Raw genomic sequence first — 72,089 nt, 5'->3', positions numbered from 1 at the left:
TACTTCTTTGCAAAGTCTGTGAGTAATAAACCCTGCCTAAATTGTAGATATTTCTCTAAACTAGTTCCAGCCCACTGTTGGCAAAAGGACTCATCAGTAGGCACCAAGGAACTAAGAGGAAATGGACCCTTTGGAGCTTTCTTCAAGGAAACGAGGAAACGATGGCGAGGTCGGATCCTCTGCTCCAGTGACAAGCTTAAGTACATGGGGTACTTCGTCAATGACTGCACCTCATTGCGGAGTTCGTTAACTAAATAAAGATACTTGGGCTTTAGATTCCCCTCCAATGACAATGACAATACCTGAGGAGGAGGAAGAGAGGGAGTGAAAAACCAAGAACAACCATTTCAGATAAAATGATGAGATAAACAAAGATTGAACCATACCTGAGTAAGACTTGTTAATACTTTCAAAATCTCAGAGTTGCTCATGCCAATACTCCTGAGGAAATTGATTCTAGGCAGAATTCCATCCTCAATACTGTAATGAAGAAGCTGTGGATGTTTGGTGACCATCTTGACTACGCTATCTTTTGGTGCCCCCAGTTCCCTTGACAGGAAAAAATATCGAGATGTCCATGAACTGTCAATCCTCTGGACAAGGATCTGTGGGCTCAGCTGAACAACTTTACTAACATCTTTTTCCTTAATACCTACTTCTTCAATCAGATACCTGATTGTTGGCTTCAGGGACTGCTCAACACTGTATGAGAATAAAGAGGGAGCAGAAGCAATAATCTGCCCTAAGCGGGAGTTTGGAATTCCTATACTCACCAGGAAACCAATGTGAGACTTCAAGTTCTTTACTGTATACTCCAAAATTTGTGGTTGCCTCACAAGTATCCTTCTCATATCTTTGTTTTTCACACCAACAGATAACAAAAACTCCAATCTCTCTTCAGCAGAAGTCAAGTTTATTTGAAGGCAAGGCATATGCCTCTCATATATGGAAATAAAGTGAGACTCTTTCAGTCCAAATGTGCCCAAGTAATCAATCAGTGGAAACCATTTCTCATCAAAATCGTGTTCTTCTTGAAGTTTCTGAAACCTACTTCTAGAAAAACTGTCATTCTTCAGCTGCAATCACTCAAATATGTGAGAGAGTATTCCATTATGTCCTAAGTAAAACAGACAATTAACTAGAACACAGCTCAGACAAATTTATGGAAGTACCTTTCCTTTGCTGTCCAAACCCATAGATTCCACCTTCGATGATCTGCCCACAGTACTCCAGCAGTCTCGGGAATTTGGTTTATTTGAGGCATCATCTACATCTGCCGGTAGGCCTGCAAACTTCAGGCCATAAGCAGTATCTGAGGCTCTTCCTTCCCAGCCATCTTTTAGTAGCCTTTGATTGCCTGGAAGATATATTCTTAAGATACAGATTTGCTAGATCTTTTTATTTAATGCTTTTCATGTAATTTTAAGATACCTGATCTTTTATTGGATTTCTTCAAGTTGAACTTTAGCTGCTTCTTATCAGAAAGATTATCACCATGGTACTCCTCCAAGTCTGAAAGATCATCCTGAAAGTTTATAAATAATTGAGATGAAAACAATAGAATACTACTATGATTAACTGCTTATGGAATTGTACAAACAAACCAAAAGTAACTTCACTAAAGGCAAGGAAGTAAGGATCATATGCTTGACTCGAGATCTCACTAAAACAGTGATAGTTTAAACACAATATTAATATTGCAGCAGGTTATGATTCATTAACTGAGTAGTGATTCTTTGCTCTTCCTTTTCTGGCAATATAAATTTCTTAATCATTAGTAATGTCCTATTATAAGGAACATGAAGAAATTAATACACTTAAAAAAGCATCATGACATAAATGGTTCCAAAAGAAAAAAAGAGTAGAAGCTCACAACATTTTAAGCCTGAGGGAGATGTGGCACTAAGTTTACAATGCATTTAGAAATGGAATGGCCATATCGGTACTTATGATGAAGCTTCATGCCCTCCATGCAAAAAAGCTTCATTCAAAGATGGAGCAGTGTTGCTGTGCAATATGATTTATGATACACCTGATTGTCTGACATTTTCAGAACCATATCTATTGTCCATAGATGGACATGCCGACACTAGGTCTGAACATGGCACCCCCAAAAATCAATGTAAAGGTTGTGAAATAACTTCTAGGTGAGCCGGCATGGCCGCGGGAAGCCACTTGAGCCCTCCCATGGCAGTTGGAAGGTTAAAGCATCAATTTTTTCCATTTCCATCGCCGGAGAAGGTGATCCGTTCAAAAATGGATTGTGATTTAGTCATAATTTGCTTCAAGCAGATAGCCATTTATAATCTGTTGAACAACATTTTCTTCTCCGACTAATGTAAAAATGGGTTTGTGTCATCTTTTCCAATCTTAGATGTGGTAAGTCCCCTCTCTTTCTCTTTCTCCCCCTCCCATGACAATGGCTCGGCGGAGGCTTGACGGCAATTTTAGATGTGGTCAGTCCCCTCTCTTTCTCCCCCTCCCTTTCTCTCCCATTCTCCCAATATCTCCTCCCCTCTATGTTTTTTGGCACCGTTTGTGTTGGCATGGCATGTACTGTAGTACATGTCGTGTTGATCGGTAGCTAATAAGCACCATGCCAACGGCAAGGGAATCCTTGCTATTGTCTAATAACATTTCTATAATAGAATAAAAATGAGATAAATCATGATGCCTCAATACGATAAGAAGGGAAGAATAGCTTAGCTACTAAATATTATTATTTCTTCATCCTGATAAACCATAATAAGATTATATTATCTATTAATCATTGTCGATTATGCTCAGATCAATGAAGAACAAATAAAAACTATATGTACGTACCTAGCATCACTATCCTTAGTATCCATATCTTTGCATGAATTCTTATATGCTATGGAAGTCTTGAATGTGGCTTTCTAATCCCTCTGGTATTCTACTTGATTGAGAATTTATAGATAGATATCTGGCATTAGGGACCAGCCACATATTTATAGGATAACAAATATGATGTATCCTAGTCCATCAAAGAACCCTATATTAATCCCATTCTAAACTAAGAGATAAACTCTTTACCTGATTACAACTTTATCTAATCCTATCTTTATAGGATAAATTAATCCAATGATTGTGATTAACTTAGACCATTTAAGAGATAAAGTCTAACATATCCTGGCAATAGATTTAAATCTTCAGGTAAGGTTTTCTTGCCAATACCAAAAATGGGATTTGAACAAGTTAGCATTAAACAATTGTCCAAGTTGATAGCGAGGCCAGCATCAGTGCCAACTCAAGTTTCAGACCACCAGAGAAAATAGTTCAGACAAGCCTCCATAAATTACTGTCCGTTATGCAGATTCATACTCATGATTAAGTTGAGTTTAGAATAGCTAAGCAACAACAGCGCATTAACAAACACCAGATATTAAAGTCAAAGTTCATAAGGAATTTTGGCCCTCAAGTAGATATTTGAAGAAATTTTTGATGATGCAAGGGGATTAGAGCAGGAAAGTATGTTCCACAATCAGAAAGTCCTAGCATAGCTAAGTTCATCTAATTCCACTAATCTTCATCACCCCTTTTAAGACTTAATCTATAGAAACTCCAAAAATTATCTTGATAGGGTCAGAGTAACCTACCTAACTCTCAAAAATCAGCTCTGAAGAAATTTAAATCCTTCTTGAACTTAATGAATAAACCAATCTCCTCATGCACTACAATTCTACTCCTACTAATACCCACCACATTCACCAATGAATAAAGTTTAGCATTCAAAAGGACCTTCAAAGGACCCGTAGGGCTACTCATAGAGGAGGTCTCAACTCATTACATATAGCAGATGGAATAAAATACCTAATTCGGGAGAGAAAGGTTATCATACTTCATAAATTATTGATCCTTCGATGCAAATTAGCAACACTCAATACTGAGCATACTCCTTATTATGTCAACTAATTTACCCTTCGACAATTAAAGAGATGAACTCACATCGGACAACTCCTCTTCCTCCTCTTCCTCGTCGTCGTCTTCATCGTCATCATCATAAGGAGATATTCTCCGGCCATAGCGCGACCGACGGTTGGATTTGAGTAACTTCTGGTTGGAATGCGACGAGAAGACGGCGAAACGGACGAAGCTGGAGCGGCAGAGGGAGTGATTACGAGTAGAAGAAGACGGGAGAGGGGAGAAGAGGAAGTGGCGAGTGGAGTTGGAGTGGAGGCCGAGGAAAGCCATTGGCTTATTCTTCTCCTATATTTCCAAGGATTGGAATATACTCTTTGCACGTTAAGGGATCCCTCGGTGAAGAGGGAAAAAAAAGGAAAGGCGAAATATCATATCTTGTTGGCTATGAGCACATCCTTATCCCCTCCAACTCCAAAGGCATTGTTCCTGTCCGGCTGGAGTTTGGGGGGATGACGTGGACTGGGCTCTTACACTAATGAGGAACAGGGATCTTATGCGGCAATGGATGTAGGAAGTTCCTGCAGGTGAGACACGTGGCAGGAATATTACATAAGACTAATCTGCAAAAGCAAACTCATAAGAAAATGGAAGTAAAAAATAATTAGATTACTGGCTAAGGGGAAAAGATGCAAATGCCCTCGACCTCCTCAGATGTGTTGAACTCAATTAGAATAGGGTTCGCCCTCATGATTAGTTAATAACATACCACCATACTTTTGTCCCCTTGTTCTCAATATGTAAAAATTGTGAAAGTGAACTATAACTCCACTATAGCTCTGTTTCTCCCATTTCTTCCTCTAGCTCTTCTTTTGATGTCTTGTTCGACCCCCTCATTTATCTAGTCTGGATCCAACCCGCATTACCCTCCTATCCATTTCAACAACATTAGCTGCGTGCAGTGAGGTAAGTTTAGCATTTTTTTCTGATTGATTTTAGAGGGGTGAAGTCGATTCACCTTTGCTGGTCTTGTAGGACTCAACTTCTCCATATCAACCTCAAGTTTGTTCAGCTCAAGTCTCTCCAGGTCGTGCTTGTTCAAATCTGAAAAAGAAAGTGAGTTTGGGTGCAAGTAGTAAAACAAGTCGGTCGGTTTACTTTTGTGTAGGACCAAATTAGTCCCATGTATTGATGTCTCTGCCGTTATCCAAGCTAGATCCGCCAATGACACGTGCTTATCCTCTGCTTCACGCTTCGCTCCATGTGTTATTTAGTCCCACCATAGCATGTAACGCCGATCTCGACTTTGTCTTCACAGCCATGAGCCGCATTATTACGATCCCGCCACATGGGCTAAGTCGAGTCAAAGTTAAGTCGAGTCAAATTAGTTGTTTAAATTTATCTTTCTATTTTAAATTTCAAATAAATTGAATAATTCGCTTGTGGATCCGATCCGCTAGAGATTAGTTACTTAGCTTTATCTATCTATTTTGAATTTTAAATAAATCAAATAATTCGCATGTGGATCTGATCTGTTAGAGATTTTACTCCTATAAATAGGGGTGAACATGAGTTGATAAGAATCATCATTAAGAGAATTTTGAGTTTAGCCAATTATTATTCTCGTCCTTATATTTTTACATTAACTGTTGGATTGCATTTATCTTCATAGGACTAGATCATAATCGTAGATCCCCTTCAAGTTTTCAAACCCTAGCCACCTCCTACCTCCAGCAGCCACCTTACTACACGGCCGTCCACCACCCTCCGACGACTGCCACAATGTCGAAAATTATCGTTCTGCCCTCTCTGATGTATCTCCACTATTTTATTTTTATCTTTTCATCCCGACCTCCAATTTAGGTAAAACTAGAGCCATTAGAATCCTAACTCATGAGGCTATCTCCACCTAAATTTTTATAATCATTCAACAGACGGATCCTTCTAGATCTGGTCGAAAACATTGGTATCAAAGCCGACGTTCCTCAGAAGATGGTTAACACGCGTTCCAAGGCCAACGAGGAGGCATCGACCATGGAGGACCATGATCTCATCTCCATTCTGGTTGGGATGATCGGCACCCCCTCCAATCCTAGCAATTGTCGACGAGGAGCCACCAGCATGGACAAAAGCTTTTTTTAAAGCATTTTTGATCGAGTTAAAGGAAAACGCGAAGATCCAAACTACCATCAAAGACTCGATCCAGGCCTTGACGGAGGCCTTACTAGCCAGCCTCCACTGATCTGCGCTGCCAGCGCCGCCGGCCATGACGGGACAAAGCCAAACTCAGCCACCATTATCAACCCGTTAGGGAGGGGATGAGCCGGCACAAATCGTAGCCTCAACCCCTCCTCCGACCACTGTAGGGACCCCTCCGGCCTTGCAGACCTCCTCAAATGCCGCTGCCACGTCGGAACTGCCCGCAACAGCGCCCGTGAGATCATCTTCCCCACCCGCGGTGGGAGCTAGGGCCAAAAACCCTAGCTTTCCACCAGCGGCAGTCCAGACGCTCACGGCCCTTACCGCCACGACTGGTCTCTTCTACGAGGCCCCCGCACCCGAGCCCAGGCTACCTTTCACACCGGCATCGGCAGGAAGACCACCAGCCACGGCGGTTCATGCTGTAGCAAATCTGTGGCTGGTGGTCGCAGGTCTGACGCTCCCACGGCCACCGGCGGCCTCGTCTTGCTTCCTAGGGCCGACTGCCGGCCAGTGGTGGCTGCCACAGCCATCGGTTACCATCAAGTGGCCAAACCCCACAGCCATAGCTGTAGGAAGCTACCCCTACGTCGGGGTAGCTCCGCCGTAGCTTTTCGCGACCACTACTCCATTGCAGTGGGGCCACTGGTCCCTTTCACAGTCGTCGGGGGTCGGTGGACCGGCCAGAGACACACTAGGACCGCCACTACAATAGCTCGAGCCCGAGCTTGAGTTTGGCCCTCCACCGCCGCTCACCGCCATTTTCCCGCCGCGAGGATCAACCAGGGGTCGACTGCCGATGATCCCCGATCGAGCCCAGCCGCCGCCGCCCCCATGCACCCTTGTGGCGGCACCCCTAGACCGAATTCCAAATTCAGCCCTAGGGTTAGGTTATTGGAATGAAAGAGATGAGGCGCACAATTTTTTAGGCAGGCCAAATTTTTGCGAACCGGTTCGACCACCTCATGCAAACCAGTTTGGAACCCATGAACAAGACCCTAAGCACTAGTACGAGCCCGATGATGAATGGTGGATTGAACCGGTGGGCCCGCGTCGTTAGAATGAGCTGAAACCACGTGCAACTCGGGGGCAACATGACCCAAACTCGTGGGCCTATGACCCACGAGACCAGCCTCGACCCCGAGGTCACTTCACTCGTGATGATAGACCATATTTTGGGATCCAAGCTCGGATCGTCAAGCTTGATTTTCCAAAATTTTCTAGAGGAGACCCGCTAGATTGGACCTATCTAGCGGAGCAGTTTTTCATGTACCATGGCACACCCGACCATCAGAAGGTCCAGCTAGCCTCATTTCACTTGGAGGGCGTGGCGATTAGGTGGTACCAGTCGGCTGAGCGGACTTGACCATTTGAGTCTTGGCAGAACTTTGCGGATGCGATTTGTGCGCGATTCGGTCCGACTCAGTACGAGGACTTTCAGGCCATGTTGACTAAGCTGACTCAGACAACAACAGTTTGAGCTTACCAGGAAGAGTTCAAGCGGATATGCAACCGAGTCACTAACTGGTCTGACTCGTCCCTGAAGAGTCCTTCATTAGTGGGCTTAGGCCTGACATTCAAGCTAAGGTCAAGGCTTTGAGGCCCACTACTTATGAAGAGGCCTTCTCTTTAGCTGTTCTGATGGAGTTCAAGTTGGATTAACTGAACCAGATCCGCAAGGAGGAGAGAAGAAAGGTGGCCCAAACCCACGGCCCACTAGAGACAGCATCTTCCCCGACTTAGACTACACCAACGGCTCAGCCTAACCGATAGATGATCACGCGTCGCTTTGTGCCCAACGACTTGGAAGAGCGTCAAAGAAAAGACTTGTGTTTTTACTGTGATGACCGATTTACCCCCGATCATAAATGCAAGCGCCAGCTAGCCCACGTCATGTTCCTAGGCGGACTCGAAGAAGACGAACCCAAATCTACCGATTGGCATGACAAGTTATATGAGTACAAGGACGTGAGAGACTAGTCACCTTGAGGACAAGGTGTCGGAAGCGTGGTGGATTATTACGATCCGACCACATGGGTTAAGTCAAGTCAAGTCGAGTCGAGTCAAATTAGTTATTTAGATTTATCTTTCTATTTTAAATTTCAAATAAATCGGATAATCCGCTTGTGGATCCGATCTGCTAGATATTAGTTACTTAGCTTTATCTTTCTATTTTGAATTTTAAATAAATCGGATAATCCGCATGTGGATCCGTTAGGGATTTTACTCTTATAAATAGGGGTGAACATGAGTTGATAAGAATCATCATTGAGAGAATTCTGAGTTTAGCCAATTATTATTCTCGTCCTTATCTTTTTATATTAACTATTGGATTGCATTTATCTTCATAGGAGTAAATTATAACCATAGATCCCCTTCAAGCTTTCAAACCCTAACCACCTCCTACCTCTAGCAGCCACCCTACTACACGGCCGTCCACCACCACCCTTAGCCGTCCACCACCCTCTGACGACCGCCACAACGTCAGAAATTACCATTCTGCCCTCTCTGATTTATCTCCACTATTTTATTTTTATCTTTTCATCCCAACTTCCGATTTAGGTGAAGTTAGCGCCATTAGAATTCTAACTCATGAGGCTTCCTCCACATAAATTTTCATAATCATCCAATGGACGGATCATTCCAGATCTGGTCAATAACACGCATCAACTCCAAACACAAGCTGATATCGACTGAATCAATCACTTTGTCGTGGTCCAAAATGAGTCCATCAAAGAGTGTAAGCCCTAGCTTACTGTTTGGACCTGTAGTTAAATCAGCCATCATTTTCATTATGTCGGCATCATCTTTATATGCCTCACATAGCCACTAGAAAAAGGGAAAAGTCGGGGATAAAAATGTCGCGAGCTCTTCCGTCGTCTTTGACAACAGCCATTCGACCATGCTTTGCACCTTCAATGAGTCATCTTCCACTCCTACTACATTGGGCTCAAGCTTGACCACCTTTGGCTCCCCTAAGTGGGCTTCCATTAGCTCTGAAAGGAAAGAAAAAATCAAGATCGAAAAGTGGCCAAGTCGACCTAGTCGATTTGACACGAGATTGATTCAGGCTAATCTTGGGTTAGCTGATTATGAGCTGCATCTAAGGCTTTCTAAAGCTCATCTAATATGGTGAGGTGGCCAACTGGCATGGGGAAGACCTTGCCAAGGGTGTGACTAAGGCTTAGCTAGGTTATAGGCAAGGTTTGAACGCAAGGAACATCTTGGCTTGTCGTTAGGTGTGTGCATAGTGATTTAGCTTGTTTCTCCTCCACCTAGGTAGGTGTTAGAGTCTAAATAGTAGGTCTAACCCCTACTTTTACCTCATTTGAGGTTTGAAAAGGTGGCCTTAGTCCAGAACTAGCAGCAGCCATCTTCAGTCCAACAGAAAAGTTTTTTATCATCGTGTTCAGCCTAACTTGGTACCTCGCATCTCGGCTAAGTCCAGTCATCCTCATCTGACTTTGGAGGTCCTTATTCTTCTTCTCCATGAGTATGGCATCTTCATAAGCCTCCTCTAAGGTTCATGGTTGAAGCGCTTGGATATCCTCTTAGATTTCATTTCGTAGTCTGTTAGGCTCTGATACCAATTGTTAGGCTATGATACCAATTTGATAAAATCTGGAACCAAAGATAGGCTACGCTAAGATTTCTTCAAGATTTGAATTTATTACAAAAATTAGTCTGTGCAATTAAGAAAAAATATTCATCAGATATTCTCTGGTAGTCAGAAAATTACAAAATTAATTGGGTTGGATCTGTAACTTCCTAATCTACAACTTTTATATTTACGCCTTTCATAGATTCGAACTGTACCCAGAACGAAAATACGGAATAACATGGGTGACGGTGGTGGTGACGGGTGGAGTGGATGTTAGGGTTATGGATGAGTATGGAGATGAGGGTGGATTGTGGAAGTGATTAAGAAAAGTAGATGAAGGGAACGAAGTGATCGAGATCCCAAAGAAGAGGGGTGATTCGACAGATGAGGGAGATTAAAAGTGAGGAGAAACCTTGCCAACGGTAGAGGTGGAAATATGGTGAAGAGGAAGGAGGGAGGAGTCTAGAGAGAAGATAGGAGGCAAGAAATCAAGAATCTAATTCCAATATGAAGTTGGTTGCCATCCACATATTTATAGAGGCTAGCCAACAAGTCATAAAACAATATGAAATCCTAATTCTAGAGGATTCCCGTCGATTGCGTTCGAACGCACTTGATCGCGTTTGAACGCACTCAAAAAGCCCCTTTTCTGGATTTGCGAATGCGACATAGGCGTTCACAAGTCGTTCGAACGCGGGCGTTCACAAACGCGTTCACAAGGCGTTCACAAGTTTTCACAAGGCATTCACAAGCGTTCACAAGGTGTTCACAAGGGTTCACAAGCGTTCGAATGTGACTCCACCTATGTTCGAACACGACCTATAGGAATTTTATTTTAATAAAAATAAACACCTAATGCAATAAGAAAAGATCCCAAGTGTATCATAGTCCTAATATATACGAAAGTGTTCATCATAATCTCATCCGACCAAGATGGAAACAATTGAGCATTGATTTGATCAAAGTCTTCTTGATATGCAAGTATGGTGGTTCGCTGAACCATCTTGGTGAGAAGAGTGTCGAAGTCTTTCGACGTCCTCTAAAAAGTAAAGAATAGCCCCGCTCGATACAAGTCATTAACTAGATCTTTGTCATTGAATTTTGAAAATCTAGCCAAACTGTTCAGCCTTGGATTCCATGGTTGTCGTCTAGATTATACTCCCATCCAGGTCTAACCTAAGTGAATGTGGCTCCATTCTTTGATGATTTCTCCTCCTTTCTACTTTAGCTTGATGTAGTTCTAGGTCTTGCTCCTCTGGCCCATCGTCATCTTCATCAAAGTTCTCTAAACTGAATCGGTTCTCGCGCTTGTCATTGGCTAGTTCACGGAAGATTTTTTTTGTTACTCTAGCCACTCTTGGCTGAGGCAGCAAGGGCTCCATATTTTGGTAGGAAGGAATGAAAGTAGCTTGAGGGATTAGTGGTGCGGCTGGAACGGTCGGAACCTCCACTGAAGGCCTCGATTGTGGCATTTGGGCTCGTTCTTAGTTGGTCGCCTCCATCCAAGCAGTGACCAATTGGGTGAGAAGCTAGACGAGTTGTTTATGGTTTTGGTCCATGGACCATATCATTTCCAACAACAAGCTCTCCATGGTTATGGGCGGATCTGGACTCGATTGGCCACCCATGCGTTGAGGAGGTTCAATAGTAACACCCCCGTCGCTCTTCTCCGAGCGCCAATGACTCTAGTACGTCCTCTTCCATCATATGCCTCAAAGCCATAGATCTGGTAGTCTTCATCTTTGCATGTGGTTCGAGGTCCAACCTACTCTAATACCAAAGTTATTACAATCATACTCGGTAAAAATGGATCTGAATCATAATAGCTGTTCTGGACTCTGAATTCAAAATTTTGGATGGCAATGCTAATCAATCTAACTATTTAAAAGACTTGAGATTTGTAGATGTTGTTTTTTAAAGATAGAGATCCAAGGCAATCAGAATCTCATCATAAAGATGTCTAGATCAAAAGTTATGGCTAATACGATGACCAAAGGTTGGTGGTGGCATGATGGACGTGGAAGGTGAAAAATAGTGATTCGATTAGGGTTAGGGTTATGGAAGGTGGTAAAATGGCTGGTGGACATAGATAGCATTTAAAGCAAGATAAGGAGGGAGAAGCAGACCAACTCTCAGGGACGAGAGGGAGCGGCCAGATGTAAGGGAAGGGTGGTGGTGGTGGTAGCCACGATTCGGGATGAGGCTTGGCGTGAAAGAGAAGTGCACGAGAGGGAGAGACCAACAGAAATAGATTTAGGTCAAATTTAATTTATTCGATAATCCTTATTAGGGGGTACCACAGATTATATAGTAGCTCCCTAATCGACAGGTTGGCCATGTTAGACTAGCTCAAGTAATATCAACTTGAACTGAATTCCTAACCAATTACCATTAGATGCACACTACAAACATGCTTGGTGACTACCTAACTTGACTTGACTTGGTCGACCTAGCCAACTTCAACTTAGATCCAACCGACTTAAATTAGCCCTAATACATCAATCAAAGATTAGCCTCTAGGCTTAACCGATTACAACTCTAATAATAGATACACTTGAACCTGACTTGATTCGCTGGATTAAATAGGCTTGAGCCCGCACATAAGCAAATATAGTCCACACAAGCAAGGATTATAAAGCGATTACTCCAAACATAATGACTAATCTGCAAAAGCAAACTAATAAAGTAAAATAATTAAATAATCAGCTAGGGGAAAAGACAAAAATGCCTTTGGCCATCTCTACGTGCTGAACTCAATCAGAGTTAGGTTCACTTTCACAGCTAGTTCATAACAAGTGGCCTCTAACATATAAGCATATCATAGTCTCTTTATTGTAAACTCAATTAAGCTATATTGGAAACAATGCAAATTAGTAATTTCTTGACTTTATTGACCTCACCTAGATGTAATTGTGAATCTAAATCACACAAAGATAAACTCTTACCAACAAAGAGATGTGGGAAGAAAGAATAAAGACTTGAAAACTAAGATGGGTATACGAAGAAGAAGGATGGGGTCAAAGTTAGTATCCTAGTCATTAAGAAAAGTGTAAATGTATTGGTATCCTAGGTAAGCTAGTGTCACTCATAACAAGAACTCTTGTAACCAACTAAGTATTTACTATCTCATTAGCTAAAGTTAGTATTTCTTCATGGGAGCTATTGTTCGTTAGGAAATTGCTAAAGAAGAGATAAAATCCAATGGCTAGCTTTAGAAAAGGGCAGTAACAATGGCTCAAATTAGAGAAGGGTAAAATAGCAAGAAAAACCGGCTTTAAGATCAAATTATGGTATTTTTATATTTTTGGAATAGTTTATTTTTTGAAGCTATCAGAGTACATTTAAGACTTAAATACAAACCCACCTAAACCCACCTTCTCTCCCCTAAATCCCTAATTGTTCCTCTTTTCTTTCTATGGAAAGCAGTTACATGAGATGCGGGTGGATGTTATGTACCAAAATATCAATTTTATATCAGAGAACTTGTGGAACGAAAAAAAACCCCACTTACCTTTATATCTAAAATAGGACTTGTTTCTGCTTTATAAGTTGGCTATCTAATTAGGGTACAAAGGATATGTGTATATTTGGAATGAGGGTTTTTCTTCCAAGTTAGTGTAGCTTTTCGTCTCTAACTCTAGCGAAGCTTTTTGTACCCATGGTGGTTAATCTATACATATATTTTTTATTTATCTCTTGCCCTCTATCTTTTCTAGTGTCTTTTCTCTCCGTCATCTCTTTTTTAATAAGCCAAAGAAGCTATGTGGCATCTCTCTCGTTCTTTCTAGTTTTATTTTCTTTCTCAAGTTTTTATACATAATACCTTATCTAGGGCACCTCTCTTCCCTCTCCATCTTCTAGATTTGTTATATCAATATTCCAAGGTTAATTTATGAAAATCTAATAATAGAAACTCTTTTTGATCTTTCATCCTCTTCCAAATATAAAATATTTATAACGAGAGCAAAAGATTAACTAAGGGTATTATTTGATATTATGAAAGATAAATTTGAGATTAGGAGTGCTTTTGTAATTTAGCCTTAAATATTATTAGCCCTTGAAATAGTCAAATTTGGAGATATTCATGAGAGATAAAATTGTGGAGGATTGAAAAAAAATTCAACACATCCAAAATAATACTGATTAGAGTTCATAGGAGAAAGATATCATAAAACTACAAAATAAATAAAAGTTTTTTTTATGAGTTTTTATCTTCTAAAGAATATTTAATCGTTAATAGATTGAATTTGAAGATACTTATGAAAGATAAATTTGAGAGAATTGAATAATATTTTTAATACATCTAAATTAATTAGAGTTCAGATGACAAAGATAGAACCAAAAATTACAAGCTTAGGATCCTATATATGGTTTGTGAAGATAATAACAATAAGTTTGTTTACACATAATATTGGTAAGAGAAAGAAGAAGAAGAAGAAGAAGAAAAAGAACAAGAATAATTAATTTAAAAAAGTACTATTTTTGTGAAAAAATATACTATTTCCTTTTGAAAGAGGATAAACTGATATTAAATAAAAACATAACTTTCTCTTTCTACTTAAAAATAAAGCAATGCCAATTTGGTCAGAAAATAAAACAAAAAAAAAATGAAACAGTGAAAAAATGGCTATATTGGAGCTATCTCAGGTTTGTTGGGCGAAACTCCTTTTATATGAGACGAGAACTCTTGGAACTAGAAAAAAAAAACCTTTTGCCCTTAAATCTAAATTAGCACTTGTTACTATTTTTATCTCATGTCTCTCTATCTTCTCTACCCTCTCGGTCTTCTCATTTTTAGCACGACAAAGAAGCTCAAGTATGGCATCTCTTCTGATCGTTCTAATTTTGTTTTCTTTTTCAAAATTTTATATATGATCCCTTTTATTTTTGGGTATCGTCTCTTTCCTCTCCGTCTTCTATATTTGTTGTATTGATATTCTAGGGTTAATCTATGCAAATCTTATAGTAGGGACCTATATGAGTTTAATCCTTCTTTTTCTTTCAAAATGAAAAATGAAATATTTACGATGAGAGCAAAAAGGTAACGAGGAGGTATTTGTACCAAAATATAATTTTAGGGTAATAGGTGATACTGCAGCTGCCGTGTAGTTTAGGAGTATTTTTGCAATTAACCCGTAATTTAACACCTAGTATTTTTACATCAATACATGAAAAAAGCAAGTAGAATGATTAAAAAAAAGAAGAAAAAATAGAATGATAAATTCGGTTTAACCATGAATTCCTGTAGTTTAGTTTGTGAATCTGTCGATGTAACTATTGCTTTTCTTTGTTGCATTTGGCGACCGAACAGGACCTAATCCGATGTCGGCAAAAACGACCGACCCAAGGAGCAATTTTTGTCCCTATTGAGGCGCGAACAAAAAAAGTCTGTGGAGATCCTCCTATTTGAAAGGTCAGCGAAGGGTTCATCTTCCTCGGAACAGCGATCTGGGATCTGAACAGATATTGTTTGGTATCAGTGAAGGATTTTCTCATTGTTTGATGGCATTATTTCCTGAAAGATAGAATCTTTCCTGCATAAAGTTATTGTTCCGGGATTATTTCGAATTCGACAAGGATGGATTACCCTCAGATTGTTCAATCAGATGGAAATATCGATTGGGAGCAAGCAGCCCAGAAGTATTTGAGTATAATCGCCTGCGAGAATGAGCCGTTACAGGTAAATGCCACATTAGAGCTCGCACGCCTCTCAAAGCAAGCTCCTGAGGCGACCTTGGCGTCCATAATTCCGGTTCTTGTGAGGCTTCTCGGTGACTCTCGGCCGACGATCCAAGCAGCGGCTTCGTATGCTTTGTGCTGCATCTCAAGGAGGGTTGACGGTGATTTATCTTCCGTGGTTGGCGCAGCAGGGGCGATTCCAATCATACTAAGACTGTTACCTTCTTCCCGAGATTGGTTCCGAAGAACACTGCTTAGATGTCTCAGTGCCGTCGTCTCTTTTGACATTCCCAGCCGGGTGATTCTTGCTAGGATTGGAGGTTTAGAAGTTATTTTGGATTTACTTGGTACTTGCAGTGGTGATATGAAGCGCTACTTATTGGAAATTCTCAGTGCATTGGCATTGTTGCGAGAAGTGAGGCGGGTGATCATAAATCTCGGTGGCCTTTCCTTCCTCATCGAAGCTGTTTCAAATGGTAAAATTATTTCTCGAACCCGAGCTGCGCAGGCTGTTGGGTTACTTGGCATTGCAAGAAGAGTTAGGCATATGCTTGTGGATATGGGGGCTATACAGGCACTTGTTGGATTATTGCGAGATGGCGACACACCAGCCAGGCTTGTTGCTGGTAATGCCCTTGGTATTGTCTCATCTCATGTTGATCACCTCACGCAGGTAGCTCAAGCGGACGCCATACCTTTGTATGTAGAGCTTCTTAAAGGAAGCGAACCTCTGGGAAAAGAAATCGCAGAAGATGTGTTTTCTGTGTTAGCTGTTGAAGAAGGCAATGCTATTTTGATTTTAGAGCACTTAGTGAGGATTCTTCATGGTGAAGATGAAGGTGCTAAAGTTGCCGCTGTGGATGTCTTGTGGGACCTTGTTTGTTATAAACATACTCTTTATATTGTTCTAGATTCAGGTGTAATACCTATACTAGTTGAGCTTTTGCGAAACGGAAATGGTGACATTAGAGCAAAGGCTTCAGGAACTATTGCCCAACTAAGTTATGAAAAAGCAAGTAGAAATGCTTTGGCAGAGGCAGGTGCTATTCCTGTTCTTCTCGATCTGCTCAGAGGTAATTCTGAGGAGTTGACTGGATGTACATTGGAAGCTCTGATTAATTTTGGTGAAGACCCATTACATCAAGAGAGTGTATCTGATAGTCCATCATCCTTGGCAGTACAAGATAGGTTGACTCGCATTCCTGCATCCAATGAGCATATGTCTAGGTCTATGAGACTGATGAATTCGGAACAACTAACATCAGAACCAGAATTGATTTGATTCTTCTTATGGTATGATTCTGAATGTCTGTCGTGCTGTATATTGGTCTTTGTCTTCTATTTTTTTCCTATAGTCCTTTGTTATGTATAAACGAAGATTATGTAGTTTTGAACTTTTAATGGCATTCATGGAGGAAATTAGTTTTATGTAGCACATTGGTATCTTGAGCCTCTTTTTCCTTTTATGCCTTATGCATAACTTCTCTATTGTGTAGGACATTAATTTGACCATTCTTTTTAAACAAAGATTAATAATTTGCATGTCTATGCTAGGAAAGCTGGCTGAATCTTCAATTTTGAATTAGTTGGCAGAAGTCACAGAACCCATGTTAACTTTTATCAACTCCTTTAACAGGGATCTTAATGAATTAGCTTTTGATGGCAAATACTGACATGGAACTATTGTCAAACTCCTTTCCATTTTTACTTGTTAATTTCAGTTATGGTTTTACCTGGAGGCATTATCATGAATCTTGATGCACTTTCACATTCCAATAGCAAAAATGTAGAATGATCAAAAAATTCATGGAATTATCGATACTGAATTGCTAATTGCACAGCTTATACTTTTGGATTAAGTTTAATTTAAGAGTAACAAGCAATTTTCTTACAGATGCTGTTTCATGGAAACAATGAACCTACATTCACGGAAAAATAAGTTGATTTGTACAGTTTCAGGTATTGCTGAACAAGGCAACTAATTTGAGTATCACTTGTTAAATAAAATAATAAATAGTATGTTATCTGTTTCTAAACTCATTTTTAAAGGCTAGCATTATAAGCAGATTGCATTGGTTGCTTTTTCTCAGGAAAAGTCAACTTTGATAGTTTTGTAGAGTCTAGACTCCAAGGTTTTTCTAAGCTAGCATTTTTAGTCATGGTTGGCAGTAAGGTCAAGATATGAACTTTTGGATTGTTATATCAGGCCTTGAAGTTATGTATTACTTCTGCAGGTGTCAAGATAAGAGGGATATATAGTACTTGATCTATGCTCATGTGTTGACTAGCACCACCTGCATTGAGTGAGCCACCTATTTCCATTTTAACCATTTTGTCATATACTCATATTTGGATCTTTGTGGGGCTCACTCCAAGAGAAGATATTCAATTGTTCAAAATACATATTAGTGGCCTTTTCCCCACATGGGCATGAAGGTCTTGCATGCACCTTCTTGTATTCTTTGCTTTTCTCTTTTCTTCCATTCTTAGAATTTGTGTGGTAATATTTTTCCTTCAAATCAAAAGTAATCAAAGATGATAATATCTGCAAAAATTCAATTATAGACTTGCATCAATTTCAAATGGCAAACTGAGTCAGAATTTGTGTGAAGGAAGGAAGTTAAGCATATCAAGGACAGGTCAGCATCTAACAGTATTTCATTATCATATAAACTTTGATTAATCACAAATGCCAAAATGAGTTAAGAGTTTGAATAAAGGAAAGAAGTTCTTTAAGCATATCAAGGACAGGTTAACAAAAAGCATCAAAGCTAGAAACAGAACAGCCTCTAGCTCTTAAGAGAGTAGCTTTTGTAAAATATCAAATGCATTAGTTTAGCGATCAAAGGAAGTGACAATGACAGAAGATGAGAGCTTATTGAATCATGGATATGAATATCTCCTAATTTGCATAGAACATATGAAATTTATGGTTATATTAATATGTTAGATCCACATTTCGTGATATTCTGTTCCATTTTACACTTCTGATTTAAATGATAAAACATATTCTGTTGTAGTTACTACAGATGGATCACCCTTCATCGTCAGAAAAAATCAGTAAAGTTTATGAATCAAGATTACGTTAGAAACTTAGAATGTTGAAGACAACGCTTAGAAATGTTCAAATGCAAAGGGAATTAATGATCTCTTTTCTGTCTAAACCTCTTGAGGTTTTGTTTGACCATCTTATTCTCACTTTTTATCACATGCTTTCTGTTGCAGTACAGATCTTTGGCATCAGGATAATAGTTTAACTGGATTTTGTTATTGCCTCTTCTGTGAAATTGAATCATCTGCAACAATGTTGTCAATGAACTAAGACACCTCTTGCAGAGTCAAAAAAAGTTTAGGCATACTTTTGAGATAAAACCTAAGGATGATCATAAAGTTGAAATAATAGTTTCTTGTGCCTTTTATAGCTTTATATTTTGGCATTTGTGGAATAAGGTCAATACTAGTATAATTGCTCTAATTTCTTATATTAGCATAAGTGAGTAATAGTTATACTTAATGTGATATAAAATTAAAATGAGTAAGTAATAACCAGTAAGTATAACCAGTAAGTATAAAAATATTATACTAAAGAGAAGAGGAGGGAGAAGTACGTATTACTATACTAATATAGGCCTAAGTGATTGTCTACTTGTTATGCTAGTATAAAAAGGCTTGCGGACTTTCCCATATTTTGCTGTAGTGCCCTTGACTTCAGATCTCTCCCTGGACTTTTCAGAGGAGAATGTCTAGCGAAATATGGTTCTTAATTTGTTACTGCAGGGAATCATGTGTTCTAAAGTCATTTGGTTGCTCTTAATTTTTGGGACTTGTTAAGTGCTCAAATTTTGTAATCTCAATCAACAGACTGCTTGCACAGTTTGCTCTCTCTTAGCTTCAGAAGTTTGACGTCCTCATAGCTGTTGGATGGTTCCTCTTATTACAAGGCAAGACAGGCATGGTTTGAAGGATCAATGAAGCTCAGGTGAGCAGTTGAGATTGCAGAATTAACATGTTGGATATTTCTGAAGAACTTAGACAGCATTACTTTTTGATTATCTATTAGATGGTAATGGCATCCTTACATATCTGTTTACACCTTTCTGCATTTGTAAAGCTATTTCATCTCAGCAGGTGTTTTTGCAGTGCATAGTGTTTGAAATTGAGAAAACAAGAAGTTCATTGGTGTTTATAAGGGTAGCCAAGCCTCTCAACTGGTGTTTATAATGGTAGCCGAGTGAAATAGTCAATCTCTTCTATATGTTTATCAATATTCACATTCTTTCTTACAAGTTGAAAGAAAAATAGTGATCCTAAATGCTGACTTAAAAGCTCGCAAATCCACAACTTTGTATCCATCTTTTGAACTTCTCTAAAAAAAAATTATCCATTTGTTTTGGGGTAGTTGATGACATAATTGAAGGTTTCAAGTTTACTGTACATTCTTACCCATATGGACTGTCTACATTTTGAACATCAATTTTCAGGAAAGAAATTTATTGTCTAAATTTTGTAGTTCCTGGCTTGGCCCAATAATTCATCACTACATGAATTTATATGATAATCAATTAGTTCCCTCATAAATAGAATAGAAACAAAGAGAGAAAGAGGTATTCTAAAATACCTCCATTTTTATTATTTAAACATTATAAAATTTTATCAAAAATAATTTATGTTTTCTTTTATTATCATTCAAATATCCTGCCATTTAGATGTTTATCATTTGACAATCATTGATAGAATAAAAGAAATACTTCATTGCTTTGAAAAAGAAAAAAAAAACTAAATATAACTTTCTTTTGCTATCTGTAAATTATGAAATTTTATCAAAAACATCCTAAAACGTGTTGCTATTATTATCATTCAAATATTCTGCCCCAAAATAATATGCGTTAATAGCAGTTGATAGAATAGAAATTTTATTACTTTAAAAAAAGATAAAGAATCTAAAACATCCCATATTTTTATCTTAAAGGTTGGTTTCCCTTTTACTTTTATCTTAACCTTAGAAAATTTACTTAAGGTTATTTTACATCTATAGTTAATTTAACTTATTTATATGTAATTGTTCATTAAGAAAACTAATGTCGGAATGTTTTTAAGGTATTGAAAACAAGAAGTATGCTTAAATGACAAATATCTGTCTGATAGGATATTAGGGTATTAATGACAATAAAGTAAAATGTATAGTATTTTTAATAAATTTCCCTGTAAATTATATGTTGTGACCTAAAATTAGATTGTAAACCTAAAATAAAAACATACAATTTACCTCTTATACAATTTAAAATGTAATACTCTTTACCCTTCTATAAGGGTGCAGATTGTAATGTTTTAAATAGTTTATGAGTGCAAATCGTATACTTTTATTTTCTTAGGGGCACAATACGATGGAAAGCCATATGTAACTAAACCTAAATTATTTTATGAAAGTTTGGTAGAGATAGAATTTCTAATTTAACTAGGTTTGATATGAAAACAATCAATAAAAATAAATTCGAATTAGTTTTGGAAAATTAAATCCTACTGTATTTAGAAAAATCGAATAACAATTGTATTTGGAAAACAAAACCAAATAGAAAATTCTCTAATAATAAAAATTGAATATATTTTTGATTACTTACATTCGACAGCTTCAATCACTTTTAAGTTGTTGTATTAGAGACACCTGAGACTTATTTTTCTGAGTTGTATTGGAGTTACTTTTAAGACTCTTAGGGCAAAGATTTTTATTTAAAATAAAAAAATTTATCCTTTAGAGTTGTTTTAGAATAGGAAAAGTTACTCTAAATCCAACTCACAAAACATGCAACATCAAAGATTGAGGGCTCAAATTCTTCTATAGGCATAGTATGAATTCTCTTGCTAGGATAAATTGTTCTAAAAATTTCTCTATGACAGCTTCATTTCAACCTAATTATTGAGAACAGCTAGTGTGATTTCCTAGTCTTATGGGCTCTTTAGTTATTAGAGAAAAAAAAAAAAAACCAACCAAACAAACAAACAAATAGAGTAAAGATCAAATACTCCTATTACAATCAATTTTGTTCATGTCCGTTAGCTGCAAACTAGTCTTTGAGCCAATAAAAAAAAAAGCTCAAAGTTCTCATGCTTACGGTGAGGTCATTTCAACAACTTACGATCATCAGCAGGTGATTGATGGGAATCAACTTCTTTGAGTGCTCATTTTGGATGCTTTTCTTTCATCATCTCATTTAGCGTGCCCATGTCTTCTACTCTTTGTTTCAACTCGCCCTATCTCGGAATAGAGAATAGGGTGGGGTTACTAAGACAAATGGCATTGCAAACGAGAGCTTGCATGCCGTTCTCCTCCCAGATAAAAAGAAAAACGAAGAAAAAGTTGACAGTGAATGAGAGAGAGAATCATTAAAACAAAACAAAGACAGCGTGCAATATCTTCATATTCACTAAACCCCATGACAATTCCCTTCAGGAATCTTCTTTTGTCCCTCTTCCATCCCCACCCTATTACCACCACCTTTTGAGGATTTTGGAAACTTAGTAATATTGCATATTTGATGTAAAGGAAAGTACATTTAAAGTCCACTTTTTATGAATTTATAGCTTATGTCTTTAACTTTTATTAAATAATATTTTGAGCCTGACGTTTTGACTTTTATTTATATTTTTAATCAAGAGATTGGGTCACTTGAACTACTTTCCAATTGCTAGTTTGTCCAAGACTAAGAATCCTTTCTGCAATCAAGATTGCTGATTTGAGATTTCCACTATCATTATTCTTCTCCAATAGAAGGCTCCAATATGACTAGGCAATGGGGGTGAGGGTGTGTCGAATAAGATCTGATTAGATTCGATCTAATTATGGATTTAAATTTTTTTTTTAAATGTCATTGTAGCTATCAGTTTTCATATTCAAATTCAGATCCATATCAGGATAATATATGTGAATGCATGCATATATCAGTTGAAGATTAGTATCTAAACTGATATTACTTTATCCATATAATTTGAAATATTATAACATAGTGATATAAAATATTATTATATGTTTTTATAGATTCATGAAAAAGATATAAATATATTCAAGGTATATCTGTGAATACATGCATATATCAATTTTCATATAATTTTACCCTATCTGATTAGTATCTGATCCGTTTTCACTCCAAATGTGCTGCTTTATTTTAGCATGAAATATGACGAGATGCAACTAACGCTGTTAATAACTCCAAATTTTAGCTGCTTTATTGAGACAATTAGAAAAATAGCCGTACAATATATAAGATTTATGGCCTTTTCATTTTATAGAACAACCTATATTATTTACTATGGAAAACCTCCACTCTTTCCTTTTTCACGTATTCTACCATTGAGAAAACATTATTGCTCAAAAGAAATTCTTAAAGTTTTGCTGTTTTAATTTTTTAAATAAAATATAAATAGATAGTGGAAAATTGAGCCAGTAATATAGATTAGTTAAAAAAGAGGATAAAAGATGTATAAAGCACTGCTTCTCCAACGGTGAGTTTTTAACCAAAATAGTAATGTTTACAATTTAATTTACCAAAAGAGACTATTGTCTAAACTTATTACCAAAAAGGGTCAGTTTAATTATAGCCCTACTAAAAATGCCTATCAGTTGAGCATTATACTATTCTTGGTAAAACACTAAATATTAAAGCATTTTTGTTCTTAATGAAAACACTGAATATTTAAGAGTTTTATCTATATTAAATGGATTAACGCATTGGTTAAACGTTGGGGTTAAACATTAATGATACGCTATCGAGTTCGACGGCTTATGTAAAACACTAGTAACCTAAGCGTTTTTAATAGGATTTCTAAAATCAGAGAGCTTGCTTTTTGTGCGTGAAGGCAGTTGCAAAATAAATGTTTAATTGGTGAGCGTTGTAAATATAAAACGGTAATCCTGTCGGCGTTTCACAATGATAAAATGCTGAATAGTTCAGCGTTTTACTAAAGTGAGATACTAAAATTAATAAAGTTGCTAATATAAGTAACAAAAGTGGTAGTCAACCATTATATATAGGTTTGGATGATCAATCTGCTGATAAAACTATTGTACATTTTATTGAAGGTGAACAAAATATTCATATATTATACAATATACTATGGGATAGCGAACCATTTGAAACATCTAATGAAAAGAATATTGATGTATTGTTAGAGGGCGATTCAACTGATGATGAGTCTAATGATGAGTCTAATAGAGTTGTAGTCGATCCAATCAGTAGTTTGATTTGATGCTGCAATTGTGCAATATAAATTTGACACAAAATGTTGATGTTATTAATCCACTTACTGCCCTACCTACTCCTTCGAGGTATACTGGCGGTAATTTGCATATTGGGATGCTATTTATGAGCAAAAAAGAAGTACAAATATGTTTAAAGGGAAATGCTATTAGCCCGCATCATTTATTCAAAGTTGACCTCTAAATCTAACATTTTATATATTAAGTATAAACAATGATGTATGACAATGGAGCTTACAAGCAATGTTAGTTAAGAGCCATTGAATGTGAAAAATTACTAAATAAAATAGTCCACATACTAGCCTCAATCTTTTTTCTTAAATAAAAACCACCGTTAGTTGGATATAAAATTTATTGCACATGAGATTAAAAGGTGGGTCGATAACGACACAGCCGTTAGTGTTGCTCAGCTACAAACTCACATTCTAGAAAAGTATTGCTATTATCGAAGATGTATTTGGTGGTTGGGCTGATTCTTATGACCAATTGCATCGCTCATGAGTGAACTACCACATAAGAATTCGGGTATAGTTATGTTGTGGAAGAAGTTCATTCGAATAATTAAATATTGGGAAATTTGTATATAACACCCTACCTTTTAGCTAAATTTGCATTTACACTTTACGTTTTCATTATTTGCAGATCGAGCCCTATGATTTAATTAATATTTGCAGAAAATATCATGTGTTAGATTTTAACTAACACCGTTTGGGCAGATGGGAATATTCTGTCAAATTTACAATTAATTTTCTTAAATGACAAAAATACCCTTACACTTCTTCTTCTTCTTCTTCTTCTTCTTCTTCTTCTTCTTCTTCTTCTTCTTCCTCCTCCCTCCCTATTTCTAGTTCTTCTCTCTTCCTCTCTTTTAGGGCAGAACCCTATAGCTTCTTTTGATCAAGAAAATGTAGGAATTTTCTTCTAACAACTCTCTCTTCTCCTCCTCTATCTTGGGTTTGATATTTTCTTTAGATTTAGTTTTAGATTTAGGAAATGTCATAGCTTCGATTTTTGGAAATGGCACAGCTTGGGTTTTACTTTTTACAACAATTTCATTAATCAAATGCTAAACCTACATCCTATTTGAAATGTTAAAGTATGGATTTCAGAAATGGCATAGCTATTAGCTAATTAATGAGCTCAAATTTACTTTTTATGTAGCTCCCAAGAGGATTAATGTCATCATCAATGAGCTCAAATTTGAGTTGCAATGATGTGGGCAAAAACTTTAGTTGCCCTTGTGGTAGGGGTGTTTGCAAAATTCGAATTTCTAATACGAAGAAGAACAAAAATAGAAGATTTAAATTAACAATGATCGCATTGAGGGTTTTCTAAAATCTGAGATAGATTTGGGTATTTGTTGGGTTAAGTTTGGTTAGGTTAAGTTATGTTAGGTTAGGTTAGGTTGGGTTAGGTTGGGTGGGTTTGGGTTAAATTGTGTATATGTTGGATAACTTAGACGAGGGTATTTTGGTAATCATATTAGTGCAGTTAACTTAACCGTAGGGTTTGGTTAAGTTAAGCTAATAGAACTAACAATAGGGTGTTTTCTGCAAATATTAATTGAATCATAGGGCTCGATCTGTAAATAGTAAAAGCGTAGGGTGTAAATGCAAATTTAGCTAAAGGGCAGGGTGTTATATATAAATTTCCCTTAAATATAAAGTAATTCAAATGTATATTTTGGTCATTTGGTCCTTTTACCGAGGGATTTGCACATTGTAGGCCGGTGTTAAGTATTAATGGCACACAGCTTTAGTATAAAGAGGCTTTGCTTATTGTAGTCGCCACTTATGCGATGATGGTGTGTTTCCTCTCGCATATGCTATTGTCAAGAGTGAGAATACTAATAGTTGGGGTTGGTTCCTTGGTTGTCTGCGTTCAAAGGTTGTACTTTAGAGAAAAAATATATGTTTGATTTTAGATTGTCACGTTAAAATTATAGTAGCAATCAGTGATGAAACAAATAGATGAATTGAGCCTTTAGCCTAGCATCATTTTTGTCTCTGACATATGATTAATAAGGAATTCTGAGATATAAACTTAAAGAACTATGTTCATATGACTTCTTTGTAAAATTAGATTAAAAAATTTAACTTTCACGTGGGTCAGATAGCTCAACTGAAAAAATGGCTTGATCATATTTCGCTGGAGAAGTGGTCTTAAGCTCATGATAGTGGCCATCAATATGGTATTAATACTACAAACCTTTTAGAGATATTTAACAAAGTAATAAAATGTGCATGCGGTTTGCTAAGGCATTGGTTAAAATGTCTTTTTATTGTGCAATAGATTTCTCATATACTAGATAAAAATTGAGAAATGAAGTAATGACCAACCATAAGATTTACTCATTCTATCACTGCTATTATGACAAGTTTCAACAAGAATGATAGAATGCATATAGTTCATGAATTTAATTATCGTCATAATATTTTTGGGATTACTAATGTACGGTCCAATATGAGCAATTTGAGAGATGGACAATCTCAAACCGTTGATTTAAATAGTCCAATATGCACGTGTAGCAAAATGCAACAATATAAATACTCATGCACCCATGTGCTTGCTGTATGCAAAACTGTTAACTTATATTAGAGACAATTTATTGATCATATATATACGGTGCAGACATATGTGAGTACATGGGAGCTTGAGTTTCATCATATTCGTGACAAAGATTATTAGTCACTCTATGAAGGTCTAACATTATTACATAATCCAACTACAAAGCGGGTGGGCAAAGAAATACATAAATGTCAAGGTCTCATAATGAGATGGAAGAGCGAGAGCCTGCCAAAAAAAAAACTTATGTAGTATTTGTAGGCAAGAAGGGCATAATCGACGTAACTGTTAGGGTAAAAGTACTACTGTTGGGCCTTCCTAGATTATTAGTAAAATGTTAGATTATATTTCTTTATGTTCATAAAGCACTTATAGAATTTTCTTATCTTTTACATTAAATAAAACATTTATATTATGTACACTACTTATGTTATGTAGACCTCTGATTGCTGCACACAAGGACCTAAGATCTATTGATGCATTTGTGCTGAGGTTGCAAAGACACCATAGATCTAAGGTGATATAGAAGGGCGAGGTTTGTATTGTTGATTATATCTTACTTTCTACTTTTATTTTTTAGATCAACTTTCTAATGTATAGTTCACATTTTTATTTTTAGGATCTAGAACTTCTGATGTGTAGGCACCATTTTACGTGTACAATGAGACAGTGGGAGCTTGATCCACAAATAATCCATATGAAGGTTGGAGAAGTTATTGTTACATTATAGGGTGTTGCTATACTTTTAGGTCTATGCATCTATGTACCTACCATGATAGGGACCATAGTTATTTAGTGGAATGGTATATGTCAGGAGCTCATAGGAGGTATCTCACCTTAGACAACAAGACGTGGTTCATCGCTACACATGCACTGGTTGAGGGAGACATTAGTGCTCTTCCTACAGATGCTAATGTTTAGATAATTAGATAGTACGCCAGGGTTTACATTTTGGTGAGCATGAGGGGCTTAATTTTTGCAAACAAGTCTAGAAATGCAATGCAGTTAATTTATCTTCCACTATTACGGGAATTGGATTATACTAGCAAACTTAGTTGGGGGAATGCCGCATTAGCAGTATTTTAACAAGAGCTATGTCCTGCTAATTGACATGATAGAGGAGAGGGTATTTATAAGTTGATCTTTTGGTAAGTACTTGCATATAATTATATTTCTTACTTAAGCTATTAAGATAATTATAGATTTAGGCATGGGAGCGACTACATGTGGGCAACCTAACAAGTCAGCTCTTGCTGAGGTTGTCGATGCTGAGCTAGAGGAGCCTCAACCAGCTCAGCCATGGGAGCCTCAGCTAGCTCAGCCTTAGTGAGGTGATGCACTTGGTGCTAGGTAGAAGTGCAAGAGAAGTTATGACCAAAATCTAGCACCGTATATGTTACATTTTTACCAAGATTAACTAGACTAGCAAAATGATGATCAAGTAATATTTAAAAATATATAAAATTACTTCTAGCATGATATATTTAACTTATTTATTGATGTGCAGATTATATGAGAGCTATATATCGAATAAGTATTAGCTAAATTACCAGTAATATATACAACATATAGCAATATATAAAAGATGAGGGCACCACTTATTTGTTTTGATATTGTTGAGTGGCATTTTCCAGATCGAGTCATGCATCAGTTTGGTTAGACTCAACAAATCCCTACACTATGTAATATTGAAGACCAATTTCACATTGTCAATAAACGTGGTAAGAGTACTTATAATTGATAGGCTCACATGCATAGTTTATTGCCATATGGGAGCAGCGTGGAGCCAAGATAGTGGATTCATCATCGATGGTTGCAACGATGAGTTATGGTGATCCATACATGTTGTGGTATAGGAGGATTACACGATGGTTGATTTGTCCGCTATCAAATAGGTCGCACATGCGATTTTCGCCCTCTGCCATGACTATTGACCAAAAAATTAACTAACTAAATATTTAGTGTAGGTTCATACTTTATCCAATATTTGCCATCGACGCTCAGATGCACTTGCCGCATGGAGTAGTATTAGTGATCGAGCATTGATGAGCACGATTGTTAATATATGTGCTAGTGCATTACAGACGGTTGCTCCTCCTATATTGCATAGACCAATGTCAACTCCTATAGAGCATCAACCATTACCACCTCTTACGATTAGAGGTAGAAGTAAAGGTAGAGGGAGAGAAAAAGGGACAGCTACTGTAGAGCAAGCCATAGATTAGAGGTAGAAGTAAAGGTAGAGGGAGAGAAAAAGGGACAGCTACTGTAGAGCAAGCCATAGATTAGAGGTAGAAGTAAAGGTAGAGGGAGAGAAAAATGGACAGCTACTGCAGAGCAAGCCATAGAGGAGGCAACTATAAATGAGCCGAATATAGAGAAGGCGACTGGAGAGGAGCCGATTAGAGAGTAGACTGCAATAGAGCAATCAACAAATATAGACATGCATACTTCACAGCTTACACAGGAGTCGTTTATATCTCATAACCTAGGGTTGTTTAAGAAAATAAAAAAAGAAACCACGACATTTACGATTTTATATATCGGGAGGATAGATACTTGTTTTAGGAACTTAAAATATTTTAATGTAAATATATATCATTTAATGGTTTCACTTTTAATATGGTTTGATGTGAATTAATTGGTTTTACATGTGTTTTGTGAATCCTCAAATATATGTTAGATATTATGCTATCATCAAAATGTCTTATTATTATAAATATGTTTAAATATATTTTTCTTTTAGAGTTGAGGGATGATTGTTTGGTGGTCATGACTTTAGAAGCTTTCTAATAATTATTTATTTATAAATTTTTCTTTGTAAATGTGCATTTTCTCACTTTTTGTATTAAAGGATTAGTATAAGTTGTATTATGCCTGACTCTGGTTAACCCGTTTGCACTAAGAGTTGAGCAAATCATAATGCTTTTTAGTTATTCATGCGAATTGAAAATTTGTGCTTATACACGGTGAAAGCATGGAAGGTGAAAACCTTCAGAACATACTCAAAAGGCACCACGTACCATTTTGTGACCTACAAACAGTACTATGCAGTTTGGGTTTGACCCCACTACTTTTCTTTGAGTTATGAATAAAATTCTAAATATCTTCGTCACTTAGAAGCTTATGATACTAAATATTTAGTTGATGGAACATGATAATTGGAAACTGATGTAGTTATTTAGGAAGAGCATGTAAATATGTTTTCTGAGGTCTCGGCAATTAGAGGATATTAATTATGTCATTCAAGTCATCAACATTTATTTTTGAATTAGTAAATTAAATTTTAAACAGTGCTAGTGCTATTATGGTCAAAACCTCTCCGTAGCTCACCGGAAATGCTCACCCCTTCCAATGCAAGAGATAGAGACAGGTGACAAGCCCTTGATAAAAGTTCGGGGAAATTTATTGGTAAAACCTTAAGGTTTTGTGTTTATTATTATTCACAATCGATTATCACTGGTATATTTATCATTTAATTCTTATATTTTATTTTTAATATCTTAAAAATAATTTTAGTTAAGTTTAACTTTTAAAAACAACTAAATACCTAAAACACCCTCATTTGGTCTTAAATTATATTCTAATTAGGAATTGTGTGATGGATAATTAAAGGTAAAATATTGAATGTTTTTATCAAAAACAAAAAAAAAAAAACTTATATTCCCCTACAGGCCCCTTCCAAGCACTAACTTCCAACTCCCATTGGACTTACTCTCCCACCCTTATTGTCCTCTAAAAAGTGGCTTTCCCTTTGTTCTTTTCCACTAACCCAACTCCTTAGATCACTCCAAAAGCCTTTCCCTCTTGGATTTAGCAGCCCCCTTCCTGATTCCCCTCTCCCCCCTTCGCATCATCCAGAATCAATCAGATGGCACAGAAACATATGAAACCAGTGCATGAAGACAAGGCCCAGTTGCTATAAATCCCAGCACTTTGGCTCTCCAATCTCTCCAAATAATCCAATCTAATCAAATGGGCAGGCAAAGCAGTGAGATGACTACTGTAACCCAACCTTCCTCCATTGCTCTACTGCAAGAGAGGTTTAGAAGACTGGAGAGAGTTAGAGAGCTGAGGGAGGAGAGAGAGCAAAAGAGGCAGACGAGCCCGAGTGATCGAACCAAGTGGTACTTCTTCCACCCTGATTTGGTTCGTCCATCTCGGCCTCTTCATGGCTGTCATCCTTTTTCGGATCAGCTCGACGGGAACGATGGTCGTTTGGAGGAGTTCTTAAGGCCCAAGATTGCGAGCAGTGCAACGCGGAACACGAGTAATGCTAACGAAGTCGACGTGGATACTTCGCTTCACCTGTAGGTCTATATATGTTTATATGCATGCGTATATATATAGAGAGAATGAGAGTGAGAGTGAGAATGAGAGTGAGATAGAGAGGTCGAGTTGGATTTTCTAGCAGATTTTGCTTTCTTGATTTAAGATTAACAATGGAAAGTTTTAGATTGCGTTTAATTGTAGTTTGGTGGAGTGAATTAATTCGGCTAACACTATATATGATATCATAAAAAAAGAAAAACGAGATTTCAGCTCTTGGGTGATCATATTCTAATAATCTCACAGCTTTTAGCAATAATTTTCCTCAACATCATAACTTTTGCACAAAGAGATTGGGAAGAGTGGATTTGATACTGTATTTTATTTATTTATTTTCTTAAATGGAACGGAGGAATATGCCTCAGTTAAAAAGGACAAAGTGGATCAAGGGGCATGCTTCCTCATTTAACTGTGGTTTTTATTGTGTATCTCCTGTTAACTTTTGATAGGAAGATTAAGATGAGAGAAGGTAATTAAGTACTCTCAATAGAGTTGCAAAGATATATTTTCTCATTCATAATAAAGTTGCAAAGATATATTTTCTCATTTTAATAAAACGCCATAATAAAATTTAGAACTTTTTCAGGGCAATTGATCAAAATCTCTCGGGCCTCATTCACTTATGAAAAAAACATATATTTATTCTAGTATAAGCTTCTTTATATTAGTACTAACAACTTATCTCAATATTAGTTTACTAATAATTTTTTTCTCTCTTATCTCCTCTTCAATCTAATATTTTTATAATTATAAATTACTATTTTACTCTTAAAAAACATCACTTTAATCAATAATCATTTCCTCTCTACTCTCTCTGCATGTATCTATATAATAGCTATTTTGGTCGTTTATTAAAAAATCTCTACTTTTATGCCACATCAAGTATAATAATTACACCACTATATTAGTCTACAATCAAACACTATAATAAACCTAAATCAATATAAACTCTATTTATGCAAAATAAGCATAGCTAAACTAGTTAGATTGAAAATATAGTTACTTTTGATATAAGAAATATGAATGATTTGAGTTAACTATTCTACAAATATAATTTAGCCGTAGCTAAACATAAATAAAATAATAAAGGTGTCAATTCAAACCAATTAGACTCATATATAGTCTCCACCCCATATTGTCATATGTAATTGATTTTATTTAACTAGAGTCATAGTCACTAAACTAATAAAAATAAATAGACGTTAATGTGCAATAATAATAAATAAATGTAGTCCTAAGGCATGTAGAGATTGTTGTAGAGACTTTTGTAATTTAATTGCATTTAGCTTTTGATTTACAACAGTGGACACTAGTTTGCACCGTATATGTATTATATATATTCTATTCTATTAAAATATGTATCAATTATAGAAAATATATACACTTAGTTTTATATATTAAATTAAAAAATAAATTAAATTGTAAAAAATTTGAATCTAATTTTAAGTGCCACAAACAAATATGTCAATTAAATTTAAATAAAGGTAAACATACAAAATGCCATCTAAATTCTAATAGTACAGTAAATTAAAAAAAAATACAAGTAATTTGCGTATTAGAGTAAGACATTGCTTTCAACAATAAATGGTCACAACTATTAGGTAATTAAGCTCATCACTTATGATTTTGTTTTCTGATCCCTACTTTATCTATCTTTTAGCCCCTCTTTAGTCCTGTTTTATTCCTTTTCAATAATACATAATCTCAACTACTTATATAATTAAATTCAATCGATCATCTTCATCCTTTCCAATCCGTACTTTAATCTCTCTAACATTCAGCCCTCCTCTTTAGTCCTCATATGCACTTCTTCTATGGTAGGAAAATAGATTCAAAAATTTTAAAAAAAGGCCTAATAAATCAAGTTACAAAATTAAGGTTGTAAAAAAACTAAGACATGTCACCATTGATTTAGAGAAATATATTACATATTGCTTCATTAAATATAAAAATATACACCATAGACTACTCAAAACCTATCTAAAAAAATTGATGGCAATAGTGTAAAAATGAGCAATTCGTTGAGATCCTTCACTAGATTGAATAGTGACAGTGGATTTATGCTTGTTTGATGAACAAATAATAGCAAATTACTAATTAGGGAAAAAAGAAGAAATTAAAACCCCAGCAAAATTAACTCAAAGTCAATTAAAATTCTAAAACGTACAATATTGATAGGTAAAATTCTAAAATGTACAATATTGATAGGTCATCAAAGATGACTAGTTGGTTCTACTTTTCCCTTCTATAAGGTATTTTCTCCAACATCCAAAGGCCTATTTCCTTTGTTTCTTTCGTCATACTCTATATTGCACATTAGAGATTTGGGCAACTAAGAGAAGGAATACGAAATGTGATTTTTTTTTAGTTTAAGTGCTAGAGAAGAGACGATGACAGATCTATCTAAGCATGCAAATTGCAAACATGCAAAAACAACTTTTGAAAAAGAAAAAGAAAAAAGGAAACAGAAATTACAAGAGTTGGAGGAGGGACATGTGTGAAGGAGAAGGGATAGACGAAAATAGGAGTCATAATAGTAAGTAATTAATGTAGTGGAGAAGATTCTTAAATTTGGGGTTTGAATTTTTCTTTTTTTTCTTTTTTGTTTTGAGATTTATTCTTCAAAGTTGGTAGAAAAAATCTAGAATAAACTTTCATTATTTGCAAGATTTAATTTTCACTCATTATGTAATGGAAATAAAGATAGATTTTGCAATTTAATTATATTTGATTTTTAATTTATAATAGTAAATTTTAGTATGAATTCTATTATAACATAATATACATTTGTTATAGAAAATTTATACACTTAGTTTAAAACTAAATCAAAAAATTAAATATAGTTAAATTATAAAAGATCCTAAAAAGAATAGAGAAAAGTAAGTCAAGAATTTCTATTATTTTTTCCTACTTTAGTGAAATTAGCGCATGAAGTTGTTTCAAAAAATATTTTTTTCCACGCTTTTTCAATTTCTCTATACTGATAAATTTTTGTTCTGCTTGCATAAACCCACTTATCAGGTTCTTATTGTTTTCTATATGAATACCACATCTAAATATTCTTTCTTTACATATAATATACTTCTACATTATACCTTGTTTGAATAATTTGAGCTAACTATTCTTATATAAATATAATTCGATCATAGCTAAACATAAATAAACACTAAACTTAGTCGAACGAAACAATTAGATCTCATGCATAGTCTCCAACTATTTTGTCATAATTAATAAGTTTCATTTAACTAGAGCTACACTTTCATAATCAATATATTGACAATTATAATTAAATATAGAGTTTTAAGGCAGATAGAGATTGATGTAAAGTTTTTATAATTTAATTATATTTGGTAATAATGGGCATCAGAGTGCACCACATATGTAAATTATATACATTTTACTATAACAATAAACATCAGCAATAGAAAATATATACACTTATTTTTATATATTAAAATAAAAAACTAAATACACTCAAATTGTAAAAGTCTTAATTGATGTAGTATCAAATCAAGTTTCAAGTGCCATAGAGACATACTCCAATCAAACTAAAAATAATAAGATAAACATACTAAATACCGTCCAATTTTTAATCAATACGGTATAAAAAGTTTGTGTACGAAAATAACACATACATTTTCAACAATAAATAATCACAACTACTAGGTAATCAAGCTCATCGCTCATGACTTTGTTTTTTTGGTTCCTACTTTAATATCTCCTCCATTCTTCAACCTCTTTTCTATTTATTTTCTTTCCGTAATACATAATCCCAACTACTTATATAATCGAACTCAATCGATCATCTGTATCCTTTCTAATCCCTACTTTTAAACTCTTAAACTTTTAGCCCCTACTCTTTAGTCCTTATATGATCTACTTCTACCACAAGAAAATAGAATAAAAAAATTAAAAATATATAAAAGAAGACTTAGCAAATCATGTCGGTGAATTAGTTATAGAAAAATTCTAGGACATGTCACTATTGATTAAAATAAACATATTATATATTATTTCGATAAATGACATATACAACATAGCTACTCAAACATATTTGAGATAAATCGACGATAGTAGTGTTAAAGGAGCAATCTGTTGAGATCATTCACTAGAGTTATTAATAGCAATGACTTCAGACTTGATGAGCAAATAATAGGGAATTAAGAAGAAATTGAAACCCCAACAAAATCCTACTAAAAGAGAATTAAGATTCTAAAACATACTATATTGATTGTTCTAAAAAATAACTAATTTGTTCTGCTTTGCCTTTAGTAAGCCATCTTCTCCAACATCAAGAGGCTTCTTTCCTTTGTTTCATTTGTCATACTCCATTTTGCTCACTAGAGATTTGAGTAACTAAGAGGAGAAATGCGATATGTTTTTGTTGTTTTTTAGGGTGATGAAAAGATAGTGAGGAGTCTGTTCAAGCATGCAGGCTACAAACATGCGGAAGCAACTTTTAGAGAAGAAAACAAAGAAAAAGAGAAAATGAGATGAGAATTATAAGTAGAAAGAGAGACAAGTGGCATAAGGGAAAGGGATTGGACGGAGATAAGAGTCAGGATAGCAAATAATAAATGTAGTGAGAAGATTCGTGTATTTAAAATTTGAAGCTTTTTATTTTCTTTGTTTGAGATTTGCTCTTCAAAGTAATTGAGGTTTCATTATTTGCAAGATTTGATTTTCACCTATTATATAATGGAAAGAAGAGTAACTTTTACAATTTAATTAAATTTTAATTTATAATAGTAAATTAAATTCTAATATGAATTCTATTGTATCATAATATACATTAGCTATAGAAAATATACGCACTTAGGTTTATATACTAAATTAAAAATTTTAAAATAATTAAATTATAAAAGATTCAAATTATTCTTTTATTATTGCTTTCAAATTTGGATGAATTTAGTGCATGAAATAGTTTCAAAAAATAACTTTTCTCACGTGTTTTTAATTTTCATGTATAGATCTTTTTTGGTTCGGCCTATATAACCCCTCTTATCAATGTTCTTATTATTTTCTGTATGAATACATATCTAAATATTCTTATTTACATATAGTATGCTTCTAAATCATACATATTCGAATGACTTGAGATAACTATTCGTATATAAATATTATTTGATTATAGCTAAATATAAACAAAGTTATAAATATACACTCAACTTATTTGATTAAAACTAATTAGACATTATACATAGTCTCCAGTCATTCTGTCATATATAATAACTTTTATTTAACTAAAGCCACACCTTTATAGCCAGTAGACTAACAAATTAAATGAATGTTTAAGCCAAATAGAGATTGATGTAAGGCTTTAACAATTAATTGAGTTTAGTTTAGTTTTTTTTTTTGGTAAATGGACACTAATGTGCACCACATATGTAAATTATGTAAATTCTATTATAATAAAAAAAACGTAGATTATAAAAATATATACACTTAGTTTTATATGTTAAATTAAAATATTAAATATAATTAAATTATAAAAGCCTAATTATTATAGTATTGAATTCAGTTTCAAGTACTACAAAAGATATACTCCAAACAAACTAAAAACAATAAGGTAAACAAACTAGATGTCATCGAATTTCCAAATAGTACAGTACAAGAAATTTACATACTATGTTAATTTATTACCTTTCAATAATAAATGATCACAATTACTAGGTAATCGAGTCATCACTCATGATTTTATTTTTCTAATCCCTACTTTAATATTTTCTCTATCTTTCAGCCTCTTCTTTCTAGTTCTTATATGTGATTCTTTCCTTTCAGCAATACATACACCCAGCTACTTTAATTTGTCTAACTTTTAGCCTTTATTTTCAATAATACAATCAAACTCAATAGATCATCCCTATCCTTTCCAATTCCTACTTTAATTTCTCTAACTTTTAGCCTTCCTTTTTAATCATCGTATGCGTTTCTTCCATTGAATAAAAATTTATTAAAAGTTTCAAAAAAGAAAATACAAAAGGACCGATAAATCGCCAGTGAATTATGGTCATTAAAAAAATAGGATATGTCACCATTGATTCAAAGAAATATAATATATTTTGCCTCGATAAATAATATACCAAAATAAATATATAACATAGACTACTCAAAACTCATAGCCTCCATTCACTTGTAGAATAATGATAGAATAAGTATAAGTATTCTAATTTTTAATACAAGAAGATAATTAATACTAATATAAGCTATTATAATATTTAGTATAAGGTGTAATAATTACATTTGATGTGTTATAAAGTTGATATTAAAATAAAATAATTGTATTGGAAATTGGTAATATTTTAAACCCAACGATAAAAATACCCTCGACTATATGTTAAAGTAGTAGTAGTAGATAGCATTTTTTTCAAATTATAAACTTAAAATACTATATACCCACACTATAAATAAATAACTATGCATTGCGGGGTAATGCAGGGTTATAAGTCCGCATTGCAGAGTTATAAGCTTGCACTAAAATAACAATGCATTAGAAGAGATAAAGAAGAACTACGAGGTAATGTGGGTTTATAAGCCCACACTCTATATAAAATAATCATATACTAGAATAAATGAAGACACTACGAATTAATACAAGGTTATAAGCCCGCATTGACGGTGTAATGCGGGGTTATAAGCCCGCACTGTGGTGTAATGTGAGGTTACAAACCCGCACTGCAGTGCAATGCGAGGTTATAAGCTTGCAATACGGAAAAAGTGTGTGAGCTTAATATAGTAATTGTGAGTTATTATTAAATTATTTTTTAAAAATTGTATGAAATAAAATAAGAGAGAATGATAAATTACTATACTAGAATAAGGTAAAATATTGTTCAGTTACTACACTAGAATAAGGAGGGTTATTTTATAATAAGCTTATTCTTATTTTAGAAGTGAACGGGGGCATAATAAGGAAATCATCAGCAATGGTGTAAAAGGAGTCTAGATCCTTCACCAAACTATAAAGTGGCAACAGTTTCATACTTGACTAATGAACAACAATAGTAAAATAGTAATTAGAAAAAGAAGAAATTAAAACCCCAATAAAATCCAACTCAAAGTCAATTAAGATTTTAAAACATACCATATTAATCATTCTCAAAGAGACTAGTTGGTAAATGTGATTTTTCTTATTTTTTTAGAATGGTTGAGAAGAGACAATGAGGGGTCTGTCCAATTATGCAGGTTGTAAACATGTAAACGCAACTTTTGAGGCAGAAAACAAAAGAAAAAGGAGACGGAAATTATAAGAGAGAGAAATGATGGGTAGCGTAAAGAAGAGGGGATAGATAAAGATAGGAGTTAGGACAACAAGTAATTAATATAGTGGAGAAGATTCTTGGATTTGAAATTTGAAGAATTTTTTTTTGCTAAGATTTGCTTTTCAAAGTTAGTGGAAAAGTAAATCTTTAATGAACTTTCATTGTTTGCATAATTCAGTTTCCACCCATTATGTAATAGAAAAAAAAAGCTTTTGCGATTTAATTATATTTAATTTTTTTAATTTATTATAATAAATTTTAGTATAAATTCTATTATAACATAATAGACATTAGCTATACAAAATACACACACTTAGTTTTATATATTAAATAAAATATTATAAAAATTAAATTAAAAAAAATCTGAAAAAGAGAGAAGGAAAAGTAAGAGAATTTTTTTTATTATTATTTCTTAGTTTGGGTGAAATTAGTGCATAAAGTAGTTTCAAAAAAACAAAAAAAGAACACTCTTCCAATGCTCTTTTGATTTCGGTGTATTCATCTCTATTGGTTCAGCTTGCATAAACCAGCTTATCAGGGTTCTTATCGTTTTCCATATAAAAACCCCCTCTAAATATATTCTTATTTATATATAATATACTTCTAAATCATACATTATTTGAATGATTTGAGATAACTATCTTTACATAAATATAAATATAAATAAAATTATAAAGATGCACTCAACTTAATCAGTTGAAACCAATTCGACTCCACCCATTCTATTATATATTATATAGATATAATTTAACTAGAGCTACACCTTCCTAATCTGTAAACTAATAAAAATAAATAAATATAGTGTTTTTGGCAAATAGAGATTTCCATAGGGCTTTTACAATTTAATTGCATTTGATTTTTTTAATTTGTAATAATGGCTACTAGTATACACCACATATATAAATTGTCAGTGAATTATAACAAAATGTGAATCAGCTATAGAAAATATTTGCAGTTAGTTTTATATGCTAAATTAAAAAATCAAATACAATTAAATTATAAAAGCCCCAATTGTTGTAGTATTGAATCTGGTTTTAAACTCCGATCAAACTAAAAACAATGAAGTAGACATACTAAATACATTCTAATTTCCAATAGTATAATATAAAGAATTTACATACCAGTATATGGCATTGTCTTTTAACAATAAATGGTCATAGTTACTAAGATAACCAAGAACATCACTCATGACTTCTTTTTTTTTCTAATCCCTACTTTGATATTCCACCATCCTCAACCTCTCCTCATGTACTTTTTTTCAACAATACATAATCCCAACTACTTGCGCTGAACACAATAGATTATTCCTATCCTTTCGAATCCCTCTTCAATCATCGTATGCGCCTCTTCTACTTCAAAAAAATAAATTTAAAAAATTCAAAATAAAATACATATTACCTCAGTAAATCAAGTCACTGAATTATAGTTATACAAAAAATTTTGAGACATGTCACCAATTCAGAGAAAAATTAAATATTACCTTGGTAAATGATGTACCATAAGAAATATACAATATAAACTACTCTATTCCCATCTTTGAAAAAATAGAATGCATCACATTCCTAACATGCTACAAATATTTATGAACCTGAAAACAAGACCACCTTATCATATAATTTGTAAATATCTAGTTCCATAACTTAAGGCATTGTCTTTTAGCAATAAATAGACATAACTACCAGGTAATCAAGCTCATCGATCATGATTTTGTTTTTTAATCCCTACTTTAATATCTTCAACATCTTTCAACCCCTTCTCTTCAGTGTCCATATGTACTTTTCTTATCATATTATTTGTAAAACTCTGATTCCATAATATAAGGCATTACCTTTCAGCAATAAATAATCACAACTACTAGGTAATCAAGCTCATTAGTCATAGTTTTATTTTCTTATCCCTACTTTAATATCTCCTCCATCCTTCAACCCCTCTTCAGTTTTTATATGTACTTCTTTTCTTTCAGCATACATAATCTCAATTACTTGCATAATCAAACTCAATCGGTCATCCCATTATTTCTAATCCCTATTTTACTCTCTCCATCATTTAGCCCCTCCTCTTCAGTCCTCATAAGTGTTTTTCTTTTCTTTAAGCAATACATAATCCCGACTACCTACATAATTGAACACAATTAATTATAAGGTATGTGAAGTCCCGGTAAGTCAACTCACTGAATTATGGTTATAAATAAAATATTAGGATGTCACCATTAATTAATTCAGAGAAATATATTACATATTAACTTATTAAATGATATACCATAATCCATATGAAATATATAATGTAGACTAATCAAATCTAATAGGAGTAGAACAGAAAACAATATAAAAGATTGCATGTATGTAATAATACACAAAAGAGAATAATGCATTTGCATGCTATATAGTAGTGTGAAAAAAAATGCGGATCGACAAAACTGTACTAAATTTTCTGAAGTATCAGCTTTTCTCTTGAGCTTCACTAGAATGATGCATTAACTCTTCTTGTCGATGTGGAAATACCATGTCAGGAACCTCTTCAATGCTTCCAACAGGCTAAGAACATAACAGACAAAATATGAACGCCATTGCAACAAAGCTTCCAGAAAGTATCGTGTCAATGATATCAAGCAAATGAAATCCATAGATACACAATCACCTGGCAGAACTCTACAAGACACCATAACAGAAAGTTGACAATCATGACCAGGCAAAAGATTTTGCCTGCCCAAGCTCCGCATGAGAGGTACCTATAATGCAAATGGAAAAAGAACGATGCATCACCATGTTGGGTTTGATGTCAACACACAATAGGTGCAGGAGCTCTAACATTACCCATAAGATTTTCTATTATGATAATAGTAATATTATACTCATTATCCCACAAGGAAGATAAGTTCAAGAGTTCAGTAGTTAATGGCGAAGCTGCCAAGGCGGTGGCAGCACATAGGCCACCTCCCATACATACATAAGATGCTGTTCAAAAAAGCAGACCGGTCAGATATTTGGGCCTTGGGCGGCCCACATAGGAAAGGTAAGAGCATAGTCAAGTTTGGATGCTTTTGCGGATTGGCTAGGTGTCTCCATATGACAGATTCCAAAGGCGAGTTAGTGGGTGATATATTAAAAGAGGGAAAGAAAAACTTAAATTTTCAAATTCAGCTTTTCTCAAAGCTCACGTGGGTACCATGTGCGGCAAAATATAGGGTTAATTACGCTAACATCCCATGTACTACACCCGATTTTTATATAGATCCTCAAAACGTTTTTAGGTTACAATGTCACCACCCCTAAACTTTAAAAAAAAAATTCAATGTTATACATCTATTAGCGCATCGTCACATAAATTAGGAGTCAGCTTATGTGTCAGTCATTTTAGATGTGAAATAAACTTAATACCCTTATTGGAGGGAAGATAACTTAATTTTATTTTGGTCCAACAATAATGGATGAATATACCCTCTTTCTTCCTCCCTTCCCATTCCCTCCTTCCTTATATTCTCTCCCTTCCCGATGATGCTACTGCCCACAGCGCCAACGAGGTACACGGCGAGGGTCTCCACTATGCCAAGATCTCCCTCCTTTCTCCTGCCCTGCCTTCTCCACACACCTTGATTTCACCATCGGCCTCCTCAATGCCTACAACCCGTCTCAACGACAATCGAGGGATTCAAATCGATTACGAGTCCTCTGTCTCCACTATGTACTCCATGAGATCCAAGGCCTTGTAGTGGAGAGCTCGCCGGAGACAGTGGTGTTGTAGTGGACCTTGATCTTGAACTTAGCCGTGCAGGGACCACTTCAAATTTCCTGTCCTCGTCGATGCTGAATTCCTTGACACCCGACAAGCTCAACTTGACCAAATCGTGGCCCCTCCCCGAAGACGCTACCACCCGCGGGCCCACGACGAGGCCCATCGCCCCCACGAGCGAGGGCGCTGGTAGGTCTCCACCGCGACAGAATTTCTTTGGAGGGAGCAGCACGAGGGCTGCGCCGCATGGGATGGGGAGGCAGCAGCAAGCTCGCTATCGTTGCCCTCCTGCTCATGCGTCGCCGCCACTGTCCCTAGAGAAGATCTCATCCATCGCGGTGGGTGCTTATGTTGTCGACAGTGAGGCAAGGGAAGAGAAGGTGGGGAGATAGCAACGAATAGTGGGTTTGAGATAAGGAATGCCAGTGGGGTAGTTTATTTCAAAAACTTGTATAAGTTAGTTGAGGGTATTTAGGTAATTTTATAAATTAATTTCTTTTTGCTAACTAAATTGATGACCAAAAAGAACTTGTTATGGGTATAATTGGTTATTACGAGTTTTTCGTCACCGCCGTTACCTATTTCACTTTGCCCCAAAGTTATAACGTAATATTATAACCTAAAAGAGTTTAGAGGGTCTCCGTAAAAATTAGGTATAGTACAGAAAGTGTTAGTGTAATTAACTCCAAAATAAATCTTAAACTCGCATGCCACATACAGGAACGACAATTATCATCTCGCTACATCTTTTGTCTCTACCACCTTACCGAATCTCCTCTGTCCTACCACCTTCTCTCCCCTATCCCGTCAATCATTGTCATGTATAATATTTTAATATATATTTAACATTGCATATAATACTATAACATATTTTATTGCAACACAGCACATGTGCCTTCATACCTCTTAGGCACTATGCTATTTTGCTTGACGACCCACATGCTGTGGGCACATTTCGAAATATTAACCAATATCTAACACAAAGTTTATTAAAGGAAACCATATTAAAATACAACCTGTCGAGAGAAAAAAATTATCTAATTCTTCGAGACTTGTACATGGAAGAATCTCTAGGAGAGGTAATAAAAGGTATTGCATAGGGTTCACCTCATGGGGGAGATAGCATTAGTTTTGGTTAGTTTCAATTTTTGACCCCCATAAAAGAAGAATATTTTAGATCGAAATATAATGATTATTGTGATCCAAGAGAAACGTTAAAACCAAATATCTTAATAATTTGGGCCTTAACCAATGAGTTTTGGCTTTAGCATTCACTAAGTTTCGGCTATTACTCTTCCGTCTTGGGTGAAACTTCAAACCTTTGAAGGCTTTCCTCATGATGGAGATGCAGCCGTGAAGGCTCATGATAGAGATGTGACCATGACGGCTCATGATAGAGATGTGACCATGAAAGCTCGGGATGGAATTGTAGTCATAGATGCTCATGATAGATGAAAAGAGGCTCTCGGTTCATGTGAAGACTTGCATGAGTGCAGAGGGAGTGGGAGCATGGTGTGTCTTTTTTTTTCATAGTCTACTCTAATACGTGTTCACATGGATAGGGCAGAAACTGGTTGACTGGCCCATCCTCTGGAGAAGTGTTTCTAATAAGAGATTCTTATTTGGAGAATTTGGTTTTTGTAGAAATTGTGTGAATGCATCAGATATTTAGATGTATTCTAGGTTTGGTTTCTAGTGACTGTTTTTCCTTAAAGAAGGTTTCACATGTAAATCTTGTCTCTTTATTTTGTTTTTCATCTCTTCTAAGGTTTTGGACTCATGCAATATTCAGCTATGCACAAAACAGAAAAGAAGGACGTACAACTTACTAGATCCATCAATGACAAGAGGAATAGGTGTCAATAATTGTTTCACGGAAATGGACTTCATAGGAACTCAAGAAGATTTGCAAAAAGGTGCACTCAGAATACACTCACCGTGGTAGGCGTTCTAGCAGATTCTTATTGGAGGACAGCAATGCACGATCATACACGATCTCTGTTCTTTTAGCTACATCATGCCAGCTGTAGAAGCTTTTCATCTAATATAGATTGTTGAAAAAGAGGTCTATATTATCACAACTAGATGTAAAGGTAATAATGATTTCACAAACTTTTCAAGAAAAAGTTGTTAGGGCCAAAGTTAAATGGATACTAAATGGAGTTCTCAATATGTGAGGACAGAAGACTTACACGTTGGTGCATCATTTGTGGATCTATGTAAGGAAGCATGTCAATCGCTCTTCTAATAGCTTGTACCATATCATCTGGAGTTGGTTCTGCAAGTACTACCATGTCATCTGGTAGAACCTACCAAACAAAACAGTAAATCATATATTAAGTAGAACTCCACCCAATTTACTTTAAGAAAGAATTCAGCATTTGCTGAAATTGTACTAGAGATGAAAAGTTCCAAATTGCATGCCTCCGGGACACCTCCCACTCTTGTGCTTACAGTCAGCAATCCACAACTGGCAGCTTCCAAAATGGCTATGCAGAAGGCTTCTGTCAGAGAACTACAATGATAAACACTTGTCAAATGCACAGCTTTTTGTGAAGAAATTAAAAGTCATACAAGAGGAGCTTGATACCAAGAAATTCTAATCTGTGAGAATACTATGTCAAATATGGGAAAAGAATGAGGAAAGTTCCTGAACATCTGTTTATGTAAACACCTAACCAAGTTGAAGTGAACATATGCATGAAACACAATCCAACTTAGAGAGATGATAACCTAGGTACACCAACAACAAGAAAGCACAAGTAAGCGACCAGGATAGTAGATGAATGACTTTTATCTCCAGGAATAGTGAGAAAAGTTAAAACCTAGAAACCAGGAGAACCGACAAATTAGTACATTATTTTGCAAGAATGTGTGAAAGCAATAAAGATGGTTTGTATTCTGGCAGCATCTAAGCATGTGGTTTTGTTAGACTCAGGACCCTATAATGGGCCAGATATCTTATAAATCTTTGTATCTACCACACCACTTCCACTAGGACACAAGCAGATTATATCCAGGGAGTGGATCATAGTGAAATTTATAATGGAATGAAGTCTGCGAGGAAGCAGGAGATGAAAAAAAAATTCAGAAAAAACCCCATTCATTCAAAGGAAAGTTTACATGCAACCACATATACAAGAACCTGAAGAGAACAGATAAATAAACTAGGATATAACTCGGTGTATTTTAAAGCCAAAATTCCCACCCTCACTGTGACATCTTTCTAAGCACTTCCCGGACATTCTATGAAGAATTTGTTTATTGTCTCCCATACTTCAGAGCTTCATGCTGACATGGGGCTGCCCTACAAAAGAGCATCAAGAATAACAAAAGGGCACTAGCTTGTTCTTCACTCTACCTCCAACTCATACTTGACCAGAATCTCTTCATGACTTCACAAAATACTGAGCTTTATCCTTTGATGAGAAGAAGAGTTCATGAGCAAAATATTTGAGCACTCACGACTTCTTCTGAAATCTAAAGCTAAGAAAGGTGTGCCTCTAATAGGAACCGAAGTCTAATTACTCCATTCCAGTCTACGTATTATGGAGGTAACATCCAGCAATTACCGGAGAAGCAGAGGAGGCAGAAGCAGATAGGGTCCGTTAGTGATTATCAGAACAACTTCGAGACATTGGCCTCGAGAGTCTCTAGATGGCCGGAGTTGGCGATAATGGGTTGCTTAATCAGAGAGCTTTGGGAGGAGATACAACTAGAAGTGAAACCTTTCAAGCCTCAAATGATAGCTCCATAGACTTAGCATGGATGCACAAGGATCGACTTACATGGAGGAGGCAGATACAAGGTCAACCGCAGCTTCTACCCATGCCAATCGCGAGGCTGAGTCCGACGCTAGTCGTCGACAACAAGACCTCGAGGTTAACGCCAACAGGGGCTTGGTTGGTAGGCGTTTTACAACCTACAATTCCGCCAAATAATAATTTTCAATGTTTGACTTATGAGCAATGGATGTGGACTACCAAACCACTCTAAAAGATACGACAGAACCATCAAAGATTGCCTTGCATGTCTTATCCAAGTGTGTGATGCCACGTACCTTATAGATTATAGGCAAGTTTCTGAAACTAGTTATCGGGATCGGTTGTTTGAAAAATAATACGTATCGGCTATATCGACTGTATTGACTGTCCGTATCGAATTAGATTATTTTTTACTTACATTATATTCTTAAGGGTCAATGACTACAAAATTTGAGAATAATTGCCTTTAACTATGAAAATTTCACAATAGAATTCGAAATGGCGAGTAAGAAGTATCGGTTGCAAGAGGATGTAGAGGCATGCTTTTGGATAGGGCAAATGAACTTGGTGCAATAGATGATGAGTCATAAAGCAAGGTCATTTGTTATGATGAGGAAGGAAACTACACCCGAGCTGCCAACAACTATGCAAAACCTATGAAATCGGGGTCAGATGATTCAGATATTCAATGATCGAATCGGACGATACGTCCAATATGTATCGGTTTTTCCAACAACTAATACTAATACCAATATTCAAATCTTGCTGTAAAGCAATATCAAAAACCTGCCTCAACCAAGTGAGAAACATTTTGGTCCCACAATGAAGGTGTGAAGAGCAGAATAAAAAGGATTGAAAATGTAAAAATGAAACTTAGGGCTCCAAAACTAAAAATGCTCATTTAACCGCTGTATTACTAGCCTAATGCCAATATACTAGTATTATTCTTTATATTAGATTTCTACATCGCAAAAGTTTCCAAAAATTTCATTCTGGCTCTATGTTTTAGAGCTCTCAAATGCAAAAACAACATTCCTCTATGTTCATCTTTTCTAGAAAGAAGCTAAAGAACAGATGTATGTGTGTCGAAGGAAGACACCTCCTGAAGAAGAAAAAGAAGAAAAAGATGAAAAAGGAAAACAAACAAAAGGTGATAGCATTGTACAGAATTCACTAGAACAACCCTCTACTCTTTTATTAGGAATGAATGAATGATACATAGCCCTGCTGGCACCATCCCCCAAAATTTGTCTAATGAGCACATGAGCTGGTTGCCTATTTTTTATTTTGCAGATCAAATCGAGCAAAATCATCAAAATTACACCCAAACAAACACTGATACACTCCCTTCCATCGTGCACATATGACACAAGAGAAGAGACTACATCTCCTTGCTACAAAACACAGCATCAAATTGGAATACTATGAATGATACAAAAACTTCATGTATCCAATGGTTAACAGATAAGCCTCAGCATTTTTGCACAATATCCAAGAACAGATAAATATGCAGAAGCAGAAGCTAAGTACCCAACAAGAAGAAACATACTCGGACAACACAGCTACAGCTTGTATTTCAAGGTATTATGGACAGCATTACTCTGCTCAATGAAGAGAAGTCACAAGGATAAGATATAGAAATGATACCTATTTAAAAATATATGACCAGATATCAGAACTGATCGTACTTTAGCATGTGGCACAGCACCTAACATGTCAACTCTATCCTGAAGAGAGAACTTTTCCCTCATCTCCTCGAGTCGCACACGTTTCGGTCCATCTCCTCCAATAATAAAACGGACCTTCGCAAAGAAAACCATCAGTTGAAGGAAGTCCCTTTGTCTGCCTAGATTACTCCTATGAAGTTGCACATTGAAGGATGTAATACGAATAATAAAATAAGATAAGTTCAAAACAGAAAATAAAATTTTACGTAGATCAACATTAAGCAAAGGATACCTATCAAGTTAGGACTCTTCATTCTATCAAGTTGACAATATGACCTATTGCATGAGGCTCCTGCCAATGCAGGGTATGGGAGAGTAAGATATTCACAGCCATAACCCCATTGCTGGAGAGTTTTTGAACCCAAAACCACAAGCTGCACAGTTGCTACCCTGCTATCATCTAAGCAACTCCCTCTAAGTTCACTGATAGAACAAAATACTCTCTTATTACTCCATATTCCCCTTCATATTTCCAACTTAGTGTCATCTAATACAGAAAGTAATAGCTAGATATCATCATCACTTACATTTGGGAATAGATGGCATACTTTTGGAATGACTTCAACAAGAAGATCCGCACCCTTCCGATATACCAGTCTACTTATCACAACAATAACAACTTCATCACACATAAGGTGATTAGAAGAAGGCCTAAACATAGTAGTATCCACAGCATTAGGTATTACAAAGACTTTCTCTGATGGTATTCCAGATCGTAGGACAGTGTTCTCCTTACTTGTGTGAGAGACACATATAGCCTGATCTATATCAGCCAGGGTAAATTGGAGCACTTTATTCATGTGAATACTTCCAACATCAGCAAAACCATATAGTGAATGATCTGTAAAAACAACTTTGTATCCCATGGTCCTGGCATGCATTAAGGCCTCATGACAGAGTGTTGAAAAAGCTTGATGTCCATGCACAACAGATATCTTCTCACGAACAAGAATGGTTCTTATAATTGGAAATGTTAAATATAAAGTTGGTAAAGTATTCTGCATGAGGAATGGTCTCCAGGGCACATAATAAACTTTCAAACCACCAGTCAAATACCGTATTCCAGAGCGCTTTCCATATGCATGTGTCATGACCACAACCTGAGGAACCAATACATGAATCCCAGCAAAAGTTAAAGAATTCAAAACTAAAATAGTAGTCATGCTGTCAATTTTTCTGCTCACTAACATGTCAAGTGTTTAACTTAAACTAATTGTTCTTCAACTAAGACATAGGAGAGAAAAGATGCAAAAAATGTCAAAATTTTGCTCCGTATTTTCATAGTAATGAAAAAGAGAGAATATAAGGTTACTTATCCTCTCTATTGTTAACACCACATTATCTGCTTCTCTTTTTCTTAAGTGGAGAAAAGACGTTTCTTAAAGTAGGCTGTTGCAGAAACTACCCATCAAGTGTGTTTCCAGATTAAATAATTGAGAAGTACTTTCTCACTAATTCAGCTAGAGATAGCTAAGCATTGTTAACTCATGTTCCTTTTCAATCCCTTCGTAGTACTTCAAAGACGAAAAATAGAGAAAGAGATGGATTCAACGAGAAATGGGATCTGCTACTGATGAAGTTTCTATGATGATTTGAGCTCTTAACTCACAAGCTAGAGGAATTATTTCTTACATATGTTGCTGTCTAAAAAATTTGAAAAAAAGAGCACGAGAAGTGAATTGCAATTTTTCATTAAATAACAAAACTTAAAAGAAAACCTTATGCCCAAGCTTAAGTAAGCATTGTGATAGATAATAGATGTGGCTTTCCACACCCCCAAAATTTGGGTAGAAAAAATCAGACACCATCAAAATCCTATGTCTTCTTTGATGTGCTTCCATGTCATTCATAAACCAAAGATCCTACAAAAGCAAACAGTGATTTAATGAGACATAATACACCTAGAGTAAGAAATACTTTTACTCCTAAGAAACCATAAGAAACTATTACATGCAGAAATATCAGACTCGAGAATGCAATGTTTTAGTAAAAGGAAGGTCATCCTCTTGCCGCTAATCTTGTGAAAGGGATGGTAGTTAAGGATATTAAAATGAAGGTTCTAAGTATTGATTTCAGGATCAGCCATCCTGAAAAGTGATAATCGTATTGGTCATCATATCAACTCTTTCAACATTGGACTATCTTTTATAGTATAAAAATTTAAAAGTATTATAAAAATGTAGGAAAAAAACTAAAAAAACATAAGGAATAATAACCCATTTCCCGTCTCTCTACTCTCTCCCTTTCTCTCCAACAGCCTTCTCTTTCTCTCGGCTATTATAGCAGCAAAGATAGGGCCGCTACAGCAGCAAGAAAAATGGAGAGAAGGGGAGAGGGGAGGGGAAGGGGAAGGGGAGGGATGAGAGGGGAAAAGGCAAAGATTATAAAGGAAAAAGAAAGCCCTAACCAAGGAGGAGAGAGAGACCACTTCACCTCGCCGAATAACTACTCATCGGAAAATTACTTATTAAAAAATAAAACTTAGGCAGGCATATGTATCTAAACCCTAGTCAATAATTCCAACTCTTTACTTAAGTAAATATACGGAATAAATATCAAAGTGCAAAGTAAGAATGAATACCAAGATTTTTACCTAAAAAGAAAACCCCAAACGAAAAAAAAATCACGAATTCAAACTCGGATCAAAACTAATCACTAAATTTGTAACAGTTACAAGACTGACTTACAAAACAGCCTATCGATCCCCATAACTCTGTTTCACTTAGCCTTACTCACTAGAACCTACGATTCACCGCTTCCCGTGCCAAACCTCAATGACCTTCAAGGTTGATCCTTCCGTCTTAGTGACCATCGAGACGTAATTCTTCCGGATCAAATATAGATGCATTGAGATGAGTACGATTCGTTCCGTTTAAAGCAGAAAAGTGTTCTCCAATCTAATACTCGATGGCCATCCTCTTAAGGTTAGATTAAAATACTTTATATACTTCTTAAAGATAAGATAAGTATCGTTTTAGAGATAAGATAAAGGGATTTTTACAAATCACACCCTATATTTTACTTATTTTGTGATTCGCACCCCGTCTTTGGGGATTTTATAACGCGGCCTCTTATTTTTTCTATAATGTTTATTTAACACCCTAACGTTACTTTAGCTAACTGACATTAACCATATTATATAGTTTATGTGACTCTAGTTCAAAGATTACTAAAATACCCTTAAAAGTTCCTGACCTAACCTAAATTCCCACAAAATCCTTCTTCCCCAAACTAAACCCTAACCCCACAAAATCTAAATCATCTTATCTATAACTAAACCCTACATCACAAAATTATATCAAAACTCACAACCCACAAGAATCCCCTAAAATCTCTACCACGTACAAGCCTTAGAAGCTTTCTCCAACTTTACTTATTTTTCTCTATCTCTTCAACTCAAACCATTTTTTCTCCATCTTTCCCAAAATTTTCTTCATCTCCCTCTCCATCTTTGAGGTCGCAAACAACAAAATTAGCTTGGCATTTGGGGAGCTCTAAAATTTCCATGGCTTAGAGTTTGGAAGCTCTAAGATTGGCTTGACATTTAGGTGATGTTCTCCATAATTTGAAAAAAAGCAACAAGTATGGATGTTCAAGTTATGAATAAAATTAAAAATAAGTACGAGGATAATTTAGAAATATTATAAATTACATAGTGGATTATAATAGAATATTCTCTTTCTGGTATCATTCAGTTTGATTATGGTTAGGTTAAGTTAACTCGGGGTGTTAAATGAATATTATAGGAAAAATGAGGGGTCGCATTATAAAATCCCCAAAGACGGGGTGCGAATCATAAAATAGGCAAAATATAGGGTGTGATTTATAAAAATTCCTAAGATAAATATCTCCTAGAAATAAAATAAATATCCCTTAGATATAAGATAAATATCTCTTCAAAATTCTCCACGGATTCTCTTAGAGATAAGATAAATATCTCTTAGTGATAAAACTAAATGTCAGTCAAATCAGATCTCACATAACTCCAAAAATTGCAAATTACGCCAGTGCGTTCGAACGCGGCAGTTTGAACACATTGCGAATGGACAAATATAACCTTTATATATGTGAATGTCACCGCTGTATGTGTGAACGCCTGCAGGATGTGTTCGAACAGCCAAAATAAGTTCTTTGTATGTGTGAACGTGGTGTGAACAGTTAAATGCAGAGTGCCTTTTCGTATGTCTTTAGATAAAATTTCATATTTTTTTCAACCATCATGATTCCATTTAAGCACTTCAATAACGATTCCAAAATCATTTCGAATACTTTGACTTTAAAATTAATCTTCCACTTCAATATTTTTTATCAAATATTTTATAATTTGTACATACGCTCATACATAAAATCTAGACATATTACATAAATATAAATTATGTTTTGAAATACAATTTGCCAATTACATAAGTACAAATAAACCTAACACTTATCATCTCTTATCGTAATCAAATCAGGCGGAAGGGATGCATTAGGAGAGAGATAAGAGAAAGGTTGAGAGTAGGCATGAAAATGGATTGCAAATTGATCAAATAATGGTCAACCCACATCCGAATCCATATTTTCGCTCGAAGTATGGATGCGAATTCAAACATTAAACAAGTAGCATAATTTCAAACCTTATCTTTACTAACAAATACATATATAAATCAATTAGTATATTAAAAGGATATTGTTACAGATCAAATATGGACCAAATTTTAAATAGATACAGATATAGATCAAAAACAAATTGGATCTTAAATGAATTTATATATAAATTAGATATTAATCAAAATGAAAGAGACATGATATACTAATGTTTTGAAAGGTGGCCCCAGACGGTGGGCGGTCACTCGACCGCCTAATGCCAACGCGGAAGGCGGGTGACAAGGCAAGTGACAAGGCGGTCTAGCATTTTTATATTAAAAAAATAAAAAATATATATATAATATATTTATAATTTTTAATTACTAATTAGAAAACTAACAGTGCTAGCTTTCTTATCTACAATTAGCATTTAGCAAACTAATTAGCTCAATAATTATTCATTAATCAACTATCAGTCTATCACAGTGAATTAGTGAAACTGTGAAAAAAATCAAAAATTAAAGAAAACTAAAGAAGTAGAAAAGCAAAGCATTCCCTGCTTCTTTAGTTAATTAATCAAACCCATACGCTACTACAGTAAATCAGTAATTAAGTGTTAATTACTGTAGCAGTGAAGAAAATAGAAAGCAAAGAAAGTTGACGGTGAAAGGGAGAAAGAGAAGAAAGGGAAGAAGAAGAAAAATAAAAATCTCGGCGGCCACCGAGAGTGTGCAAGGAAAAGAGAAGATAAATACCTCAGTTCTGGGTTGCCACTCGGAGCTGTGAAAGGGAAGGCTGTGTTCGGTGAAAGGGAAGGCTATGCTCGGCTACTAGCTTGCCAGCGCCGATTTCCTGCTCGGAGCCTCGGCGAGATAGAGAAAGGGAGACCGGAGATGAGGAGGTCAATGGAGGTTGAGGGAGGTGATTCTTAGGCTTGGAGAGATCGAGAAAGAGGAGAGAGAACGATGGGGTTAGTTTTTTTAAACGGTTAATGGGTTAGCCTGAAGATCCGACCTGATATCGAATCAGATCCATCACTATTGGACTCTCCCGCAAAACAATTTAGTGGGCTGCTCGGCCCGCTACGCGCCTTGGTGGTCTGCCAAGGGAGGCTGCCTAGGCTGTTTGTAGGGCAGCCGACGTGCCACCCCACCATGACGGCCGCCTTGGCTGATTTTTAGAACACTGTGATATACTCTAAAAATGATGATCTTAAGCATGCTTCTTTCATAATATCAATATGACACAAAAATAAATAGTAGATAAGTTCTAAAATACATTCACTCAATATTTCAGCTAATAATTGACAAGATTGGTTGGCATATTACAAACATGTGCATCTTTAAAATTGTTTAGCACAGACTAACAAGTATGTCCAAGGTTAGCATTCTTACAACTTAAAGTAAAAGAAATTATGAAAAAGTAAAGTAAATGGAAAAAAAGAGATCAAAATTCCAAAGGATGGTCAAAAGTTAATATCTTGAATCCTAAAGCATTTGCACATCTCAGGTGCATGTGACAAGATTAAACTATGGTTTTCTCTCCAAAAATTTGACCAAAACAACAAAAACCTATGGTTATGAGTACTAAAAAGGAAAACATTTAATCAGGCAAATCTACCACAAATAGTAACTTTGACCATGTAAAGGAGTCTCCTTCTAAACTACAACTAAATTTCTTTAAATTAAAAGAGGCAATGATCAAGTTCCAACTTGAAATCCTGCATTATATGGATATCTGATTTAGAAACCAAGAATGCATAAGTAATTTGTCACTGCATCAGCACCTATTTGCAAACTTCTAAGTTTGCTTATTAAGAATAATAAAGAACTGTACTGTGCTTTCTAATCACACGTACAACAAGTTAAATGTGGTTTTCAACAACTAAGCACTAAACCAAGAGATCCAACTCCACATTTGGCAATCCAAAGTGCAAAATTGCACAAAGATCTCACCTTTCTTTGAAAATCAACGGAGTGAACCTCCGCCTTGTAACTGTAAATTACAATCTCCTTGAATGAGGACTTGAATGAGAGGGAGGCAACGACTAGGGAGGAGGGCAAGGAGAAGGAGACAAGAGTAGGAGGAATTAGGCGACAAGCGATAGGCGATGGGCGATAGATAGAAGTGAAAACGGATCGGATAGTAGTTAGCCCATATCCGACTCTATATTTTTGCTCCGGATACGGATTTAGATATAGATATTAGATGGATACCAAAATTTAAAACCATATCCTAACTAAACGGATACAGATCAAATATTAAACGGATACAAATATAAAATGGATATTTAAATATAAATTAGATATTGATTGAAACAAAAGGGACATGATAAAAATAATAGTCAATCAAATACCTTTTTAATATGCATGAAAACACCAATTAACATTTTGCTTCCCTTTCAAAAGAGCATGCTAATTAACTAAAGTTGCAGGTTAAAAATCATATAATATGCTAAAAGTAATACAATAAATACAAGAGGATTACGCAAGTGTGATACTAAAAGGAAATAAAGATCAATTGCAATTAAACAGAACTATGAAATAGAACAAAACACTAGAAAAATTGCAAGACCAACTTCTCTCAGCTTTATACATTCGTATCAAAACGAGAAGACATCATGGAAGCCCTCTTTGGCATCTTACTACCTTAGATACAAGAGAATAAATGTTAGGGTTGTGATTTATTTTAGCAAATAATTTTGAAATAAAATCTCTGAAGATCTCTGAAGTCAATAATTCTGAAATCAAATTAGGCAAGATTAACTACTCACTCAAATGAAGAGAAACTAGATGATGACAAAAGAAACACCAATAAGACCACATTGATGCTAACCCTAGTACTCAGAAGACCACTTGAACAATAACTAAGAGAGGAGGGGCAGATCGAAGTAAATGAATTAGTACCTGGAAATGATCGTCGGGGAGAAGGGAAGGCGATCGACTTCGGCAATCTGGCGGTGGGAGAAGAATAGGAGGACGGCGGAGAAGCCGAGGAGAAGAAGAGGAAGGCGATAGACTTCAAAGCCTCAACGGCACGATCATAGCAACATTCAACAGCCAAGGAGTTGACATCAACTCCAGCTTCCACCTAAAGCGCGACCAATCCATCAAGTGCAGATCGCCTCACCGACAGATAAAGATCAATCGCAATACCAAGAAACATTGAAGCAAGCTCTTACGACCTAAAATAGCGCTATTTTTTTCTCTACCAATGCTATAAACCGACAGATCAAGGATCCCAGATCGAACAACAAAGAACGGGCTCGTCGCAAGCGAAATCACGAGATTCGATCAAGAGACGGAGGAGATGGGTGGTTCGCGGAGGTGACGAAGGAAGCGGGCGATGGAGGGGGAGAAGATGGAATGGTGGTACTGCTAGTGGTCGGCGGCGATGGGAGAGGGAGGGGCGCAGGCGCTGGCGGTAGAGGGGATCGGCAAAGGGAGGGAGAAAGCGAAGAGGGAAATATCAAATAAGAGGAGACGGCAGGATTTGTGAAACGGTAAAATGATATTAATTTGTTTATATATAAGCGGGTTAACGGGTATCCGATCCGGATCCGACTAACTTATATAAAACAGCATCCGAATCAGGATCTCCACATTTTTCTGAACTTCTATCCGTATCTAGATCTAAATCTAGAACGGGTAACAAATTTACACATATCTGATTCAGATCGGGTAGTAGGTCAGGGCAAGATTAATTTGACCTATTTTCACCCTATCAACCGATGATGAAGGTGGAGAATGGAGGTGGATGGAGATATTATTTATGAATTCAAGTTAAATTAGATAAGTGAGTTTGATTGAAGCTCTGAGACGAGCCTAATGATAAAGGCCCGAGCGTTAGCTTGGCGAAATAAGTGACCTGGCTTGGCTGGCTTAGTTCAAAAAAAAATCTTAATATTTTTTTAATATGACACATCAGCTCACCTTTAACTAAAATCAAAACATTTTTATTTTCAATGGGCAGGTTAGATAAATCTTCTAGAATTCCATTCATATTCTATCTAGCAAAATTTAATGGGTGATTTGCACCAAAAAGCCCCTCAATTATTAAATTGGCAGCAATAGGTCCCCTAATTATCCAATTGCAATTTTGAACCATTTTAACCAATTCAGACTAATTTATCTTTTCTCTAACTCAACCAAACTTTTTAATCTAATCTATCTATTAAATCTTTAACGGCTCAAACCCTTTCCTTTTTCTTATTCTTTTAGTTATTTTTCTCCTCACACATCAAATTAGTTTTTCTCTCCTCACCATCAACCCTAACTTTCTCTTTCACGCATCGAGGTCGTCTTCCTCTTCATCTTCTTCATCTTCTTCCTCTGCTTCTTCTTCTTCCTCTCTACTTCCTTCTTTGTCCTTCTATTCTCACATATCAAACCCTAATGCACACATCGACCATAATATTTCACTTTAAAGTTGTTTGCATCAAAACCTAAAGCACACATCCAACTCTTTTTTGTTCAAATCTTGCTCTCTTCTTCTCTTCTTCACCATTTTCATTATTTTTGATTAATCTTATGACTCCTCGGTAAAGATATAAGACAAAGCCTGAGGTTATTTCAGGTAATTAGTGTTTTGATTATTATGAAATATTTATTCTCTATATTTCTGAATTATTTTGTTTATCATTGTTTCTTATGTTTAATTTTAATCATTTTAGTCAATTGCTATTTAATATCAATAATTCTGCAACTATATAAAGTAACCAGTTGTGCATTTTCATTAGTTCCTCTCATCCTTGAATTTAAAAAGTTCTTAGTTATATATGTCGATGGAGCCTTAAAAGCAATAAAAATATATAATAAAGACTAGAAGCTTCTTCAACCTCACAAATAGTGGAGAGGAACTCGAAAGCACCATAGTTTCAGGTATAGTTATAGGTCAAGTTTCATATGAAATTTAACCAAAACATTATTGTGTCTAAATTATCATAATTGAATCCCAGTAAAAATAAGGTATGCATTACAAAATAAAAGGCTCCTACAATAGATGCAATTCATAGTCACTTAGAAATAATTTTGTATAGGAATTAATTTCAACATGAATGAATCTCTTGTGGTATACTTATATCTAGATTCTTCAATATTCTTCATACTCTTATTAGCCAAATATCTCTATTTTTTAATTAACTAGTGATATTTTATCTTCCTTTTAAGACAATCTCTTCTAATTCTACTAATGTCTATTATTTTGGGTTGGAATTCATTTAAAAGTTGTTACGTTCTTGGATTAAAGGGAATTAGGTTAGGTATTTGGATTGAAGGTAGCTCTTTGATGATGGTGGAAAGAGATGAAGATAGTTGACATCTGTCGTCCGTCGTCTGTTGTTCGTCGTCCCGCACCTCGCCATCAACCTTGTGTTAGTCATGGTTCGAGAACTAGTGGCTCTAATACCACTATTATGTTCTTGGATTAAGAGGGGATCAAGTTGGGTATTTGGATTGAAGGTAGCTCTTTGATGACGGTTGGAGACAAAGATATTAGTGGAGTGTCTCGAACAACATTGTGATAAGGTGACATGAGAGTTAGGGTATGACATTATGGTACGCTTTTCGGACTTCTCACCTTGATGTCAAAGTGACGAAAGCGTGGTGGATTGATACAACTAGGGTTAGATCAAATTGTATCGAAAGGAATAAGTTTTTGTTTGAAGAATAAAGCTTGCTATCAGGGTGCGTTCGAATGCCAAGGAGTCGCATTCAAACGCACCGTTTGAATGCCTGCACGTGTTCACATACATAGAGAACGAGTTTTTCCGCGTTCAAACGGCCATGATCTTGTCGTGGTGAAAATGCTTTATAATTAGAGATTTCCTTTAGTTGTTGGCGTTAGGTTTTTAGTGTTGGCAATTGTGTACAAAATATTCTAAGTGCTTTTATACATGTATATTAGCATTTATACAAGTTTTAAAAGTATTCGGATTGAAGAATTTTAAGATCGAGAGGAGAAAAGTTTCTACGTTCGCACAACGTTTGAACGCACCCAAACTGCATTTGAACGTGAACTCAGGCGTTCGTATCGATAGAGAACCGGTTTTGGCCATTCAAACGTAGGATTAGGCGTTCGCAAATACGAGAAACGCATTTAGGCAGTTCGAATTCGTGTTTAGGCATTTGCAAATATAGAGGATGCATATTGGCCGTTCGAACACATTCATGGGCCATTCGAACGCACAGGGCATATGTTCACAGCATGTTCACACATGCAAAGGAATGTATTTGTGTGTTCAAACTCAACTAGTGAAAATCAAGTCATCGTGTTCGAATGCACTCAGTTCGTGTTCAAACGCACTTGAGAACAAGTCAACGTGTTCGAACACACCTGGACCGCGTTCAAATGCACATATATAATATGCAAAATTCTGGAGTTACATAAGTCCATATATAACTTAGATTTGGCCTTATCTTGTTAACCTATATAATGATTGTGATGCCCTAACTCTAGAGCGGTTGGTGAATGCTTTTGTTAAAGAGTTCTTGAGGCTACAATGTTCTTCTACCAACAAGGTCCATCTCTTCTACAAAATACCAAGCTTTTGTCTTAAGGGTCATATAGACGAAGGATCAATATCGAAGGTTACTGAGATTGGAGATCAATCATAGGAAGCAGTGAATTGTGAGTTCTAGCGAGCAAGATCGAGAGAAACAAAGTTGTGGGGATCAATGGGTTATTTTGTAAGTCAATCTTGTAACTGCTACAAGCTTAGTGATTGATTTTGATCTGAGTTTGGATCCGTGGTTTTTTTCCGTTTAGGTTTTTTCCACATAAAAATCTTGGTGTTCATCTTTGCTTTAGTTTTATATTTATTCAAATAAAGGGTTAATATCATTACCTAGGGTTTAGATACATACGCATGTCTAAGTTTTTTTCAATTGATACTAGAGTAGGCTCTCTTACCTATAGAGAGAGATCAACTAGATATGGATTTTCATAGAGATGGACAATCTTCTATTAGACCTCATATTCTTGATGGATCAAACTATAGATATTAGATAGCTATGATGAAAGTCTACATGAAGTCTATAGATGAGTGAGTATGGATAGCCGTTGTGAACGGTTGGAGTGCACCGATGTACTTGGTGAATGATAAGTTTGTTGAGAAACCTCTTGAGTCTTGGGATAGATCGAATCATGAAAAGGTTGGCTAGAACAGTAAGACAATTAGTGCTACTTTCAGTTGTGTTTTCTCGAATGAATTTAGAAGAATATCTACTTGTGAGATAGCTAAAGATGCTTGGCCGATCTTAAAAACTACTAATGAAGGAACCATAGCTGTAAACCTTTCGAAACTTCAGAGATTGAATTCCAATTTCAACCCAGGAGAAAAAATTTCTAAGAACAGTATTGTTCATAGGATCTTTAAGTCTCTTCCAGAAAAGTTTTAGGAAGGTTGAACAATTAGTAGATAATCTGCAAACGTTTGAGTCTACTCTTTCTAAACCTAGGAAGTCCAAAGGTATGTATGGCCTTAACTACTATCGAACAAAATTTAGAGGAGTCGAATGATGAAGGCGAATTAGTTGTTGAGATGTTGGTTATATTTGTCAAAAAATTCAATAAATTCTTAAGAAAGCCAAACAAGTTCAATGTTAAGAAACTTGAAAAAAACAAGGCTTTTGAGAAAAAGAAAAGAATCATGTGAGTTCAAATATTGGGGTGAGTAACAATAATGTTAAACAGAAAAATAAAAATCATGATAGTAAAGTTCAATATTGTTAATGTTCTAGTTTTGGAATGTCCTAATCGGCATAAGAAGAAGGGTAAAGCTATAAAAGTCACTTGGGATGAGTCAAATGATGATTTTGAGAAAGACCAATAGAATTATGTAGTTTTCGTCTCCTCTTTTTTTAATATGTAGTTTTCGTCTCCTCTTTTTTTAATATGTAGTTTTCGTCTCCTCTTTTTTTAATATCGACTCTGTTGTTGATTTTGATAGTACAAATGAATAGGAAGTATTATCACCTGAAGAAGAAGAATTTGAGATAAAAAAAGCATATAATAATTTGTACCTAGAGTCGTTCAAACTCAAGAAAATCAACCTAAGACTACTTCAAAGATTCAAGATAATTGAACCAGAAAGAAATCAATTTGAGAAGAAGTACAAAATGAAACTTGAACATGTCAAAAACCTCACTCAATAACCCGATGAAGTTAAAGATAAAATGAAGACCGCTGAAATTGAACTAGAGAGATTACTAAAGGAGGTGACGTTTCTAAAAGGGAAGAACAAACTTGACGAGATTTTAAATGCTTAGATTCCTAGAAAAGACTGGTATGGAGTTGGATACACCGATAATTCAAATAATAAAAAGACTGTCTTTATTTCTACAGGTCTTCAAAAGGAAGAAAATTTGAGACTATCAATTGTACCGTCAAAGCAAACTTGGATGAACATCTCAAAATCAAAGTCGAATCAACAAAGTGGTGAATCCTCAAAAGCACCAAAGGTAAACATTAGACACACTCCTCAACAAAAGGTAAGTGAAAAGGTGTTTATTCCCACATACTTTCATTGTGGCATTTTAGAACATATTAGACCTAATTGCAAATTTCTACAAAAACTTAGAAGTGCCTTCATTTATGGGATGAAAACAAAGGCCATATGGTTAAGAAAAATGATTTGAAGTGTTATGTTGTGCATACTGCCTTGAAAACTTTAAATTCTAACTTATGATATTTACATAGTGGCTATTCAAGACATATGTCAGGCGACAAATCCATATTTTCTAAACTTAAAGAATATGAAAAGGGAGTTGTGACATTTGGAGGTGGTAATTCATCCAAGGTAATTGGTAAGAAAAAAGTAAGTACTCTAGGTATCCTTATCCTTGAAATTGTCATTTATGTTAAAGACTTGAAAGCAAATCTACTGAGTATCAGTCAATTTTGCGATGAATATTATGATGTAATATTTTTTAAAAATAATTGCACTATTCTAGATCATGAAGGTAATGTTATATATATAGTTCTAGAACATCTGATAATTATTATGTTATTGGAACTTCATATAAACTAAAATGTAACAATACTTCTTTTGATATTGCAGATCATTAGCATTAACTTCTTAGACATGTGAACCACAAGGAAATATTTAATTTATCCATACAAGAAGTGATAAAGGGAATATCTAAAATGAAAGAAATATCAAAAGGTGTGTGCAGTCCGTGTCAAATCGGAAAACAAATAAGGATTTCATATAAGAAAGTAAATGCAGCTATCACTGATCGTGTTTTACAATTAGTCTATATGGACTCAATGGGACTGACAGAAAAAGAAAGTCTTGGAGGTAAACGATATATATTCTTAGTGGTTGATGATTACTCCAGATATACCTGAGTTACTTTTTTATGTAAAAATGTCTAAAACCTTTGGAGTTTTAAATCGCTATGCTTGAAACTATAGAATGAAAAATCTACCATCTTAGTTAGGATTTGTTCTGATCATGGTAGAAAATTTGAAAATAAAAGTTATTCCATATTTTGTGATTCTCCTAGTATTGTGCATGAATTTTCAACTCCTATAACTCCACAATAGAAGGGGTTGTGGAGGGAAAGAAAAGTATTGTGCAGGAAATGGTTAAGAGTTATACTTCATGCTAAAAAGATTCCTCAAAATTTTTGGGCCGAAGCGGTAAATACAGTGGTACATATGACAAATTATGTTTATCTAAGACTAGGTACAAAAATGACTGCATATGAAATTTGGAAAGGTAAGAAACCTAGTGTTAAATATTTTTGAATGTTTGGTATCAAATGTTATATCTTGCGTGATCGAGAACATTTGACTAAATTTAACATTAGGAGTAGCAAGGGCATTTTCTTAGAGTATTCTAATAATAGCAAAGTCTACAAAGTATTCAATCTTGACACTTCTACTGTTATAGAATTCGCTAATATTATTATAGATGATACCACTATTGACAAATCTAAAGTTACTTCTATTATTGTTCTTGCAGATACACTTGATGAAGATGAGGAAAAAGAGTTAGATCTATCAATTAAGAAAAAGAACGCGAACAAAGTTGAAAAGAACAAAGATGACAGTAGTGTACTAGAACCATCAGCTAGAGTAAAATTAAATCATCCACTATCACAAGTGATCGGAGATGTGAATGAACCAATGAGGACAAGACGACAAATCCAAATTGAAGTATCATTTACTTGCTATACATGTACTTTTGAACCTAAAAATGTCAAGGAAGCTCTATTGGATGATTCTTAGGTCAATGCTATGTATGAGAAACTAGAGCAATTTTCTATAAATGAAGTTTGGTATTTAGTTTCTACACCTAAGAATGTGAATGTAATTGGAACAAAATTGATATATAAGAATAAAAGTGATGAACATGACAATATAGTTAGAAATAAAGTCAGACTAGTAGCACAAGGATACACTAATGTAAAGGTTATAGACTTTGATGAGATATTTACACCTGTTGCTAGATTAGAGTCGATTTGTATTGCCATTGCTTGCCATTTAAAATTAAAATTATTTTAGATGGATGTTAAAAGTGCTTTCTTAAATGGTATATTGAATGAAGATGTATATGTGGAACAACGTAAGAGTTTTGAAAATCACAAATTTTCTTCTCATGTGTTTAAATTGAAAAAGGCTCTCTACGAGCTAAAACAAGCTTTAAGAGCTTAGTATGAGAAGTTGACCACTTTTTTAGTGGATGCGGGGTTCACTCGAGGGGGAGTAGGCAAGACTTTGTTCATAAGACATGAGAACAAGAGTTTAATTGTGGCATAAATATATATGGATGACATTGTCTTTGGGGCGACGAGTCAAAATTTAGCTAAAGAGTTTGCAGATCTCATGCATATTTATTTTGAGCTAAGCATGATGAGTGAGTTAAAGTTTTTTTTGAGACTTCAAATTACTCAATTGGAGGAGGAATCTTTATTACTCAAACCTAGTAAATCTAGTGACAAAATTTGAGTTAAAAAATGCAAAACATGCTAAAACTCCTATGGGTACAACTTTCAAACTAGGAAAGGACATTTTAGGAAAAAGTATTGATCAGATATTATATAGGAACATGATTGGTAGTCTTTTATACTTAACTGCTAGTAGACCAAACATTACATTCAGTGTGGCTGTGTGTGCTAGGTTTCAGTCTAAACCTGAGGAGACACATTTGTTTGCCGTGAAACGTATCATAAGTATGTCAATGGCATCGCTGATTTGGGTATATGGTTTACGTACGACATAGGTGCTATCATATCGGGATACACAAATTCTGATTAGGCAGGTTCATGTGATAACAAAAAATGTACCTCAGGTGGCTATTTTTATGGTGGAAATAATATGGTTGTTTGTCATAGTAAGAAGCAGAACTCGATATTTTTATCTACTACAGAAGCCGAGTACATTGCAGTGAGCAATTGTTGTGTTACGAACCAGACTAATAAGAGAGTTAGATTGGGTATTTGGATTGAAGGGAGTTCTTGATGTGTTGGAAGGGATAGAAGATGGATGATATAAGGATATGAATACTTGCGATTAGAGAAGAGAATAGGACGAAGGGGAAGAGGGGTCGCTCCTAGAAGAAGTTAGGCCACGACAGACGAGGAGAAGGATCTAACCAATGTAGGCTAGGAGACGATATAAAGTTAGGGCAAGAAAAAGAAGAAGAAGAAAGAGAGAGAGAGAAAGAGAGAGAGGTAGGGAGAAATAAGATGGATTCATAACATAACTCAACTAGAGTGCACTCCACAATACTTAGAAGTTACCCTTTGGACCCAAACAACAAAATAAAGCCCTAAAAATCAAGCATTCTCGCCGCAGCGCGTTCGAATGCACCCGAGGCCGTTCGAATGAGCAAATCCCATTCTCTATCTTTGCAAATGCATGCAGACATTCAAATGGGCACGTTTGAACGGGCTCGAGGCCGTTCAAACACACAAATCCCATTCTCCATTTTTGTGAATGCGTGTAGGCGTTCGCATAGTGCGTTCGAACGTGGTCCTAGGCATTTGAATGCCCCCCGACAAAAAGCCTTATTTTTCAAAGTAAATTTATTTCTTTCGATATAACTTGATCCAGCTCTAGTTATATCAATCCACCACGCTTCCATCACCTTGACCTCAAGGTGAGAAATCCGGAAAGTGTTCCATGATGTCCTCCTTAGACTCCCACATCACCTCGTTAGAATGTCGTTCGAGCCACTCCACTAAGATCTCAGTCTCTAGTTGACCTCCCCGACGTCGCCTCCATCTCGCAAGCACATGCATTGGCTCGTATGCTTGGATCTCCTTCACTTGATCGAGTATATGTGTGCTCACTGCCTGATCCGCCCCTACTCTCGCCCGTAATAGCGATACATGAAACATGGGATAAACCTAAGATCCCTTCGGCAACTCTAATTTGTACGCTATCGGTCACACTTGCTCTAATATATGGAGCGGTCCAAAATATCGATGCACTAACTTATAATTGCGTACCAGACATAGGGTAACTTGCCAGTATGGCTGAGCTCACACGAATACAAGGTCCCCAACCTCAAACTCCAACTCCTGATGCCGGCAATCATATACTTGTTTTAAGCAGTTCTAGGCCGCTGTCATGTGCTCCCGTAACCTCTATAGAACCACATCCTGATCTGCTAGTTCTATCTCTGTCTCCGTCCTCACTGTTGATGCCTCAAGGTCGTACGTTCTCAAGGTAGGTGGTTGTTTACCATACACTATCTCGAATGGTGTCATCTCAATGGTGCTGGAAATTGCAGTATTATAGGACCACTCCGGCCACGATACGTAGTTGAGCCATCTTCTCTGTCTCTCGCCCACAAAGGACCGTAGGTACTGCTCTATGCCACGGTTCACCATCCCAGTTTGGCTATTTATTTGTGGGTGATAGGTTGAACTGAGGTTTAACCGAGTTCCCTGGAGTGTGAAGTACTCGGTCCAAAAGTCACTAATGAAGACTCGATCGCGGCATGCTGTGAAGCTTGGCAATGTTGCGCACGAACACCTCTGCCACCATCCTTGCTGAATATGGGTGCGCCAGGGCTGAGAAGTAAGCATACTTATTCAGCTTGTCTACCACAACGAATATGACTGAGTACCCCCTCACAGAAAGTAAGCCCTTAATAAAATTCATAAAGATGTCCTCCCAAATCCTCTCCAGTATGGGCAATGACTAGACTAATCCAGTTGGCCTTAGTGAGTCAGTCTTTGCCCGTTGGCATACCTCGCAAGCGCATACGAATGCCCTTAGCTCCTATCGTACTCCAGGCCACGTACAACTCTGTAGTAGTCTCTTGTAAGTCCATAGGAGTCCCTCGTGTCCTATCTCAAGGATGGAATGAAAATGTTCCATCACTTTTCATCATAGGCCTACGTCCGCAGGCATCTGAATGCACCCATGGTCCAATAGCAATTCGCCTTGGCTCACAACATTAGGATGATTTGTTGGGTCATCCTCCTTCTCATGCAAGATTCTCAAAATATCTGGATCAGTAGCACGTACGACTTGCATGCCATCTAAGAAGGGAAAGACAAGCACGGACAGGGCCTGCCAATTCGTCCGGTTCGGGTTGTTGGAATAGCATGTCTGCTGCCTTGTTCTCCACTCCTTTCTTGTACTACAGCTCGTAGTCATACCCCAATAGCTTGGTGACCCACCTCTACTATATGGGCATGTGAATCTGTTGCCCCATAAAATAAGGTAAGCTCCTCGATCTGGTCTGGATCACAAATCGCCTCCCAATTAAATAGAGTCTCCACCTCATCACAGCATGCAAGATAGTGAGCATCTCTCGCTCGTAGGTGGATAGCTGCTATGACCTCCCGGTCAAGGCTTTGCTAAGGTAAGCAATGGACCTCCCGGTTTGCATCAACATAGCTCCTATGCCTACTTCCGATGTGTCGCACTCGATCACGAATGTGAATGCAACTTTAACATCTCCAAAGAACTAAAGATCTCTAGATTAATTGTTCAAATACCCTCTGTCTGAAAGCTAATAGATGTCTCAAGCTAATTATAGATCTTTGAAAGAGATTCTCCAAGATAATCACAGATTGCAATAAGTATTACATTTTTAATAGTTTATTACCTCCTCAAGATAAGTTATGAAAAACCTAAAAAACTATCAACATATAATGCAGTAAACTCATTTTTGGATTTGGATACAAATGCGCACATTCGAAGGCTTGTGGTTGTGGGCTTTTTTTCCCGACTGCCATTTGCACGATGTTCAAACAACTTGCAAATGCATGTCAATAAAAAAAGTCTATTTCTTCGGACATAAAACTCGTGTTTGAATGACTTGGGATCACCTTTCAATTTGAGGAAACACCCTTTATATGTCTGAACATTGGTAGGGTGTTCGAACGCTAGTGGTCAACCTCATCTTATCCCCAACATGTGCTCATTACAAAATATCTAGTCATAAAATAATTATTTTAATCCCATTTGTCGACTTATAAATTCTTTTCAATTTCCCTCTTTAGCAATTTGTGACAAAATAAATTTTATAAATACACGATGTCTAATATTAGTTGGCGGTACTTGATCAAGATAACTGCCATTAAGGTTTGGATTACCTTTACGAGCCTCTTGATGCTCTGCTTAGCTTTCTTCATGGATTTGCATATTGTAGTTGCCTACACAGGTGGTTTGTTGTTGGCAGTGGTTAGTAGTCATGGTGGTGGTGTTGTTGGAAAAGTTTCCATGTGGATGGAGATAAATTTTTGGTCCTCTATGGCATCAATCTCTCTTTGATTCATCTTGGATCATGTGTTCATAGGGGTGAAAATGGGTCAGATTAAGTCCAGCCCAACCCACTACCCTATCTAGATTGGATCGGATACGGATAGTCTTTTTTAAAAATAATTCATATCTGGATACGAACGGGTATAGGTAATATTGTCATATTCGGATGCGCATATCAGATATCCAATGAATACTAAGATTTGGGTTAAAGTTAAGCATGCTAGATTTCCAATGAATATTAATACTAAACTTGGAGAAGGACACATTTGGGAAAAGTGTTGATCAAATACTTTCTAGATGCATGATCAAAAGCTTGCTACACTTGACTACAAGATGACCTAATATAGCATTTATTGTAGGTGTGTGTGCTAGGTACCAGTCCAACCCTAAGGAATTTCATACATTTTTAATTATATCATAAAATATGTTAATAGAATAATACATCATTGTATTTGCTACACCTTTGACACCAACGCAACTATATCTGGGTATTCAGATTTAGCTTGAGCAGGGTGTCGTGATGTTAGAAATAACAATTCTGGTGGAAATATTTATATTGGGAATAATATTGTTTCTTGGTATTGGAAGGAGTAAAATTCAACTTGTTTTCATTTGCTTCGGATGAAGAATATGGTAGAGATATTACAGAATTGATCAAGAAACAATGACACTATATTGAGCAGGGTGTCGTGATTTTTAGTGATTTTCAGTTTTGTTATTTAATGAAAAAAATTTCTTGCACTTATTAAATTCAAATGATTCTGGAGATAAAAGCATTGATCTTGATATGATCATCATTCTATGAAATATTCTTTAAAACCTACCATTATCTTTGTTTCGCCCTTCAAATGATTTTAAATAAAAATATCAATAAAAAAGCTACAATAAATTGTTATAGGAGATTCACTGCTTAACTCATGTGTGAAAACTATTATTATACCCAACCTTTAGGATACATTAGTGAAGCTTATTAACGAATAAGCTCCTTGTCTTGTCCCGGCCACCCCTAGTAGAGCGCTCTACTAAGGTTTGGCTTTTCCTCCCCTCGCCAAGAGGGCTTTCCCCTGCCTTCGGCTGTTCTTCCCGCCACCTCCAACAGCTTGCTTCCTCCTCTCCCCCCCCCCCACCCTACTAGGTCTCTATTCCCTTTCTCTCTTCTTCCCCTCTCTCTTCCTCCCTTGACTCTTTCCTCTTCCTCTTTACCCGTTCGTTCATTGCTACCCATTATCCACGCTACCAACAGTAGTCACCACTGTCTGAGCATCGTGGTACCCACCCGATCCTCTCCTCAACCTTTGTGTCACCATAGTCGGAGCTGAAGACTACAGATTTGGCCGACCCCACTATCTACCCGTCTATTCCTTGCTATCTCTATCATCGTGCCTCACCTCGCCTTGGCCTTCGTCGTTGCACTTCGCTACGTTTCGCGGTCGCCTCCATTGTTGCCACAGCGCCTTACCTTGTGTCGCCTTGGCCGCCATCACCGTGCCATTGCCTTGCCTCGCCTCAACCTCCATTAACGTGCCTCGCCTCACCTCACTTCAGCTTTCGTTGCTACATTTAGACTTGCCTCGCCTAGCTTTCATCACCGTCGAAGATAGTACCTGCCATGTTTCTTCCTACTTTGGGCCATCTATTTGATAGGTTATGGAACAATTCCTTCAAGATCTGAATTTATTGTAGAAAGTAGTCTGCGCAACCGAGAGAAAATATTCACCAAATATTATCCCGTAGTCAGAAAATTATGAAACCAAGTGGGATCGATCCATAAGTCTCTAATCTACGTTTTTCGACACCCTTCGTAGATTCTAACTACAATTGGGATGAAAATATGAAATAGTGTGGATGATGGTAGTCGTTACTGGTGGAGTGGATGTTACAGTTATGGATGATAATGGAGATGAGGATTGATGGTTGATGTTGTTTAAGGGGTAAAGACGAAGGGGAAGAAGGGGTAAAGACGAAGGGGAAGAAGTGGTAAAGATTCCAAGGAAGAGGAAGAACTCGACAGATGAGGGAGATTAGAAGTTAGGAGAGACCTTACCAACGGTAGAGGTGGTAGGTTGGTGAAGAGGGAGGAGGGAGATTAAGGTAGAGAGACTAGAGAGAAGATAGAGAGGAAGAAACTAATATTCTATTAGTATAATGATTTTGGCTGTCATCCATATCTTTATAGAAGCTAGCCAACAAGCCAAAATAATAATTATTAACCCTAATTCTAATAGGTTCCCACCGATCGAGTTCGAATGCACCTGATCGCGTTGGAACACACCTGATTGCATTTGAATTCTCTGTCAATGCGAACGTGATGCAGACGTTCGAACACGCGATTTGAATGCATCTGATCACATTCGAACGCGCATTTCGCGTTCTCTATTTTTACGAACCTAATGCAGGCGTTCGCAAAGGTGTTCGAACGCACCCCCAATCGTGTTCGAACGCAACTTATAGAAAATTTATTCTAATAAAAACATATAACTAATGTAATAAAAAAAGACTCTAACTAAGTGTATCAGCCCACCACACTTCCCCCATATTATTTTCAAGGTGTAAAGTCGAGGAAACGCTTCAAGATATTCGTGTCCAACTCCTATGTCGTGTCATCGTAGGCTTGCCAAGCCACTCAACTAGAATCTCCATCTCTAATCTGTTATCATGACGCCGTCGGTGCTTAGCAAGTACACAAACTAGCTCTACGATTTCTGTCTCGTCCAATGGCTCCGGTAGAACTGATCCAATGACTTCATGATTTTCAATCCGCTCCCACAGCAATAAAACATAAAAGATAGGATGCACTCTCGTCCCCTCCGATTGTTCCAAACAATATGCAACCGGACCAATATGCTCTAACACTTGAAATGGACCAAAGTAATAATGTGCTAATTTCTGGTTTCGCATCGGACGCATGGTCACCTATCGATACTATTGTACTCTCACAAACACCTAACTGCCAATGTCGAACTCCTGCTCCCTGTGGCTGCGATCATAAACTTGCTTCGCGTGTTTAGGGTTAATTTTGAATTATTTGGTTAGCCTCTAAAGAATGAGGATGACAACCACCGAGTCACTATTGATGAATTGAGTTTTTGCCCTGCCTTCTTCGTCTTCTTCTCTCCCATTCTTTCATTCCCCGGCGACTCTACTTCTAACCACCCTCGACCGGCCAATCACCCTAGTCCCTTAAAGGTGGCCCTCTCCTCCCCCTTCTTCCAATCTATCCAACACTTGCCCTAACCCTTCTATCAACCATAACCCTCCCACCACCACTTTTCACCAGTGCCACTCCATTAACGCCGGTCCACCACCAATCACCATCATCTAGGATCTCATGCCTCCATCCACAGATCCTGATTAGACCCCCTGATATTTGTCCACTAATCGAACGATATCTCGAGATCCCTACATCCGATTCACCTGAAACTAGATTTGTTTGAAATCTCTTTTTCGGGCTACAACATATTAAAATCTCAAGTCGATCTAATGACGACATCTTTTAGGATCTATTTCTAAATTTCCATGCTAGATTGAATCAAGATCTAAAAATTAGAAGAGATCGAACCTTAGCCTAAAAGGGGAGATCATATCAAGCTGGTATCAGAGCCACCGCTCCTCGGACACGCGCTTCCTATGATGACAACAAAGCCATGGCTGCACGGCGAGATGAGGAAGAAGAGATTCTCCCAATAGAGGAAGGGAAAATGGTTGCGGGGACTTCCACCCGCGGAACCTCCCGATCTAATCGGAATATGGAAGAACCTAGTGTTCAAGCTGTGTTGGAGTCTCTTTTCGAACAAATGACAATCAACAACCAGATGATGATAGCGATGATGCGGGAATTACGGGCGACAAGGGAAGCCATGGCGAATGAGAACGCACCATCGACCCCACGGCGCGAGTCCACTCCCATAAATTCACCGCCACCAGTTCCGAATTTGCAACCACTAGAGCCGCTGCTGCCACCACCCTATGGGCAGAGGCAAGCAAGGATGGTTCCACCAGGGCCAGTTGCAGGTGAACCCATTCGACAAGCGAACCACTATGGAGATCAACTTAGAGATCAAGATCTGTGGGCGGGGCAATACGACCCGGAACCACGGCGAGTTAATGAAAATCGAAGGAGGGATCATCAACCATTCATGGTGCATCCTCCTCCGGTTAGACAAGGACTTGGACATGATCCGGAATGAGACAATGACATCTGTGGACAAATCGTGCGTCTCAAATTCCCCAAGTTCAAAGGTCGCGATCCGATCGATTGGTTGTATAGGGCAGAGCAATTCTTCGCATAGCAAGGTACGACAAAAGAATACAAGGTGACGCTTGCGAGCTTCCACATTGAAGATGTAGCGCTTCATTGGTTTCGAGCAGCCAATGCTAATGAGGCTATTGAAATTTGGGTTGAATTTTGTGCTGATATCACGCAGAGATTTGGAGCATCGGGGTATGAAGACTTCGATGCTCTCCTCTCAAAGACAGTGCAAAAGACCACAGTTGGGACATACCAAGAAGAGTTTGAGAGGATAACTAGTCGATGTCAACCCTCATGGACGGATTAGCAACTTCGCAGCACCTTTATCTCCGGGCTGCGGGGAGATATACAAGCCGATGTGAGGGTTTTAAGGCCTAGAACCTTAAAGGAGGCATTCAAAGATGCGGTGCTCATGGAAGACAAATATAGGGCCATGAAGTTACACCTGAAATAAAATTGGACGAGCCAAGGAAGCTGCAATCAAGCTCAATCAACCATAGCAGCGGGAAATATTACCGGCGTACCGAGGACCACTGCTGCAATGGTGCCTCCTCGAGCACCCCTAAAGCCATCCCAAAAGCCAAAGACCTATGCTTTCGTTGTGATGAGAAGTTTGTACCCGGGCATCGCTGCGCTAAACCAATGGGATCGGTGATGCTAATAGATGGATTGGAGGATGTGGAGGATGAGTTTGCAGCTGAAAATGAAGGTGTGGCTGGACATCAAGGAGAAGTAGCTGAGGAGCAACGCGTGGAGGACATGATAGTCGAAATCTCCCTCCACACCTATTCGGAGACAGCTGCGCCAAAGACTTTACAGGTGAAGAAAACCACAGTGAGAATCTTGATTGACACCGGGTCCACCCACAACTTCATTGATAAGAGATTCCTTAGGAAGATTGGGCTCGAGTCAGAACCCACGGAAGGGTTCAATGTGACAATTGGAGATGGCACCACATTGCGAGCAGATTTTATTTGTGGAGATGTGGAATTGAAGGTGCAAGGCCAATGTTTCACATTGGATCTTTATCCATTGGCCTTGCGAGGTGCCGACTTTATTTTGGGGACCCAATGGCTTCAAAGCTTGGGGCCCGTAACATTTGATTTCTCAAACCTCACACTGACATTTCGGAGGAATAGTCAAAGGGTGCTGCTGGATGGAAATCAACCGCGGCAAGGGCTGACATTCCAACCACTTATGGGCTTTCCTTGTGCAGGGGGCCAAGCTCTATTATTGCAAATGGATGTTGCTGAACTAGAACATCCACCACAAAGGGAAATAGCCACGGATGAATTGAGTCATTATTGATGAATTGAGTTTTTGCCCTGCCTCCTTCATCTTCTTCTCTTCCGTTCTCTCATTCCCCGACGACGCTGCTTCTAACCTCCCTTGACCGGCCAATCACCCTAGTCCCTTAGGGGTGGCCCTCTCCTCCCCCTTCTTTCAATCTATCTAACACTTGCCCTAACCCTTCCATCAACTATAACCCTCCCACCACCACTTTTCACCGATGCCACTCTATTAACTCTGGTCCACCACCAACCACCATCATCTAGGAT

General features: G+C 36.5%; 3 protein-coding genes across 16 annotated transcripts in view; 1 reads left to right on the top strand and 2 right to left on the bottom strand.

The window, feature by feature from the left end:
* LOC140787765 (transcription termination factor MTERF9, chloroplastic) overlaps positions 1-4,355 on the bottom strand; it is a 5,128-nt gene extending 773 nt beyond the window's left edge. The window contains exons 1-5 of the mRNA XM_073136859.1: positions 3,967-4,355; positions 1,432-1,525; positions 1,173-1,357; positions 387-1,076; positions 1-302 (exon numbers count right to left, since the gene is read on the bottom strand). The exon at positions 1-302 is cut by the window's left edge and continues 150 nt beyond it. Coding sequence (XP_072992960.1) covers positions 1-302; positions 387-1,076; positions 1,173-1,357; positions 1,432-1,525; positions 3,967-4,212 — 1,517 coding nt within the window. The 5' untranslated portion in view covers positions 4,213-4,355. The remainder of the gene's footprint in view (positions 303-386; positions 1,077-1,172; positions 1,358-1,431; positions 1,526-3,966) is intronic.
* Positions 4,356-14,338: 9,983 nt separating this feature from the next.
* LOC140785648 (uncharacterized) lies at positions 14,339-19,802 on the top strand. Of its 4 annotated transcripts, XR_012108491.1 has the most exons (5): positions 14,339-14,495; positions 14,991-16,651; positions 17,253-17,317; positions 19,220-19,337; positions 19,487-19,802. XR_012108491.1 is itself a non-coding variant. In XM_073133595.1 (3 exons), exon 2 carries the CDS (start codon positions 15,258-15,260, stop codon positions 16,638-16,640), a length of 1,383 nt encoding a protein of 460 aa, XP_072989696.1. In that variant the 5' UTR covers positions 14,339-14,495; positions 14,991-15,257; the 3' UTR covers positions 16,641-16,651; positions 17,253-17,394. The 4 variants fall into 4 exon arrangements, 2 of the variants coding, with proteins under 2 accessions (XP_072989696.1, XP_072989695.1); XR_012108490.1 differs by having other exon boundaries at positions 19,220-19,802; XM_073133595.1 differs by lacking the exons at positions 19,220-19,337; positions 19,487-19,802 and having other exon boundaries at positions 17,253-17,394.
* Positions 19,803-38,836: 19,034 nt separating this feature from the next.
* On the bottom strand, positions 38,837-55,038 carry LOC140787664 (phosphatidylinositol N-acetylglucosaminyltransferase subunit A). Of its 11 annotated transcripts, none has more exons than XM_073136714.1 (10): positions 54,458-55,038; positions 48,704-48,847; positions 47,513-48,085; positions 46,906-47,060; positions 43,919-44,009; positions 43,687-43,803; positions 43,432-43,535; positions 40,403-40,493; positions 40,188-40,299; positions 38,837-39,117 (listed from the first exon to the last, which is right to left on the bottom strand). In XM_073136714.1, exons 2-9 carry the CDS (start codon positions 48,833-48,835, stop codon positions 40,204-40,206), a joined length of 1,359 nt encoding a protein of 452 aa, XP_072992815.1. In that variant the 5' UTR covers positions 48,836-48,847; positions 54,458-55,038; the 3' UTR covers positions 38,837-39,117; positions 40,188-40,203. The 11 variants fall into 11 exon arrangements, 9 of the variants coding, with proteins under 9 accessions (XP_072992815.1, XP_072992814.1, XP_072992819.1 ...); XM_073136713.1 differs by having other exon boundaries at positions 38,837-39,114; XR_012108876.1 differs by lacking the exon at positions 43,432-43,535.
* Between the last annotated feature and the right edge of the window lie 17,051 nt (positions 55,039-72,089).

The sequence above is a fragment of the Typha latifolia genome, chromosome 4, assembly GCF_019914945.1.
Source record: "Typha latifolia isolate L0001 chromosome 4, TyphaL0001v2, whole genome shotgun sequence".
Taxonomy (NCBI): Eukaryota; Viridiplantae; Streptophyta; class Magnoliopsida; order Poales; family Typhaceae; genus Typha; species Typha latifolia.
The sequence above is the reverse complement of the archived record's forward strand: the minus strand, read 5'-3'. Positions and strand labels throughout refer to the sequence as shown.

What these genes read in the sequence shown, in the direction of transcription:
- LOC140787664 (XM_073136714.1), bottom strand. Translation starts at nt 48,835, where the DNA reads ATGAATGACATGGAAGCACATCAAAGAAGACATAGGATTTTGATGGTG. An exon ending in TATGCCATCTATTCCCAAAT is followed by an intron (nt 47,061 to 47,512) that starts GTAAGTGATGAT and finishes TTCTTTGCGAAG; the next exon opens with GTCCGTTTTATTATTGGAGG. An exon ending in GTCTTGTAGAGTTCTGCCAG is followed by an intron (nt 40,300 to 40,402) that starts GTGATTGTGTAT and finishes TTATGTTCTTAG; the next exon opens with CCTGTTGGAAGCATTGAAGA.
- LOC140785648 (XM_073133595.1), top strand. Translation starts at nt 15,258, where the DNA reads ATGGATTACCCTCAGATTGTTCAATCAGATGGAAATATCGATTGGGAG.